Source organism: Rattus norvegicus, chromosome 18 (assembly GCF_021556685.1).
Source record: "Rattus norvegicus strain SHRSP/BbbUtx chromosome 18, alternate assembly SHRSP_T2T, whole genome shotgun sequence".
Lineage (NCBI taxonomy): Eukaryota > Metazoa > Chordata > Mammalia > Rodentia > Muridae > Rattus > Rattus norvegicus.
This window is the reverse complement of record NC_141551.1, coordinates 56,318,914-56,388,919: the sequence shown is the minus strand read 5'-3', so window position 1 is coordinate 56,388,919 and position 70,006 is coordinate 56,318,914. Positions and strand designations below refer to the sequence as shown.

The following is a 70,006-nucleotide window of genomic DNA, read 5'->3' as shown; positions in this document are numbered from 1 at the left end:
AGCCTTAGCTCAATCAGGAACCAGGCTGCCTTCCACGGTCCCACACCACTCTTCCTAGCTAACAGGAGTATTTTGAGTTTGGGGGTGATGCTTGTTTGTTTATTTGAGGTAGGGTCTTGTGTAGCCCAAGCTGGCCTCAAACTCACTATGCAGTTAAAGCTAGCTTTGAACTCCTGATCCTCCCTCCACAAGCTAGGAGGGCAGGCATGCATCACTGCCCGGCTGTGAGAGCTCAGTGTTTGTGTTCGTGCGATCATGTATGGGTGCACATGAGTATAAGGCCAGCGGTTGTCTCTGAGTTCCTTCCCCAATCATTTTCTACCTTATTTATGACAAGTGGCTTCTCCCTGGACCTAGAACTCACTGGTTCATCTAGACTGGCAGGCCTGTAAGCCCACGGATCCTCTTGTCTCTTCCCAGTGTTGACTACAGCACTGCACCGCTGAGCTTTTTGATTGAGCACTGAAGGTCTGAACTCGGGCACTTACGATTGTGAAGCAAGTACCTTACCAACTGAACCATCTCCCAGGCCTCTACAAGAACCTTTAAAAGGTCTCTTCACTCAGACAGTAGTGACTGTTCCTATCTCAGTCTCTCAGCTCTTGATTTTATTTTTTCTATAAGTACACTGTAGCTGTCCTCATACCAGAAGAGGGCATCGGGTCCCACTACAGATGGTTGTGAGCCACCATGTGGTTGCTGGGAACTGAACTCAGGACCTTTGGAAGAGCAGTCAGTGCTCTTAACCTCTGAGCCATCTCTCCAGCCCCCAACTCTTGATTTTGAAATTTCACGGCGGTTCACAGGAGAAGCAGACCTCCATATCACAAGCTGAAGTGGGAGCAGAGCCTTGTAAGCATACCAGCATGTAGGGGAAGGTACAGGGAAGATGGCACCAGGGGCTCTTCTAACCGGAATGAAAGAGGGCTTGTCTGAGAGCAAGCTAAGCAGGGGAAGAAGATGCAGCAAATGACCCAAGGGGACACACACTTATCCGAGGGCCCCAGAGATCTCATGAGCTTGTCCCTAGGATCCTACAAGGAGCATGCTGTAGTTACATCCCAAGAAACTGAGGCACAGAGAGATTAAAGTCACATGCAAGATCTCACAGTATTGCGGTTCTTACCCAAGCTACGGGAAGACCAGCTACCAAAGTAATCGCCCAGTGCAAAGGGAAAGCACTGGGCTCCTTGTTCGCAGATTATAAAGAAATGGAAACCTTTCTAAGTATGGGGTCTTGTGTAACTGCTGGGTCACTTACTGAGAACCTTGCCCCACTGCTAGCATGGAAGGCCAACTCCTTCCTTTATCGGTCTCTGTTTCTGCCTAGAGAGAGAGCCAAACCTAAAATGATAGCTTTCGTAAAAGCTACACTGTGCTCCTTTTTGGTCTGTTAGAGCTGTGCTACATCAAAACGCTCATTGATGACTAAGTTCAGGGGGTGAGACATAGGCGGAGGGTTTTCTACTACGCTACAGAACAATTATGAGCTTAGATAACCCTGCTCCCCAGCTCTCCCTCCCTCCCTCCCTCCCCCTCCCCCTCCTACTTTACCCACCCCCACCCCCGAGACAGTCTTACTCTGTAGCCCAGGATGGTCTTCTAACCTCCCTGCCTCAGCTTCCCAGGTACTGGGATTATAGACATTGGCCACTGTCTAAGTTCTGACTTCTCTAAAATAGAAAAGTAAACACTCACTGATATCTGTCCAATGGTGAGGATCTGCAGGGACTCTTGGCTGTCCTCCTGATTTCTATAACAAGGCCACTTGGTTCTTTGCTTCCCATCTCCTCTACTCTGGACTCCTGATCGCCCTGCTTGATGGCTTTTGGTTGAGGTCATAGTGTGTGGCAATCAGCTCCTATGAGGCAACAGGAAGACAAGAAGTCTGGAGAAGAGCTGAGTCTGGTCCCTGTTCTGCCTGGAATGTGTTCATGTGAGTGATGACCTTGGGCAGGCCCTTCCCTCTCTGAGCCCGATGCTACATAGGTCCTGTTATACACTGAGATCTATTAACTCCACATTCCCCATTAATCCCACAGCCAAAGAAGTAACTCTGTCCACCCCAATCCTATCCTGTGTTTCAACAGGTAACAGAGATGGGGTGAAGGCAGGCAGGAAAGATATAGTTCAATACTGTGGAAGGAGGAATGCCAGCCAACGATGCTCTGGGGAGCCCTATCTGATCCTCTCAGGACTTCTTACCTCTTCAGTACACTCTCCCTTGCTCCAAGCTGCCCCGGAATAAATCCCACATTCCTTCCCCATGGCCAGATACAATTTACCCTGCTGACCTCACTTGCTCCTGTCTCTACATCTTGTTCATACCCAATCTGCCATTTTGACCTCTCAGGTTTGCTTCCTCTGGGGTCCTTGCAGCGACTGTGCCTCTGTGGAGAACTTTCTTCCCCAGACCGTCTACTGGCTGCCTTCTTGAGTTTTGGATTGTCACAGCTGCAGGAGCATGATGCTTTCCTCAGTCACAGCCTCTGCCCATGCCAGCACTTGCACTGTAACCTCATCATCGGCCTGGTTCCTCTGCTCACTGCCATGCTTGTTCCCCAGCCCCATAGCCATCAGCACCGTGCAATGGCTCAGCCAGGCTCCTCACCAGCTCCTTCTTTCATAGGCAGCCGATATCTGCTTGATGTTGAGTACATGCATGAGTGAGTGAATGGGCCTCAGTTTATCTATCAGTACACAGAGAGGGAATAGTTTCAGAATGGCTGGGCACGAATGCCTCCAAACTCTACTTCAACTTAGGGTCCTCCACACAGTGAATCACAGATGCTGAATTTTGCATCATTTAGACAAAATCCGCATCCCCTGAGGCCTGCTCCAGAGTCCTTGGTCTTGCTTTGAGCCTATCAGCTTGGGAAACAGAAAACAGCAAAGATCAAATGGCTGTCCCTTGGACTTTGAAGAGTTCTCTCATTTTGATGTTACTGTTTGTGAAGTTGATGTTTTCTCACCTGGGCCTCCAATGCCCCCTTGGTATCCACCCCCCACCCCCAGCCCAGTCCCTAACACAGCACACCAAGCAGCTGGGCCAAACTTGATTAGCCTCGCTTCTTGGTTGGCCTCCAGCTTCCCCTTCTGGGCCTTTCCCTTCCACTTCCTGCTGCCAGGATCTTAAGACAGACTTAGGACCCTGGAGAAATGGGCTCCCTAACACCAACATGGTCCCCAACCATAAAAATCTTTCAACTTCATAACTCCTAACAGTAGAAATCTGTCCAAACATTCCTGGGCAGTGGGAACTATTGACGTTGGCTTGCAGGCCTGCGTCCAGCTGCCAGGGTTTTAATGAGGAAATACTTAACAGTTCTAGTCTAGTCCAGGGTGATGCCAGGCAGGGTGGGTGGGGAGCTGGGTACTGTGCCAAAGAGCCGTTCGCTGGCCTGCATGGGGAGCAGGACAGGCCATGGACCATTTTCTCAGAAGAGTGGCGTCACCTTAGTCTTTAGGCCCCAGGGGGATGTGTGAAAAGACTGGAATCTATACAGGGGTCGGAGATGGCGGGAGAACTGGTAAGATCAGAGCTTAGCTGCGGCTGAGCTTGTATTTTTGGGACTACACAGCAGGGCAGATGAAAGAGTGCCTTTTCTCTCTCTGGCTAAGGAATGCTGTCTTTTCCATGATTAATACGGAGAGAATGGTCGAGATGCTTTTAGAGGCCTGGTGAAGGAGAAGTGGTCCTTTCTTTCCTCCTCCCCAGGCGCCTGTCTGGGGGATGGTGGGCAGGGAAGGGTCAGCATGTCGGCAGGCCACCTGGAACCTGTGCAGGAATCCACATCACGGAAGGCCAAGGGCCCTTGGCAACTGTGGAGACAGGCTGCGGGCGACCTCAGGGAGAGAAGGCCGCTGTATCCTCAGTTCGGCAACTACAGAGAAGCAACTGCCCATGGTATTTCCCTTCCCAGAGCCACATGAAATGTTTAGTGGGGGAGAGAAAGAGTTCACACACAGCAGAAGTGAGTGTGAAAACTTGGGCCTGGCAGACAAGATGCTGGCCGTGAGAAGGGGGCAACACCGAGACCCTGGGGCACCTGGAAACTTTGATGATGTCCAAGCATGATCATCGAGAGAAAGAGCCAATGGGGAAGTGAGGGCAAAGACAACTGCTGGCCCAGCCTGCCTTCCACCAGAGGACCCTCTCTCCACATAGTGTCATGAGGGCTGAGCCCATATGCAGCCCGGTTTGTGCCTGTGGATAGATGGGCAGTTCTAAAAGCTGAGTGTGTAGAAATAGCAAAACAGAATTAGCCATGCAGCCCAGCTGGGTGCCTACCCTGCAGACCCAGTTCTCAGGCTGGTTCGTTACTGACCAAGAATAGCCATATCTTCTAAGTCTGTGGAGACATAACTTCACTCCTGAAGGAGCTAGGCAATGCTTTGCCAACCGGTGTCCTGTGCCTTCCTTCTTCCCATCAACAGCTCGCAAACCCTTGCCTTGCCTAGTGATCCCGATAGAGACTCTCTCTCTAAGACTCCCATGAGGTGAAGCCCCATTCTCGTTATAGAAGGAAGAGACCCTGGAAACCAGCCTGTAGCTTTATGGCTCAGGAAGAAGAGTAGCTTATGTGTCTGTTGCCCAGAAGGAAAACCTGAGGCCCCAGGAAAAGCTTGAGTTCAAGTCACAGACTGGATTCCCCTGAAAACTTCCTGGCACATTTTGCTTTTGCAAAAGGACTCTACGCTCAGCAAATGGCAGATTAATTGAGCCCCCAGTCCCCTCCACACTATGAGTCCCTCCGCCTAGGACTCCTAGCCAAAGCCTCTCCTTGCTCTGCAGACTCTTTTGGTGGGAACTCAGCAGGCTGACACTCTGCGGATTTGCCTCAGTCCCAGAGAAGGCCAGGCCAAGGATACAAGAGCCTCAAGAACTTTAGCTCGAGGGAGCCTAAGGTGCTCACAAGGGCAGAGGTCAAGGAGCTTCCATCACTGTCAGCTCTCTGGTGGAAACCCTGTGGCTTTGGGGACAGGGAAGCTTTACAAATACCCGATGGTGGAAGCACACGCTTGTTTCACAAGGCTCTTTTCCATGCGTCACTTCATTCTCTCTTTTTTGTATCAGGCCTCAGTTTCTCCACATCAAGATGCTGGCATTGAACTGACAGGTGGCGCCAAGGCTTTCTCCCCCACGTGCTAATTTTTTTGTGTGAAACCGTTTTTATAGCATCTCACATATTATGTGGTTTATTTTAGAATTTATGGTCCTAAGATTTTGTGTCCTGGGGTTCTAGAATCCTGGGCTTCTAAGCCTCAACGGTCTTTGATTCTGAGAATATTTGTCTTTTTTTTTTTTTGTTCCATTTTTGCCCTTGTCCGTGTTTTCCAAATCCTGTTCTTTTCTGTACTGCCTTTACCACATAGGTGTGCCTGCGCGGCACCTGTATTATTACCGTTTAGGGTTTTTCTTTAAATAGACTCTTTTTAACTTAAGTAAATGTCTTTAAAATGGAAACTTTATGTCAGTGTTGCAAATGGAAAACCAGTCTCACCTGCCATAAATAGGAGTAAAGGTAAAAATAAATACAATAAAACAATGCCATTAAATTCTAACTAGATACTGGGGCTTGCCAAAGACTCCAGGCCCAAGGCTTGCTTGTTCTTTAAAGAAATATGCATATGTGTGCATATATATGTGTGTGTTTATACACATTCATGCACTAGCAAGATGTGCGGTTGTGTGTGTGTGTGTGTGTGTGTGTGTGTGTGTGCAATTCCTAGAGAGGCACGGGAGACACATTAGCATCAAACAGAAACATTATTTTTAAAAAAGACCTGGGAACAGAGATAAACTTTTCATCTGTCTCATGAAGCGACTTTATGTTTCTCAGTGCCATTCCTGACATTCATGTTCGAGTTCAGCAAATGGCAGCCTAACTGAGCCCCCAGTCCGCACCACATAGCACTACACATCCCCTCCTAGCCGAAGCCTCTCCTCACTCTGCAGCCACTTTTGGTGGGAACTCAGCAGGCTGACCCTCTGCAGATTCGCCCATACAATACATCCTTCCACCAGGCAAAAAAGTGTCTCTCAGCTGTATAGGCGGCCTGAACTCTCAAACATCCTCCTGCCAGGCAGAGCAAGTTTCTCTTCTCCTTTGCATGATGACAAAACTAGTCTGTTAATTTGGGCTTAAGGTTCTCCCTGATCATTTCCTTCTGGCTTAGGAAGCTACAAATCTTCAAAGCCCTAGTCCCTGGAGACTGCAGAGATGTCAGTGGCCCTAGAAACACTACAGGATTCAGACAGAAGAATACACCTGTGTAACACTGAGCCTATGGTTTGATGCCTTTGTCTGGGAAGGAAGAGAGCAATCATAGCCCTTATGACCCTGCAAGTCACGAGTGTGCGATACTATGGAAACAGCCTACGGTTACCCAGTATAAGGTTAGAGGTCCAAGGCTGTGGGTGTGGCCTCTGAGAGCTGGCTGAGAGTCAGGCTGGGGATACTATCAGAACAGACCCTGCTATATGGGCAGGGGGACCCAGGTTCTAATCCCACCTATCCCTGACCCATTGCATGACCTTGGGCAAATGGCTCCTTTGTGACCCTGTTTCATCAATGTTTCTTCGAGGACACACACTGTGCTCTGTCCCAGCGAGGGCTGTCTCTCTAGCACATTTCTCAAGTGGTATCTGCTTGATCATTACAACAGCAGTTACTGTTTGATCTGGTGATTCTTCGCAGGAGGGCCGGATGTGCAACTATTTTCTCACGGGAGGGGAGACCCCTGGTGATGTCTGAGAGAGACACACAAGCTCTCCATAAATTCATCAACCATGTTTAGTTTTCCTTTCTGCAAGAACTTAGATGACCTAGGCTCAGTTTCAGGAGCTGACTTCATGACTTCTCCATGACGGTAACCTCAGCCTTCCATTCAAGGCAGCTTCTCTTTGACTTGCTTCCTGCCCTCAACCCCAAGTCTTTCATTCTGCCCACCCCTCCCCTTTCTGACACTGTCCTCCATCTCTCCTGCTTTCTGATCCTGCTGTCAAGATCAGCACGGGACCCAGATGATGGCCCTAGCTGGGCTTCCGATACACTGACTACTTTGTGTCATCCCCTGGGCTTCTTTGGGCCTTGAAACATTTACATACTTTGTATGTGCACATACAGAATAAATAGATTGAAGCACATGACTTCCAAATACCTTCCAGCTCTGGCACTGGGAATAGTGGGTACACTTAGAGCCCACCATCTCTAAGGGGAGCCATCCTGGCTACTTTGGCTCAGTGAAGACCTTGCCAAATTTGCCACTAGGAAGATGGAGCCAGGTGGTTCCACCTGTGAGGAAGGTGTGGCCTTCACCTTGCAGACTGTAGGTAGCCAGAGAACAGAGTCATCCCCCTGTATGCTGATCCTCAGTCCTCAGTTCAGCTCAGTGCTGAAACATAAACATTGCTCAGTAAATAGTTGTCAATGGGCTAGAAAGAGAGTCCAGTGGTTACAAACACTGAATGTTCTTCCAGAGGACCCAAGCTCAATACCCAGCACCCATACGGTGGCAAACAACTGTCTGTAATTCCAGTTCCAAGAGGATCCAGTGCCCTCTCCTGGCTGACGCAAGACATGAATGCAAGCAAAACACCCATACAAATAAAATAAAAATAAATATAAATAAGTCTTAATAAATAAATAAATGCCAACTGAATTCATGCATAGATCATGTCTGTTACACAATCTCTCTTTGCCGAAGGTCAAGGCTAGCTGGCTTAGGTAAACTCGTAGCTGTCGTTGGGTGCATCCGGAGCAGATCCAGACTTGAATTCTCCCAACAAGAGACAAGAGATGTGACGGTTGTAGTGACACAATGAGGTCAACGTCCTGGGGACCTGCTCAGAGACAAGAGAAGCTGAAGGGAACTCGGATGAAATTAAACCACTTTCTCGGGTTCTTTTGCTAGACAAGCAGTTCTATACGATGTTTTGGAATGCTAAACCCCTTAAGCTGCAAAGCACAAGCGAGCAAAACATCTTAAGTCACTGGAGGAATTGTTTCTGAATAGAATCACCAGATTAGATAAGCTGTTCACTGTAAACAGAGTATGAGACTGAGACCCCGCAGCCTCCATAACTGGAGGTAGAAGATCAGAGAGTGAAAAACAGGCCTCCTTGGAGATGAGATGTCTCCTCCCTCACAGGATCTCACACTGAGATGGTCCTGAGTCAAGACCACCAGCTACAAAGCCCTGCTTCCATTCCTGGGAATATGTGCTTGGGGGTGGTAGAAACTGGTAGGCACACATGACTAAAAGAGGGGGAAATGATCCAGCATGGTAGGGCACGCCCTTAATCCCAGCACTTGGGAGGCAAAGGCAGGTGGATCTCTGAGTTTGAGGGTCAGCCTGGTCTATAGAGTAAGAGTTACAGGACAACCAGAGATACATGGAGTCAGAAGAAAGGGGGTGGGGCCGGGGAGGAGGAGAAAAGAAAAAGGGAGAAAGAAAAGAAATAAGGAAGGAAGAAACATGAAAAAAAAGAGAGAGAGAGAAGAAAGGAAGGGGAAAAAGTGAAAATACATTTTTGCTCTTCGAGCGTAATCATTTTAAAGGTTGAGGCCAAAGCTTCCAGCACTACAATTACACCCAGCAGTCTGTGGCAAAGGACAAAGGCCTACCAATCAAGTGGTGCTTGATTGAGGCATTCAGGCTGCTTGGCTGCCAAGGACAGACTCCCTGGGAGACTGTGGGGGTGGAACGGCCTGGGAGTCAGTGCTTCTCACACGTTAATGTCTATCTGAGTCACCTTGTTGCTGTGTGGCTGCAGATTTGATAAGTCTGAGAGCCTGCACATCCCAGGTGATATCGATAACATCGCTGCTTACCGGACCACGAAGCACTAAGCCGGTGGACTTTTGAGTCAGGCCTGAATCTCAAGCCTGTCTTCTCATTCCGCTGGCTGAGAAACATTAAGTTACTTAGCCTGCGTTAGACTCCGCTCCTTGTCTATAATGTCTATAAAACGTAGATAACAGGCGGGATTGTTTGTTTAGGCAATAAATATGCATTAGGTATCTTACTGTGTCAGTTTTGTGTTAGGCCCTGGGGATGTAATGGGGAGACGGAGCAGGCCCGATTCCTGCTCTTGTGGATCCAACAGTCTTTCAAATGATGGATGTGAATGTTTAACACGGTGTCTGGTACGTGGAATTGGGGCACAAATGGTATCTTTTATTAGCAGTAGCAATAGTATTATCAGTTCCAAACTCCCCTGGGGGATAGAACCCTGCTGCTGTGGGCTGACAGCTGCAAGTTTGGAATTCATTCTTGGATCCAGAGGATCCGGATGTGAAAAGTATGTATCACTCCCTGGTTTAGTGGGGAGGTATTTGTGTATCCCAAGTGGCCCCTGTGAGCCACCAGGCCCTCTCTCAAGCAGCCCAGGTTAGGGGGATTTCTCACTTTGCACAGAGCCTTGATACTGAATGGCTGGTCTGCCCTCCCTTCTGAGATCCGGTGGAGGGCCTCTACCAGTGGCCCTGCTTCCAGCTTTCCAGTCTGCCTCTCATTCCTACACATTCCACGATAGTTCTACTGGGAAATGCTCTGGCACAGCTCCTGCTGGCCAAGAAGCCTGCGGACCACCCCTGTTGAGCTCTGTGCCACCTCTAGACCTCCCAACATGTCTGCCCACCGGGGTTGTGGGACGCCATCAGCTCAACATCTAGGGACATGAAGATTCCTAATCCTGGAAATACAGGTTTGGACAGCTGCAAATCTGTTCTCTTACCCTAAGCCAGTGGTTCTCAACCTGTGGGTCGTGATCCCTTTGGGGGATGTCGAACGACTTTTTGTGGGGAGGGGGGTATCACCTAAGACCATCGGGAAACACAGATTTACATTACAACTCATAACACCAGGGAATTTAACAATCATGAAGTAGCAACAGAAATAATTTTATGGTTGTGTTTGGTGGGGGGTGGGGTGGTCACCACAACATTAGGAGCTGTACTAAAGGGTTGCACACAGCACTGGGAAAGTTGAGAGCTACTGTTCCGGGCAAAGGCTGTATCATTGAGCTAGAGCAGCTGGACCTGGGCCTTCTCTGCTCTGCTTTTGAGAGTGTTTGAGACAGCAAGGATTTTGTGTCAAGGTCGGTGGGAAGGTGGGAAGTGGTAAAGTGTGACTTTAAAGAAAAGCATAGAGGAGGAGACCAAGAGGCAGCCTCAACCTTAAGCTTCACTCCGAATTGACTGAGAAACCTTGCCAAGCGGCATCAGGGAAGCAGTGAGAAGCTGGCGTAGGCCCTGGCCTCATGCAATTTACACCCTAGCCTAGAACACCGACAAGTTGGCAAGGATTTCCATGTGTGTGCTAGGCACCTTCATGGTGTTCTGTCTGCTCTGACAGACCAGAACTGGAGCTGCAGCAAGGACTCCCTGGGAAGGATACCGTACCTGAGGCCTGAAGGAGAAGAAAGGTTAGGAAAGGTAAAAGGCCAGAAAAAAAGCATTTCAGGGTGAGACGACGGTATGTGTAAAAGTCAAGAGGAGGTAGCCCGGCATGGTGGCACACACCTTTAATCCCAGCACTCTGGAGGCAGAGACAGGCAGATCTCTGAGTTTGAGGCCAGCCTGGTCTACAGAGCTAATTCCGGGACAGCCAAGGATACTAAGGGTGTTGGGAGGTAGTTTCCAGAGTTCAGCCATCTCAGGAACAAATTTCTTCCTTGCTGACAGGATCAAAACTGAGTTTGTATTCCCTGGCCCTGGAACCTAACTCCTATCCTGTTTCTTCAGATGTTTCATGTTAGCCAGGGAAGGATACACAGAGGGAAGATGCTGTCATGTAAACTAAAGCACACAGGTTCTAAACGTGCTGCCTGTCCTGACGTGTGACTGCATGCTGCTTGCCGGCTCCTTAGTTCCCTCATCACTGTGGATTCCAGGTCAGAGTCCAGGAGGGGCCCTGACTGCAAAAGCTGACTCAAGGACCCTGAAACCAGATGACCTGCATAAGGCTGCCACCAACATTAACTTCCTTGTTTAACCTCTTGTGTCAAAATGTGATTGGTCAATGCGACTGCCCACCCCGCTACCCCTTGCTTTTGTTCCCATCCTATAAAAATGTTGTACTATCTCCCTTCGGGGACACAGTTCAGATCCCAAACTGGCTTCCTCCCTGCGCGCGCAGAAAGTAAGGCTTTCGTTTTTTAAGCTTCTGTGTCTGAAGTGAGTTTTTTCCACTTCCACCCGGAACCCAGCAGGAGAAGTCCTGTCTTGAAAAGCCGAAAACAAAAAGAAAGTCAAAAGGATGAATCCGTAGGCCCATGAGTGTGGAGGGTGGCATGGAGGACCTTCCAGAACAGGCCACCAGAACTCCATGTTCTGAAAACTTGAGCATTTTTCTGACCACAGTTGGGAAGTTTGGACGTCCTCTTCAGAACAATCTGGTCTGCGTTTACAGGTTTGGAAAACTGAGGCACAGAGACATACTTAGGTAACAGCTTGAGGGCATCCTACCTGGGGTCGGAACCTTGGGCAGTGTGAGCTAGAGTCTGCACTCTCCTGCCTTGGTGAATTCACACCAAGTATGAACGTACAACCACACATTAAATACACATAGCCTGAGCCAAGGCTCAACTGCGAGCCTTACAGGCAAACTGTATTTAAACCCGCTTAACGAGGAGGCTCTAAACGATCTCATTAGCCAGGACAAGCCCCTTAGGAAACTTGAGGGGGGCCCTGCTCTCAATGAGGCTTCTTTGAAGTGGCCACCATCTGAAGCCACCACCTGAGAAGGCAGGTAACAATGCCAGCCTGTGAGCCTGGCAACTGCCTAGGCAGGAACCATGGGGGCTCAGCACAGCAGGATTGGCCTGGGTGTGGCCTGGGGCCCCCAGTGGGTTTCCATTAACTTGCTCTGCAGGCTCCTTCAGATGGGCAATCAGATTGGCCTGTGAGGCCGTGGGTTGTGATGGCAGCAACAGGAGACTGTGGGCCTCCTCAGTCTCTCCGGCCTAGGCTTTCAGGCTCCCCACCGCCCTATTCTGGTTCAAGAATATCCATGGCTCTTCCTGACAACAGGAATAATTCCCCCTCCTTTTTTTTTTTTTTTTTTTTTTTCAGACAGGGTCTCTCTGTGTAGTTCCAGCTGTTCTGGAACTCACGATGTAGAACAGGCTGGCCTCAAACTCTAAGATCTCCCTTCTTCTGCCTCCTGAGTGCTGGAATTAAAGGCATGTGCCACCATGCTCAGCCATCCCGTTTCTAGACTGTACCCTAATTCTGATCTCCCTTGGGGGCAATGCCTGTTTGACACATCACTCACCACAGTTGTGGTAACCGAATCCAGACATCCCGTGCCAGTTAGGAATGCCTGTGTCTCTGGCCAGGATGGGGGAGCTGCTCCCCGCACTTCCAGCTATACTCAGTGTCAGGGAGAAAGTGTCACTCCAGCAGGGCAAGGTCATGTATCCACTCTATTAGAAACCTGAGGTGACTACAGACCTGAGAAATCAGAAACAGGCAAGTGTCCCACCATGGGGAGTAAGACTCAGACAGGCAGAGAGACAGAGAGATTCACCTTTGCAGAACTGCATGAGGCCCTCTCAGCAGACTTCAGCTCAGGCCCCTGCCTATTAATAGACAAGCAGCTGTTTGCTTCCCTGAATGAGACTCTTTATTGCAAGCTGCGTTGACAAAACAGATCCTGCTCCTTCCTGCCCAGAATATTTTGGGGCAGATGGGCTGTGGCAAGATATGCCTTCCTTCGAGGGAAATTGAGAAGGTCAGCCCTGAGAGATGTCTCAGCATGAGCCCCTTAGCATCAAGGAGCCCAAAGACAAGCTCATCATGACCGTCCCGTGTTCTTACACATCTACTTCATTGCTCCCCCATCCAGTGTCTCCAGGGTCCCCAGTATCCCCAGGAACCTCTTGGTCTCACTATGCAGCTCTTGCTGTCCGGGAATTCACTTTGTAGACCAGGTTGGCCTGGAACTCAAGAGTGCTTATCTCTGTCTCCCAAAGGCTAGGTTAAAAAGCTCACACTGCTATGCCAAGCTCTTGGTATTTTCTTGACATCCTCATCTCTCTTTGGTCCCACCCGCCCAGAAACCTAAACGCTGAAGACTTGAGTAACTGATCCTCCTCACATCTAGCCTCACCTCCCGTTTCCTGACCTCTCCGTTCATTGTGGCTCTGGCTTTGTGTATCACCCACACTAATTCCTCTGGCTTGTGCTTCTTTCCTTGTCTCCACATGCCCTGAGGCTTCTCTCGAAGAACATTCTAGAAAGCCTAGTAGGGCTAGCCCATTTGAGTGTGCATAGCCGTCTACTGAACCAGAATGAATCATCATCTAAAGTTCCTTCTGAAAAGGTAGAGTTCCTTTTTCTTCATTCAAAACCTCCACCAGCTGTCTGGACACAAGTTTAACCTGAGCTGAATTGCACAGTGGGACTGACTGCGTGAGGTAGTACATGCCTTCAGGGCCAACAGGGAAGGGTCAGAAACAGTTAGAGGCAAACTGATCTCTGAGAGTTCAAGGCCAGCCTGATCTACATAACAAGAACTGTTTTCTTCTTTTGTTTCCCAAGACCCCATTACCAACCAACCAATCACCAGAACTGTTGCTGGTACCAAAAATGGCTCTGTAAGCACGTTGTCTGGACTTGAAGATGGCTCTGCCACTTAACAATTGAGGGATCTCGGGTAACAGACCTGAGGTTGCAAAGCCTTAGTTTCCTTCCCTGTGAATCAGAAACAGTCTCAGCACCTGTCTCACATGGTCACTGTAGGAAGTCAATGGATCGTGTTTGTAAAGCGCCTAATCCAATGTCTGACATTTTCTGATCTGACCACAGAACCTTCCCCATCATGTAGCCAATATCCCATATCATGTGCTTAGGGAAATATCATGCAGGCTAACTTTCTACCATGGGCAGGAGCAGAGTGTGAGGCCAGAAGTACCGGGAGAACAGCCGAGAACCCAAGTGTTAGGCACTATGGCTGGACCAGGACAGCCCAGCCCACAGCCACATAGCGGTCCAGCAGCCTCAGTGGCAGGCCTCCTGGGGAAGTCCCAAAGTAGACCTCTAGCCACCTTCACCTTGGAGCTGAAGGGACATGGATTGGGATTTCCAGTAAATTGTGGTGGCCTAAGGCATACAGATGTCAATAAGAAACTGGTTGGGTCCAGCTCTGCCAGATGGAGTGGAGAGGGTGCTGGTGGTGGGACAGTGAAGGAAAAAGCATTCCCTTTAGCTAGAAGCTGATGCTCTCTGCCTCCAGGAGATCAGCTAACCGTCCCTACTTCCTAGAACTCCGAAACCTTCTTTGTCTTTCTTTGTTTAATTTTTAAAAAGATTTACTTTCTGCTTGAGTGTGTTCTGCTTGTGTGTATGTATGTGCACCACATGAGGGAATGGTGCACTCAGAGGGCAAAAAAATCAGATCCCTTAGAACTGTGTTTACAGATTTTTGTGAGCCGCCATGTTGGTGCTAGGAACCAAGCCCTAGTCCTCTGCAAGCATCACATGTGCTCCTGATGAACCAGCTTGCAGCTCCTTATTTACTTATCTTTTATATTTATTATTTATGTATTTATTTATGTTTGTGTGTGTCTGTGTGTATGTGTGAGTCTGTGTATGTGTGGTCTGTGTGTGTGTGTGTGTGTGTGTCTGTGTGTATGTGTGTGAGAGTCTCTGTGTGGGTGTGTGTATGTGTGTGTATGTGTGTGTGTGTGTGAGTCTATGTGTGTGTGTGTATAAGTCTATGAGTGTGTGTATGAGTCTGTGTGTGTGTGTGTGAGTCTGTGTGTATGTGTGTGAGAGTCTCTGTGTGTGCGTGTGTGTGTGTGTGTGTGTGTGTGTGTCTGTGTGTCTGTGTGTCTGTGTGTGAGAGCCTCTGTGTGGGTGTGTGTATGTGTGTGTGTATGTGTGTGTGTGTGAGTCTATGTGTGTGTGTATATGAGTCTATGTGTGTGTGTGTGTGAGTCTGTGTGTATGTGTGTGAGAGTCTCTGTGTGTGCATGTGTGTGTGTGTCTGTGTGTCTGTGTGTGAGAGTCTCTGTGTGGGTGTGTGTATGTGTGTGTATGTGTGTGTGTGAGTCTATATGTGTGTGTGTGTGTGAGTCTGTGTGTGTGTGAGAGAGTCTCTGTGTGTGTGTATGTGTGTGTGTGAGTCTGTGTGTGCATGTGTGCGTGTGCACGTGTGTGTGTGTGTGTGTGTGTGTGTGTGTGTGTGTGTGTGTGTAGGGGGAAAGCATGCACTTGTCAGAGAACAGCTTGCAGGAGTTGATTCTATTCTTCTACCACATGAGTCCTGAATTCAGGTCATCGGACTAGGACATCAATTTCATTGGTCTATCTTTCGTGTGTGTGTGTGTGTGTGTGTGTGTGTGTGTGTGTGTATTATACTGTGCATATATGTGTGAACACTCACATGAGTGTACATGTAGGATCCAGAAATTGACATCTATTTTTTTTTTTTGGTTCTTTTTTTCGGAGCTGGGGACCGAACCCAGGGCCTTGCGCTTCCTAGGCAAGCGCTCTACCACTGAGCTAAATCCCCAACCCCGACATCTATTTTTTAAAAAGATTTATTTACTTATTTCATATATGTGACTACACTGTTGCTATCTTCAGACACACCAGAAGAGGGCATCGGATCCCATTACAGACGTTTCTGACCCACCATGTAGTTGCTGGGAACTGAACTCAGGACCTTTGGAAGAGCAGTTAGTGCTCTTAACCACTGAGCCATCTATCTCTCCAGCCCCCGACATCCATTTTCTTTCTCCATTACTTTCCACCTTACCCTTTGAGACAGGGTCTCTCACTGAACCTAGAGTTCACTCTTTGGGTTAGCCTGACAGGCCAGTGAGCACCCAGGATCTGCCTGTCTCTACCTCTGCCCAAGTCCTGGGATTATGAGTCTATGCCACCACGCCCAGCTTTTGAGCATCTGAGATACCAACTTAGGATCTCATGCTTGTCCAACTACTAAGCCATCTCTCTAGCCACATTTATTTAATTTTTTTATTTACTTGAGACAGGATCTTACTCTGTAGCCCTGGGTACCCTGGTATTCACTGTGAAGCCAAGGCTGACTGAGCATACATGACAATCCTCTGGCCATAGGCTCCTGAGAGCTGGGTTACAGGTGTGACACATCATACTCAGCTTACGTTGTCTTTAAAGAAGGAGCAGTAGTGTTGTCTTGCATTATCTCCCATGATGCCTTAGACATCCTCCCTATGAACAGAGTAACATTGTCCTCAACTTGGATTCTCAGTGGTAGACTAACACTCAAAAACATACACGGCTTGAGTGAGGACAGAGTAAGGGTCTGACTAGGCTGTGACTGGGACCTAGTTTCTTTTCTTGTTTGCTTTTTGTTTGTTTTATTCTTCTCTCATACGTTACATTCAGGCCACAGTTTTGTCTCCTTCCTCTCCTCCTTTTCCCTCCCTCCTCCACTTCCCTTCTCTCCCAGATCTATTCTTCCTCTTGGTTCCCTTCAGAAAAGGGTAGCCCTCTCAGGGATATCAACAAAACATTTTGAGAAGACTAGGTACCTCCCCTCATATTAGGGCTGAACAAGCCAATCTTCTGGGAGGAAAAGGGTCCCAAAAGCAGATAAAAGAGTCAGAGACAGCCCCTGCTCCCACTGTTAGGAGTTCCACAAGAAGACCAAGCTACACAACCATAACATATGTGCAGAAGTCCTAATGATTGTAGGGAACCTTGTTTCTTTGTTCTCCAGCCCATGCTCTATGGCGCTACATGTCTACACCATGCAGCAGACTGTTCTGTAAAGCAAAGAGACTTGAGCTTTTGTTTTGCTTTTGTTTTTTTTTGTTTTGTTTTGTTTTGTTTTTCCCCTCAAGACAGGGATTCTCTGTGTAGCCCTGGCTGTCCTGGAACTCACTGGGCAGCCTAGGGCCTAGGTTGGCCTCAGATTCAGAGCCCTGCCTGCCTCTGCCCTCTGAGTGCTGGGATTAAAGATGCACACCACCACCGAGTGACTGACTTGAGCTTTTTTTTTTTTTTTTTTTTTTAATATTTTACTTTTATTTTCTTGGATGAGTGCTTTGCTAGTATATCTGCACACAGCCTATGTGCAGTATCTATCATGTGTGTATGTGCACTCCATGCATCTGTGGAGTCCCCTTGGAGTCCAGAAGAGGATATCAGGTCACCTAGAACTGGATTTAATGTGAGTGGCCATGTGGGTGCTGGGAATCAAACCTGGGTCCTTGCAAGAGCAGCAAGTGTTCTTAACCACTGAACCATCTCTCCAGACTCCTTGTTTCCTTCTACGTAGCACAGGTTGGCCTTGAACTGTTGATCTTCCTGCCTCTACCTTCAAAATGTTAGGGTTCCTGGAGGCCGTGCTAGCAAGCCTGGTTCAAGATGTTCAACCATATTAAGATTCAGAGAGATGAAGATTAAGGTAATTACGAAATATCATGTTACACCCACTAGGTTGGCAAGAAATTAAGGAACCAGATAATACCAAGTGCTGGCAGGGCCGGAGCTCAGCAGATGTTTTATTCAGTGCTGGAAGAATAGGAAAGGGGAAAAGTAACTTTCAACATTATCTTGTAGATCTGCGTCCCTTTCCTTACACGTGGCAACTCCTTTCCAGATAATACACTTGTATCAGGCATGCATGCATCAGTGCTCACAACTTTAATAGCACTGATGGTCTCTACTTTGAAATGCTTCCATACCACCTGGCAAAGGATTTTTCTGTCAAGTCTCCTTCACTCCTGATACTGATATGTGCACTCGTGTGTTGCCTCCACCCCTCCTGGGGTCCTCCCAACCTCCCCTTGATCCAGCCTCTGTAAAATCAACATGACCTCAGAAAGTATGTACGTAAGCAGGCACACACACATGCATACACACCCACACACTGCCCACCCCACTCGCCCTTCCTCCAGGGGAGTTTTTACCTGGTTGCCTGGATCCCTTATTTCCTGTTGTTTGCTGTTATGTTCACCCTGGAGGAACCCTGACTCACATGCACAAAAGAAGTGCACAAGGTTAGTCATGGCATCAGTGTTTGTCACAAAAACATCTCTAACAACCACAATAGCCAAACCATTATAAATAACCTGCATTTTCGGATGGGAGACAAGGGCCCCAGCTGCTTCCTGCTGTCAGCTTACACATGCTCTTCTGGGATCCATGACAGTTGGAAGGCAGCAAGACATCTTCCAGGGGGCCAGTACCATGTGCCTTAGGGCTACATCTTATTTATCGCTGGGTTAGCAGGTAACTACTCTCTTCTTGCTCCTTGTAGAGAGGACAGAACGCGCCCAAAGTCACATGTTGTTGAGCTGGGACTTGATCTTTTGACTCTAAAGACTAAACCCTTCTTCACCACTGTGGGCATGCACTGTGAGTTCTTAGGGTTCAGGACTGATTTTGCTGGGGATTCCCAGCAGATAGCACAGAGTATGACCCTGGGAACATCCAACAAATCGGGGCATCAATCTACTAAGGCCAACTGTGGGTACAGGACGGACCCTCCCTGATCCCTGAAGTCTAGACCAGAAGTCACTTTGGCCCCAAGTTCCCTTGTTTTCTGACATGTCCCTGGATGTCAGAAATGCATCTTTCTTGAGAGTCCTCCAAATCTGTTTATAGTTTTGTGACAAGGTCTTTCTATGTAGTTCAGGACGAGCTAGGATTTACTATGTAGACTTGGCTGGCTCCAAACCCTCAATTCTCCTGCCTTGGGCCCTTGAAGGCTTTACTATTCTAAATATTTAAACACAAAGAATGGGGAGGGGGTGTCATTCATTTGCCTTTTCGTTCTTGGTTCATATGTATTTGCAAAGCACAGAGGTGAGCCTATGAGAAATGGCAGCAACCAGACATGGCCCCAGCTTTCCGGAGCTCCAGCTTACCCTAGATGACCCTAACCATGAAGCTGCATTCCAAAGTAACCGTAGACAATAAAGTGGCCCTTCCGTGTAGCCGAATGGATCCAGGTATTCAGCACTGACACTGTCTTGACACTGTGTGCCTCTTACCTGATCTTTCACCTGAGAAGGAATTTGTTTTTGCTCTGAGAAGGGAGGTATGGCTGTGGGGAATGCAGTGTGCTCATTCATTTGTTTGACTTTGCTAATTTAATCTCTTTAACAAATAAAAATGTAATGTGTTTGCCCAAACGCTGACAGGCTCTTCCCGGGTTGCTATTCTTATACTTTCCAGATTTAGAAGCCAGAGTCACTGCTAGTGACCCATTGCCCCGGCAGCAGAGGACAAGAGGCTCAAATGATGGTGGTGGAGATTACAGTCCCCCTCCTCAAGGCTCCTTCTCCACATTTGAAAAATGAGGGAGCTGAACGTGCTGATAAACGACAACTCTTTCATCCACTGTCTCATTTTACATTCATGCTACCCTCGGCTGAAGGCAACTTGAGCCCTGTTTTCTGTCTTTTGCTTTGCTGTTGCTAAAACCGGGTGCCCTAGTCGCTCTTCTACGGCAGTGAAAAGACACCATGACCAGGGCAACTCTTAGAAAAGAAACCATTTAATTGAGCACTTGCTTGCAGTTTCAGAGAGTGAGTCTGTTATTACCATGGTGTGGAGCATGGTGTCTCCCATGTTGCTAGAGCAGTAGCTGAGAGTTACATCTTGATCCACAGACAGGGAGAGAGCCTGGGCCTGGTGTGGAGCCTACCTTCCCAGTGGCACACTTCCTCTGACAAGGCCATACCTCCTAATCCTCCTAATCTTTTCAAACATCTCCATACCCTGACGTCTAAGCATTCAAATAGGAGCCTATGGAAGCCATTCTTCCCCCCCCCCCCCCCCCCCAGAGCTGGGGACCGAGCCCAGGGCCTTGCGCTTGCTAGGCAAGCGCTCTACTGCTGAGCTAAATCCCCAACCCCTATGGAAGCCATTCTTATTCAAACCACCACACAGGGTCTCACTTTGAAGACCAGGTTGTCCTGAACCTCATAGAGATCTGCCTACCTCTGCCTCTCAAGTGCTGGAGTTAAAAATACTTTTTCTTTCTTTTAACTTTCTATTTATTCCTTGAGGGTTTCACATTAGGCATCTCAGTCTAACTCTTCCTCATCCCCTCATATCCACGATTCACCCTTGCAACTTTCCCTCCAAATATAAAACACACACACACACACACACACACACACACACACACACAACCCCAAAGCATAGAAAATATCTGTAGTACATCACAGTGTGTCCCACAGAATATCCCTCTGTCCACACATCTTCACTTGCAAATGTTAACCGCAATGAGTCATTAGTCAGGTTAAAATTCTCTGGCTTTTATGACACCATCAATACTGGGTCCTCATGGGGTCTCCTCCCTGTCATGGAGATCCTGTAGCTTTGGATCAGCAGAACTGGCCCTTTCACAGAGGATATAGATTTTTAGGGTGAGTCAAGTCAGAGCCCTGTAGCTGAGCTGGTCCTGCTGTATCTTCTATATCTGTATCACCAGGGCAAGTTCTCCAGCACTGTCTGGCTAGGCCACCCAGTGGCAGGATGCTTGGTCAACTCTCCTACTCTCACACCCTCGGGCCAGCTCACCGCACCTATGCCTACAGAGCCAATTCCACTGTGCTGCCCAGTCAGGGTGCAGGCCCCGCTCTCCCAAGCACTACAGCCTGTAAGGGCTGGGTCAGCTCTCCCACTCTCACACCCTCGGAGCTGGTTCACCCATGCCTTTGCCATCAGGACCAGCTCCACCCTGTTGCCCAGGCAAGGTGCAGGGCCTGCTCTCCCAAGTACTTCAGCCCATCAGTGAGTGGGCAGGCTAGCTCTCTGCCATGGCAAATGGAGAGGTACAAGGGGAGAAGGCATCACTCTCACACCAATGACACTTCACAGGCAGATGAGTGGCAGGGCCAGCTCTCCTGTGCTCTTGCTCTTGGGACTGGCTCACCTATTCCCCCTCCACCAGGGCCAGCTCCACTGTGCTGCCCAGGTGAAGTGCATGGTCCACTCTCCCAAGTGCTGCAGCCTGCAAGGAACAGGGCCAGATCACCGCTCTCATGACCCCAGGGCCATCTCTCCCACTGCCACAGGTAGTGAAAGCCCTATTTTCTTGGGGGCAGGGGAGAGTAAAGCAGAAAAGGCAGAAGAGTCCCAGCAACCCAAGGAAAGAAAGGAAGAGGAAGGATTTTAATCTGGTCTATCTGCCATAACTTGGGGCCCTCTCTGCCTCCCTGGGATTTTTTAATTTAAATAATATACAGGAGCCTTAGAACAATTCCCTGAGAAGTTCCCTTAGAGTATATTCAGGGACCTTAAAGAGCTTAGATCCAAATATGAGTGCCTGCTCAGTGTAGCATAGTACCTATTAGTATGCATGATTTTACACAGTTTTGTATCCATTAAAAAGAAAAAGAACACCCAGCTAGAGGGATAGCACTGTGGTTTGTTGTACAACCATGCCGTTTGGACTCCGGCATCCAGGTAACAAGCCTGGTGTTGTCTTGCATGGCTGTGAGGAGCAGAGACAGAACAACCAGTGGGGCTTGCGGCTGCAAACCTATGGGGGCGGTTCAGCCCCAGGTTCAGGGAGAGACGCTCCCTAAAAGAAGTAAGATGGAGAGCCTTAACCTCTCTGGGTTCTGCACACATTAACAGAAATGCACACACACATACACATACACTACACATATAGACACACACGCGTGCGCGCGCGCGCACACACACACACACACACACACACACACACACACACACAGAGACCAATATGACTGTAAATACAAACACCAACATGGTTTCCACATTTTGCGACCAAGGGTTGGCATGTATAAACTAGGCTGTCAAAATGATGCAAAAATATAGGAACTAATTGTTTTCGATATTGCTGAAGGAAATGTAAAAGTCAAAGTCTTGAGGAACTCGTGCAAAGCCCCCCCCCCATTCCGAGATTCTATCTTGCAGCTTCACAGTGCCCCGAAGCCCCTCCCCAATCTAACAGTGTTCGAGTTTCCCTGGTAACCATCGCTGGTGGAAATGACAATTAAGCTGTTCAGCTGCCTGGCTCTCTTAGTTCCCTCATTATGGCTCCATGCCAGGGTCAAGAAGGCCTGGATTTACCCGTCTACAGTGACATACTGAAAGAGAAAGAAACTCTGGGGGTCAGGGATGAGCCTAAAGATACAGAGTATAAACCCCTAAGCCCGGATGGACATTGGGCGTCCTGTGCACTCATCCATCTGTCACCGTCTGGTGCCTATTGTATCCCAGTTACTAAATTCAGAAGAGAGAAGATGGGAGGGGGGGATAATTAGCAAGGTTTATCGTTGATCTCCAATGTTCCCCATGGTGTGACATATGCACATATATAAAATCTCTGGTAACAGTGATTTCTGCTGGGAGGCTGGGGGATGACGTGGGGGACACGGAGGTCATTCTCTGCATCCATCTGTATATAGGTATTGTCTCTCCCAGATACAGGCTTCCATTTTAAACAACTTTCCTCACTACCAGGGAGCATCCTGGCCTCTGAGTAGGCAGACCACCCAGAGGTAAACGTAACAAACAGGTTGATCTGGGGACAGTAAACCTGTTGACCCCTACAGGCTCTGCAACACCATCCAAGGGGCTGCTGGCCCCAGAGCCTATCCTATATCCAGCTTGTTCTGTCCTGAGATGGTGTGTGCTGTGCCCAGAATGAACTACTTTGGAGGAGATGGAGGTACCCTTGCCACAAGACACCTGTTTGTGAGGTTTAGCCAGTGGCCACATAGAAGTGAAAGCGACCAGGCTCGTGTGACTTTTTCTTTCCCCAGACCAATATTTTCCTTAGAGCCACCCGATGCCATCTCAACCCTACCACCACCAACGACCAAGCAGGGTGAGCATGTGGGTTGTACAGAGGTCACGAGCACACCCTTCTTCCTACCTTGCTTTCCAGAGAGGTCACCAATGCCTCTCCAAACAGCTCTGTGTTTCCCGAGCTAAGTTCAAAAGGGAGTGCCTTGGACCGATCTGGGTCAGTCAAGATGGGGATGTGGCATTGGGTGGTTCTCAGGTTTTGTGTGAACCGTGTTTTCTGTAAAAGCGTCAGTGCTCCCTTGGCCTCCACCTGGCAGCCTCTTAGCATCCCTGGGAGCTGGGGCCTGCTCCCGCCTCTGGCTCATTAGTCAAGAAGCTGAAGCCCAGAGGAAAACTAACTCATCCCAAGGTCACATGCCTGTAAGTCACTCTAAACTATATCCCATGCTGCCAAGTGGCCTCGGCTGTGAGGGTCATGACATCTCACACCACAACAGAAGACATTAATGGGGAGGAAGAGATGGCTCAGTGGTTAAGAGTGTCGGCTGCTCTTCCAGAAGACCCAGGTTCAATTCCTAGAAGTCACATAACAATTCACAACAATCTATAACTCTAGGGCAGGAGGATCTGACACCCTCTTCTGGCCTTAGAAGCACTAGCCATGCATGTAATATACAGATATATATGTGGACAAAATACCCATATATGTAATTGTGTGATTGTGTGTGTGTGTAAATATATATATATATATATGTATATAACTTGTCTCAAATAAATAAACAAATAAAATACACACACAAAATGCTTTGTGCATCAAAAGACAAGTAGCTGGGCAGTCGTGGCACATGCCTTCAATCCCAGCACTGTGGGAGCTGAGCCATGACCCCAAGACATTCACAGTAAAGTCCTCTCCAGGCCCATGCAAGACTCACGTGGACAGTAGTCACTGCAGAGTGGTTTTTCTTGTAGGAAATTAAAAATGGCTTCAATGCCCACCCACACGGGGATGGATTAATAGGCTATGCCTCACACGCACGATGCAATCAACTAGATATTGGGAATAAATAACTTGATGGAGCTTTGTACATCACCACAGATAAGTTTCAAACATGATGCGGGGTGAAAATGAGTTCATTTCAGAAGGCTGTGTGTGTATTATCGTTTACAAAAGAGCAGAGAAGATTCTTAAAGCAGAACGGTCTGTCTCATGAGCACACCCACAAGCAGCATAAGCATGAATCCACGTGCAGAAATGACTCCTTCGCCCTGAGAGGACGGAGTCGGCAACCCTCTCTGGGCAGGGGAGAAGGGAATGAGCTAGAAGGTCCTGGTTACCGTTAACGTCTTCTTTTCATGATCTGAACCATGGGGTTTGGGCAGTTACCGGCCTGAATTCCTTGTTTTTTGCTCAAAACATGTCAAATAACTTAAAGTGAAGCAGGGAGCTGGACAATTGTCCCAAGGTTAACTGTCTTCTGGGCCACTGACCATTGTTGGAAAGATCCCCCTAGCCAAGTGTAGTTACAAATGCCTTTAGTCCCAGCACTGGGAAGGCAGAGGCAGGTGGATCTCTGCGAGTTTGAAGCCAGCCTGGTCTATATGGTGAGTTCCAAAACATCCAGGGCTGATAAACAGAGAAACCCTGTCTCAATAAATAAATAAATACAACAACAACAAAAGAATGAAAGAAAGTTCTAGAATTTGCCTCCTATGTATTAGTCTGAATTCTGAACTGTATAAATCCCATGTGGAACCCAGTCCCAAGTAGCGTCACACACTGGTACACCTACTCCTGCCTTTGGTAGGCTGGCAGCCACGATGAAGAAGCTACACCATTAGCCACCTACTTCTACTAGCGGCCTCGCCCCTGCACACCTTTTCCCACTACCATTCCTCACTACTACCCCTTCTGGCCCCTTGAATATGATAGATGGTTGAGAAAGTTCTTGACCAGCCCAGAGCCCAGGCAAACGGACATAAACTCCATTTGCCAGTGGAGTGCTGTGTGTTTGGGTTACTGCTACTGACATGTTCGATTCCACAAATGACACAGCCTCTCTGATCTTCGGTTACGTGAGAGAGGTATACTGATAACCCAGAAGCCTCCAAGTTGCCAGGGGAGCTGTGAGAAATGCAGACGCAGGGGCCCTGGGATCAGAATTGCTACTGCAAGAGAACTTGGAAATTGTGTTCCCCACCCCACCCCACCCTCCGGGCGGAGCTCAGTGATTCCACTCACCAGCCAAACTTGGAAACCATTAGACAGGTTGTTCCTGGTTATATATGCACATATTCAGGAAAACACTGTCTACCTGTTTCCTCTCCTCAGCCCGCCCCAGTGGCTTTCTACAGCTCTGCTAATCATCACCCTGAATAGCTTATGCCAAGCAGGGTGCTGAGTGAGAATGAGGGAAGCAGATGAGCTTCCAGAATGCACCCCCTTTGAGCCTCCCACTCCCTGGTAACCACAGGAAAGCTGAGAAGGAAGGCGGAGGGGGAAGCCAGCACTCACCCCTCACCCCCAGCACGCACAGGTGGAGGAGGGTCTGGGGTGGAAACACAGCAGGTACAGCTGCTAAGCTCCTGCCTCTGCACCAAAGCCAGCATCCTAGCTCTTCAGGCAATTCCTTCCCCCTCTTCCACTCCCATCAGAGACAGGCATCCCTGTGAATCAGTCCCTGCAGATCGCAGCATCCAGAAGCTGAAGGCAGACCCATGATGATCGAAGCCGTTCATGCCGGCTTTCCATCTGCACTATAATTTAATTGGTACTTTCTCTTACATTGATTCACTGGGTTTTGTTTTGTTTTTTTAAAAAACTTGAATGCCTATTTAGCCCCGTCCTAAGCAATATCTGCAAAATAACAGGTTTGATGTGCTAGTTCTTTTTTGTCTAATACACATTAAAATAAGTACATAATGACTTCCATTTAAATACGTCCATCTATTGCTTTCCTGAAGCCCCATTGTATGTTACCAGGCTTTCAAAAACACTGATCTAACCCAACCCAGTCTCCGCACTGAGAGGCAAACAAACCAGGCCCCAAGGAGGAGGTCGAGCTTACCAGAGGTCATGGCCCTGGAGTCCAGCCTGGTATATCCACAGCAATCCTTACTGGACAGGTGACTAGAAAGTCCCTAGTGACCTTGACCTTTCAGAGGACCTTTCTTTGGTTGTGTACTGCCCCCTTCTGGCTAATGCTTTGGTAGCATGTGTCTGGGAAGGAACACCAAGAAGGGGCCTCCTGACCTAGCAGAGATGACTGCCCAAGGTGGGAAGCTTGAGTACTCAGAGGAAACACTGTAGAAGAAGTGACATTTACACTTGGCTTTAAAGCAGGGAGAGGAAACATCGTGACTTCAGGAAGGAACATGGCAGTTTTGCCCAAATGGGTGACAGAAGTGAGATGTTCTGAGAACATGTTCCCAGGATTTGGGTTCTGGTTTGGTTGGGAGGACACATACCAGAGTAGCTATTAAGAAGCTAGAGCCCAGGGGTTGGGGATTTAGCTCAGTGGTAGAGCGTTTGCCTAGGAAGCGCAAGGCCCTGGGTTCGGTCCCCAGCTCCAGAAAAAAAAGAACCAAAAAAAAAAAAAAAAAGAAGAAGAAGCTAGAGCCCAGCTGGAGAGATGGTTTGGGCGGTTAAGAGCATGTATTGCTCTTACAGAGGGCCCGAGTTTAGCTCCCTGCACCCAACGCAGCTCCCAACTGCCTGTAACTCCAGTTCTAGGGGATATGACACCCTCTTCTGGCCTCCTTGGGCGCTGCGCCCATGTGAACAAACAAACCACACACATGTGCAGATCATCACAAATCAAGAGGAGGAGGGAGGAGGAGGGGAAAGGAGGGGAAGGAAGAAAGAGGGGGAGGGGAGATGGAGAAAGAAGCAGCAGCTGGGGCTGACAAGGTGGCTCAGCAGGAGCTAAGAAGGGTATTTACTGTCACGCTTGAGGACCTGAGTTCAGTACCCAGAACGTACGTACATGGTGGAAGGAGAATGAACTCCAGATAGCAGTTGTCCACACGGATCTCTCTCTCTCTCTCTCTCTCTCTCTCTCTCTCTCTCTCTCTCACACACACACACACACACACAGAGAGAGAGAGAGAGAGAGAGAGAGAGAGAGAGAGAGAGAGAATGTAAATGTCACATGCCTGTAATCCTAGCACTCAGGAGGTAGACGCAGGAGAATCAGAAGTTCAGGATTATCCTTGGCTACATAGCAAGTGTGGGCTACATGAGACCCTGTCTCTAAAGAGAAGCAGCAGCTGTAGTCAGTGGCCAGGCTGGGGAAGTCTGATAAGCAGGGATGTTCGGTGAGGCCATTGTGTGGGGGAGGAAGAGCAGCAAGAGAGAACAACCAAAAGCAACAGTCCAGGAGAAAGGGATCAACTGGTCTACCTCTGCTCCCTATCTGTCAACGACCTTACTCAGTCACTTCCTGTCACTAGGCCTGGTTCTTTAACCATGAAAGGATGGAGCTGGCCAGGTATTCTCCATGGACCCTTTGTGATGATCTTCAAAAGACACATATCACACACACACACACACACACACACACACCACAATTAAGAAAGAGAGAAAGAAAGAAAGAGAGAAAGAAAGCAAGCAAGCAACCAAGCATGCTCAGGAGATCATGCTGCTTTGGACAATTAAATCAATTCTACCTGTTAAAATAGAATGTGTGTCTCTCCCTGTTGACCACTGATTATATCCTGCAGATTTAAGACTTCAGTCCATACCCCACTGTTTTTAGCTTAATCACAAGGCCTATGTCCTGCCTCTCTCACTTGTGCCTATGGTCCAGCCTGGGTCATGTTAGGAGGCCCTGACAGCTGGCATCTGCCCAAATCCTGCCATATTCCACAAGTGGTGGCCCAGCCTCCACCTCTCAATGCCTCTGTTTCCTCATCTACTAGCAGGGCTGGTAACCAGTTGAGATATTTTCTATGGTGCTAAACTGATGAGAGCTTATCAGCCTGGAAGCTCTGGCTCGCTGCATACACTTCACAAAATGAGCCCACTCTGAAGAGTCTGCTATGATCCCACACAGACCTCAGTATCAGGAGAACCAGCTCTAACATGTTACTGTTACGTAAAAGAGAGGGTCACGGGGTCCTATGTATACTGATACTGTGAACACTTTAAAGAATAAAAGAAGAGGGCTGGGGATTTAGCTCAGTGGTAGAGCGCTTACCTAGGAAGCGCAAGGCCCTGGGTTTGGTCCCCAGCTCCGAAAAAAAGAACAAAAAAAAAAAAAAAAAAGAATAAAAGAAGGGAGGAAGAGGAGAAAGTGAGAAAGAACAGGACTCAAGCCAAAGGGAGGCTATGAGTATTTGCAGGAACAGGCAGGGATATGCTGGGCCGAAAGGGTTAAATTCCTGAGCCTCTGAGGGTGCCGGTGTTGGAACAGGAGCAATAGGCTAGCTACATCCTGGAGTTGCTTAAGCTGCTACATTAGTAACAACTTAATGACCTTCAAAAGCTTTCTCTGGATTGAAGAAAAACAAACAGAAATTGCCGGTTGGGTCTGGGAAGAGGAGAAAGAGCTAGGGAAGCAATCGGCCAAAAAGTCTTGAGTCAGAAAACCTGGAAGGTGGAGAAAGGGGCTTATCTTTGAGTTGGAGTGATAACAGAAGCAACCTTCTCAGCCTCTAGAAAGTCCAGTGTTAAATGGATGGAACTAGGAAACGTCATCCTGAGTGCGGTGGTAACCCAGACCGGGAAAGACAAGCAGTGTGTACTCACAAGGCAACATTAGCCATCAAGTACAGGGTAACCATGCTATAATCCGCAGCCCCAGAAGCTGTGGTATCACGGAGCGCCCAAGAGAAGATGCTCGGATCTCACTGAAAAGAGGAAATAAAATAGACATCTGGGGTGGAGGGAGGGAGGGAAGTGGGCGGAGGGGAGTGGGTAGGGAAACGGGAGGGATCAAGTGTGGGGAGGATGGTGGGAGACAGACCTGGGAGAGAAAACTAGAATCAGTGTGTAGGGGGTGGGAGGAGTGTCTCTGGGACAAGCTGGAAATCTAGGACAATGGAAACTCCCAGCAATCTATAAGGGTGACCCAAGCTAGTACTCCTTGCAGTTGGAGATATGCAGCATGAAACAGGCACCTCCTGAAACCAAGCCTGACTTCCAACGGAGAGTTGGGGATACCAACCCAGCCCCAAAATCTTCGGCCCACAATTTTTCCTGCCTCTAAGAGGTGGAGGGATAAAAAGGGAGCAGAAAATGAGAGAATGGCCAATGAAGGACTGGCCCAAATTGAGTCCCATGCCATGAGAGGGAGTTCACCCTGGCCTGACACTGTTCATAATATTCTGCTAACTTGCAGACAGGAGCCTAGCATAACTATCACTTAAGTGGCTTCACCCAGCATCTAATGAAAACAGATGCAGAGTCCCACAGTCTAACATTAGGAAGCTTGGAGAATCTCATGGGAAGGGGGGTGAAGAAGGATTGAAAGAACCAGAGAGACCTACAGAATCAACTAACCTGGGTGCACAGGGGCTCACTGAGACTAAACCGCCAACCAGAGAGCATGTATGGGGCAGACCCTAAACATGTCACAGATACACAGCTTGGACCTCATGTGGGACCTCTCACAGCAGAAGCAGAGGCTGTTTCTCACACTCTTGCCTGGCTTTGGATCCTTTTCCCCTGACTGGACAGCTTTGTCTAGCCTTAAGAGAAGAAGATGTGCCGGTCCTACTGTAACTTGATATGCCACAGCAGGTTGATATTCAGAAGTCTCCTCTTCTCAGAGGACAAAGGGAGAGGGAATAGGAGAAGGGGGAGGAGAGAGAAGGGCTGGAAGGAGAGGAGGTAGGGGAAACTCTGATCAGGATATAAAGAGAATGAATGAATGAGTACGTGCGTGAGTGAGTGAGTGAGTGAGTGAAAATAATACAGTGCTAGCAGACTTTGTTCACAGATACATTTAACACAAGGTCATTTCAGAGGGCCAGAGAGAACAAGAGACTGTCCCAGGGCCATGTAGCAGAACTTGACCATAAAAGCTCTTAACTGGTTCCTAGTCGTGCTACTTCCAACCTGCGTGCAGACCATTCCTGCTGCGAAGAGCATGGAGAACCCCACCTGCTGAATGTTTTCTTCTTAAAAAGAAAAAAATTGGGCTGGGGATTTAGCTCAGTGGTAGAACGCTTGCCTAGGAAGCGCAAGGCCCTGGGTTCGGTCCCCAGCTCCGAAAAAAAGAACCAAAAAAAAAAAAAAAGAAAAGAAAAAAGAAAAAATTATTATGCTGGGCATAGCGGTGCTGCTTTTAATTCCAATGCCAGCACTTGGGACGCAGAGGCAGGCAGATCTCTGTGAACATGATTCCAGCCTGGTATACTTAGTGCGGTCCAATATAGCCAGGGATACATAGTGAAACCTTGTCTCCAAAAATATAAAAAACGAAAAAAATTATCATTATGTTAAATTATGTGTATATGTGTTCGGGTGTGTGCCCATGTGTAGAGATAACCTCTTGCGCACTGTGTAAGAAGCATTCACCTGTCAATAAAAAACTGATTGGCCAATGAGCTCAGGCAGGAAATAAGGAGGTGGGACATCTGAGGGCAGAATGAGGCGGGAGGGAGGGAAGTGCTGGGATAGAGACAGACTCGTGATTGGCTCTGGAAGGAAGATTTAGGCAGCAGCAAAACAAACAAACTGAGGAGCAGGTAGCCAGTCACACGATAGAACTTAGAATAAAATAACAGGATGATTAACTTATGAACTAGTTGGGGGACAGCCAAAGCCAGTCATTATTCTGGGTGGAATAAGGGACCGGGTGGAAAAACACGAGCTTACAGAAAACACACAACTACACCCATGAGTAGAGGTTCCTGAGGAGGCCGGAAGAGGGTATTGGATCCCCTGGAGCTGAAGTTACAGGCAGTTACTTGTTGAGCCATCAGTCGTAGGTACTGTGACATATTCTCTGGTCCTCTGCAAGAGCAGTAAGTGCTCTTATTCTTAAAGATTGATTTATTTATTTTATGTATGTGAGTATAGCTATCTTCAGACACACCAGAAGAGGGCATCGGATCCCATTACAGAAGGTTGTGAACCATCATGTGGGTACTGGGAATTGAACTCAGGGCCTATAAAAGAGCAGTCAATGCCATTAAACACTGGGCTATCTCCAGCCCCACAGGGAGTGTTCTTAACTACTGAGCAGTCTCTCCAGCCCGTTTTTCTTCTTTTCCTGACCTGCCTGGGAACCTGAAGTGACTAAGGCAGGCTGCTTTGCCCAAGGACACTTAAGTTAAGTGCTCTGGAAGCTTCTAGCTTCTTCCATGAACAAGGTCAACTTTTCCAAAGTGGCGGAGAAACGCCCCAAGGCTAATGTTTTTAATGCACATCTTTGTTTGCTTCTGCCTTGACTGTGGCCGTGTTATATTTTATGGGCTTAATGTTTTAATTTCGTGCTTGGGCCCCGAGGCAATTCACTGAAGGATATGATTTAGAAAATCCAGGAAATAAAGAAATTGTCTGCCTGCCGAAGAGGCATCTGACATTGAATTTTATTAGGGACAAAGCAGATCAACCCGTCGCCAGACTGAGGTATTAAGAGTGTCCTGGTTTAGTGTAGGTTTGTCTTTTTAATTTAATACTAACTCTCCATTCCTTCCAGGGTCAGTTGGGGATACATACCCCCTCCCTGCTCCTTCTCTGCTCACACTCCTGCGGGTGGAAAGCACCCTGACTTCTTCTCAAGGCACTTGGCAGTAGTGACCAGAGCCTACTCTGCACAGCCTCTGAGCTCGGGGCAGGTCTATGTGGTCAGACGGCTTCACAGGATCCTTTTAAGGGCATGTTTCTTTATCGCTTGGAGAAAGTCCCAGAGGAGGAGAAACCTGTGGGGAGAGGGTAGTGAGAAAGAGCTCAGGTCTTTGAATGCTTGTCTGCTCATCCTGTCATGTTCATCAGCCTATCACACCCCCAGGCTCACCATCCACCTGCCGGAGTCTACATTCCGGTCTCTAGTTGACCCAAACCTATGGTGGTCCTAGTCTCTGAAGGCTGAATCCCTAAAATCTGACCCACTATGGTCTTTTGGGAACACCTTAACCCCCACCCCTCCTGATGGTTTGACAAAACGCTAGCCCTGGATAAACCCCTCCAAGTGCTTTCCTTGGCCTGCATCTGGACTTCAGAGATCCGTTCAGCAAGACAGTATAAGACACTGCAGACTGGCTCTGTAGTCCTAGGTGCGTCATCAAATCCATCAAGCCACCCGGGATCTTGTGGGCAAGTTGCTTGACTCTCTGAATTCTTGCTCTCCCTCCTTCCAATTCCTCACCACCTCTTCTTCACTCTCAGCAGACCTTGCCTCCCACTTGGAAGAGAAAAATAGAAGTTCAAGATGAAATCTCCCTTAACATCCCACTGCAAACCTACATCCACATGTGCTCCCATTCTCTCCATGCTCCTGCTTCTTTGGGGTTCTATTGAAGTCCTCCCTCCTCCGCTCTCAGACCAGCCCTCCACCCACACCAATCCCTCCCTCCCACATTCCCTCAAACATTGCTTCCCAGTTCTTTTCCCAGATTCCTAAAATGCCCATCCAGTCCCATCTTTCTCCCCTGGCTCTAAGTTGATTTTTAGGGCAACTTACTTAAGTCTCCTCCATCTCAAAATACACCTCCTCCAATACACACACACACACACACACACACACACACACACACACACACAGCATCTCCCCAGCCCTCCCACACTTGTGGTACCCTGTGCCTGCCCTGTTCTGCACGCAGCACTTTCTGAGTCAATCGTCAGCGATAGCAATCAGACCAAGTGTGAACCTGAACCGTGCCCTTCTCTTCTGGCCTTGGAGCACTTCCCAGCATTCCACATTACTGAACCTCTGCACTCGGCTCCCTCACATGAGCCCCCTCTGACTTTGTTCTTTTGCTTCAGCAGGCTTGTCTTTTGAACAGCCTTACCTGTGGATGTGCCAGAAAAACCTCTTGTACCACCACCTTTCTCTCTGGTGGTACTTGGTGGGCATGGTGTCTACATCCACAGTCCCAAAGAACCTCTTTCCATTGACAAATTTCTATCTTTTCTCTGGTCCAGACCTCTAATTTGTGCCCAAACCAGGTTTCCAAGTACCTACTAGGGGCCTGGGATGTAGCTCAGTGGGGAGTTCTTGTTTACCATTCACAAGGCTCCGGACTCCCACCCCAGCTCCCCATCCTGAGCAGCACACATAACACACAGAAGAAAACAAACATCTATTTGCCCAGTGTCCTTTCTAGCCACAGGCTAGGGCGGATTCTGCTTCTCCTCTGCCACTGCCTCCCTCAGCCCTTCCCCAAGCCCACTTCCTGCTACCTCATCTAAAAGGTTCTGCCTACCTGTTAGGCACACACACCCCAGAGGACACACCCTGAGCTGTTCCTTGCTCACCATCTCCTTCCAGCAGGGGTCAGTGGTGGCTGTGACCAGCTCTAGGGAACTCTGTAGGTAGCCTGCCAAAGTCCTGTGCCCAGCCAGCAAGGCCTTCGCTTGCCTCTCCCCTTGGTTGTATTCTTTCCCAGGGCGAGACGGAGTGTCACTGTACAGGGAGCCACGGGTGTCTTGAACTTAATGTAAACCAGACTGGCCTCCAACTCAGGGCAAGCCACTGGTCTCTGCCTCTGGAGTTCTAGGATTTCAGGCACAGGACACCACTCACGGCTTCAGCCATACCCTTCTGCCTCAAGCTCTTCTAACAGGTGCCCCGCTGACAGGATTCTGCTAATCCAGACTCCCTCACACCTAGCCCAGGTTTTTTCATAGACATCACTTCCTCTGGGGATCCTTCTACTTCCCCTAAGAAGAGAGAGATTCCTCCTTCCTGTGATTTTTTTTTTTTACAATAATTGCTAAGGTACTCAGTTCTATTGCTAAGGAGCTTTCTAAACATTTCTGCTTATAACTCTCTGCCCCCTCATGACAACCCTCGGAGGTAGAAAATGGTAATTATCTCCACTTCTCAGATAAACCAAGGCACAGAGAATGTCTAGAACTTGCCAGGTTCACTTAACAAGAAACAAAGCCAAAATTTAAATCTAGATAGTGTGACTTCAGTGTACTTTTCAAACACCATGCCGTTCCACAGGAAAAGGTTATTCCATCCTTTGATGTATGCCACGGCTGTTCATTTAACACTCGGCCCTCTCGTTAGCCTGGGAAGCGCTGCGGGCGTACAGACCGTGTGGTCTCCAGTAGTAGGCATTCAATACAAATCTGCCTGATGTCTGAATGTAGATTAGTCTCCCGTGTCCTCACACAGCACATGCCACCTGCTCCTGTCACCTGGTCCTGTGTGCTTCTCCCTAGAATGTGAATGTCACTTTTCTTGTCCCTGTGGCCAGATATCACAAGAAGCAACTTACATTAGAAAGATTAACTATGGCTCACAGTTCACAGGCCATGACAGAAGGAAAGATAGGATGGCAGGAATATTGGTTACGCATCAGCAGGCCAGGAAACAGTGAAAGAAGAATGCAGGCACTCCCTACTCAGACACACCCACAGGAGTAGCTCTTAGGTAATTCTAAAGTCCAGTCACCACTAAGGATTTAATTATCATATGTGCTTATGTGGGTCCTAAACTTCAGTGGACATGTGTGTTGACCCAAATTCGTAGTGAAAGCTGTCAGCATATTCCCAACCAGTCCTTGAGGAACAGGTGCCTCAAATAGTCCCAGGCCACTCCCATTCTCTCCTGGTCACTGTACCCCTCAATAAACACAGTAGCCTACATCGGGATTTTTTTTTCTATATTTTGGACTTTCATCTTTCCAACTGTACAGCCTAGCAGTACAGGGTTGTTTGGGGTTCCCTTACCAAATACCAAAGTAATTTTCACATTCTGACTCATAGAGCACCTCCAGCCTGGCCTCTCCACAGTGCTTAAACGTCTCTGCTGTCTTTGAGGCTAATTTTAAATGTCTCTTGGGGGATAGGTGCCCTTCCTCCATGCTTCCCTGAGCTCTGTCTTCTCTCAACAAAGTGCACCAGACATCTGAACTGTAACTGCTAGGTTGTCTGCTGTGTCTCCCACCTGGGTGATTTTTGAGTCAACTGCTTGCTTTGTTTCTCTTTATATGCCCCAAGCCTAGCTAGGTGCTGTCCTAGCTCAGGTAAGGGTTTGTTTAGAGATTCAATACACCAGTGACAACTCAAGCCTTATTCGTGGGACCTAAACACTGTGAAATAAGTAATCGGAAGCAGGGGCCAGTAATCAGGAAGTTCAAAAATGAATAAAGGCGCCACAGGCATCAAATCTTTTCAAAGTGTAAATCAGAATTTAGATGCAGGAGACCTTTTTTTCTTTTTTTAAAATCATGGCCGCCCAGAGGGCGGATCCAGATCAGGACACGCCTTCGAGCCAATGGCAGAGCTGGTTAACCTCCATGGCTCAGCCCTCTTGGACCGGATAGCCCATTCCAGCGGCAAGACTACATTTCCCAGCGCGCCGCGCGGCCCGGTGACGCGAGGCCGGAAGTGAGGGACATGAGGTTCTAGGGCGCGAGGGAAGCGGCTAGCGGGGGCGAGGGGGCGTGCACGTGAATAGCCTGGCCGGATCTCTGGCATGGCCGAGGCCAGGAAGCGGCGGGAGCTGCTTCCCCTTATTTACCATCATCTGTTGCAAGCAGGCTACGTCCGCGCGGCGCGGGAAGTTAAGGAGCAGAGCGGCCAGGTAAGCGTCAGACGGCCCAGTGCAAGATCAAGGGAGCCAGTAGCCCGCGCCCCTCCCGGGAAACCCAACCAGCGCGAGTCAGAGATGTCGGCCAGGGAGCAGGAGGAACATTAAACTCTGCTCTACTCCGTGCGACTTACAGCCACCTCCCAGGCTCAGTTTCCCCATGGGTGCAGTGGGCGGGCCGGAAACTGATCCGACTAGCGCAGCTTTGTAATTCCCGCCCGGGTTCCCGGTAGCGGCAGGTTTACGTTTCCCTAGGATCTTGCCACGTGGCTCTATGTAGTTTCCCTGGGACATCACCTGGAAGTCCAGCTGGAGCAGATTGTCACCACTGTTGTTGGGAACACCGAGACGAAGGTCCCCTTAGTTGATGATCTAGCATGCAGGGCGTGCAGGCCCTTGGCTGTCTTCGGTTATGACAAGACTCGAACCCGTGGTGCACTAACTTCAAAGTTCATTCATTTGGCAACTTTTATTTGGCACTGAGGTGCAGATGATGAAATGGGGCCCCTCTGCCCGCCTCACAGCCTAGTAGATAGTACAAAAGAAACACAAAAGTGACTGTATAGTTAACTTTGTATTAAGCTGTAGAGCAAGAGATTCGAGGTGCGGAAACGTGGGTGGAAGAACCTGGGCGGGGAATATCCAGGACTGCTTCCCTGAGGATGTAGTAGTTGATCTGAGATCTAGAGGGAGATGGGTATTTAGATGCCAGGTTGGAGTGGGACTTCCAAGTGTCCTAGCCTCCAGAAAGTTTGCTGAGCCTGAAGTTTGAAATGCTTGACTATGGAGTCTCCCAAAAAGATAGAGGCAAAGCCGATAGGCAGGAATGGCCTATGGGTTGTCTTCCCAGAAGAACTGTGGTAACTGGTGAACTGGATATTGACCTGGAGGACCCCAGGTGTGGTGGCATCTGCCTTTAAAATCCCATCACTCCAGAGATTGAGGCAGGCGGATCTCTTGAATTCAGAGATAGCCTGGTCTACAAAGTGAGTTTAAGACCAGCCAAGGGCTGCATGGTGAGATCCTGTCTCAGAGAGAGACAGAGAGACAAAGAGAGCTTAAGCTGGAGTGGGGTGGGTGGGGTGGGGCACCCTGGTTTGACCTGTGCCTTTAATCCCAACACTCTGGAGGCCAAGGAGGGTTGGTTTCTGTGAGTTCAAGGCCAGCCTATTAAGTTCCAGGACAGCCCAGGCTACACAGAGAACCTCTGTTTTGAAAAACAAGTGAGTTCAAGGCCAGCCTAATAAGTTCCAGGACTGCCCAGGCTACACAGAGAACCTCTGTTTTGAAAAACAAAACAAAACAAAACAAACAAACAAACAAACAAAAAAACGAACTTAAAGCCCAAAGGTTGCTGGGCCCTTAAGATGCTACCTATTGCTTTCTTAACCTTCCTGGAACTCCATGTCCATCCCTACTCAAACTATATAACTGGAAGCAGGGTATAGAGCCTATCACGTGGTTTGTGTGCCCAAGCAAGAGTGCCCTGCTCTCACAGAGAAGACACAAATACACACACACACACACACACACACACAGAGTTTGTGGCTAGCATGTTGTGGCAGGTGCTGACCATTATGAGGCTAACAAGTGGGATTCAGAGTATCAGCCTCCAGTTATAGCTAAGATGGTCAGAGAAGCTTTAATGGGGACCATGACCTTGGAGTAGAGACTAGAAGGAAATGAGAATAGGCTGTGTGGTTGGCAAGAGAGAGAAAGTTTCAGGGGCAAGAATGGCAAAGCCCTATTGGGAGCCAGTGGCCCGACTTACTTTGTTATGACACTAGGGTAGGGGCAGAATGAAGCTGACTGACTGGACTGTGCCCTTCAGACATGACAAGTTTTCTCTGTGTAGCCTTGGCTGTCCTGGAACTCTCTATAGACTAGGCTGGCCTTGAGCTCAGAGATCTGCCTGCCTCCATCTCCTGGAGCAAAGGAGATACTCTGCATTTCCCTCTCACATTTATTGTTCTGTGAAGAAGGATCCTGAAGTTTGCAGAGAGAGAAGATGAACTGAGTCATGGAATAGGTGCTCTCCCTGACTCATGTTTAGGGGCTAGTACGTTCTTCCTTTGCACATAGCTCTTTGGAGTCCATTGGAGCTGTTCGGTCTTATGCACATAGAGTGCGTCCTCAGCTTAGGCCTGGATTCTACCTGTTGCCCTCTGTTTTAACTGCAACCCTAGCACCCTTTAGGCTCAGTCTCTTTCCAGACGTCCAGTGGATTCCACTGTGTCATGTGGAAGTTTTCAGGGTTTGGGCTATCTTATGTTTTGGAGTAGATTGACTAGCCAGGCCTTGGAAAACCATCCAGGGAGGTTAGGAAAGGAAAGCTCTGTCGTATGGCTTCCATCCCTGGACTGAGGTAGGGATGCTGGGTAATGCTAGTTCAATGCCTACCCCTCCCTCTCTCTCTCTCTCTCTCTCTCTCTCTCTCTCTCTCTCTCTTTTTAAGCTGGGGACCGAACCCAGGGCCTTGCACTTGCTAGGCAAGTGCTCTACCACTGAGCTAAATCCCCAACCCCAGTGCCTACTTCTCAAAGGTGCTTCTTACTGATATATCATGTTGAAAGGTTTGTAGCTGGAACTGTTTGCCCTTCTTGACTCTGGAAGGTTGTGAATGGTTCCTGTAAAGCCAAGTGGACCTGTAAGAGCAAGCAGCGTTTTCCGAAGGACTTGTTGCAGGCCCTGATGTTGGGGAGGATTGGGCCCAGGGGGGATGCCTATTGGGCTGGGTATTTTTTGAAGCTCCGTTTCTCTCTATTTCTCTACAGAAGAATTTCCTGACTCAGCCCGTCACCCTTCTGGACATCTATACACACTGGCAACAGTAAGTCTGGTGGAACGGAAGGGATGGACGAGGGATACCCTAATGAGTCATCTTTGCATTAAGCTAGTATGTGAATGTGTTCTAATAGCCCACTGTGGGCATACCTGTCACCTTCATTAGGACGGTTACATCACATGTATGATTCTCTCTCTCTCTCTCTCTCTCTCTGTGTGTGTGTGTGCGCGTTGCGTGCGCGTGGGTACAATCGCATGCCCGCGCTCACTCGCCCTTCACTCCACACTGAATACTCCTCTGCTGCCTGGGAGGCTCAGAGCACAGGGCGCCTCTTGCCCAGGTGTGTGGGTGTTACTTACTGTACTTCCTTCCTAAGCAAACTCTGTCTGAACTGTGCCACACGCTGTTTCCTGCCTCTGCCCCCTCTGTGGGTGAGGGGTACAGAGTGGACCAAAGATCTCACCCACCGAGCCAGTCTAGAGCAGCGATCACCGATCGAGTCAAACCCAGAAGCTAGCTAGCTACATGACCTTGAACAACTTTTACGACCTCCTAGAATAACATCATCTGCAAAATGAACACTATTACCCTGTTGCGTTGCGAAGCTCAAAATGTAGTGATCTATTTAATACAGTCCTAAAACTGGCCGGTGAAATCTGTCCTGGTGCTATCCTCAGATACTATGCTTGATGTAACAGACAACAAGCAAGAAGGGGAAAAACCCTGTCCTTGTGAAATTCACATTCTGTTGGGAGGAGAGGGGTGGAGCAAACCGGTACATGTAGTAAAGCCACTTCTAACAGCTTCCTGACAAGTGGCCTTCCTAGGAAGAAGGGACCAGGGCAACGCATCCCAAACCGTTGACAGCAGTGTCAAACCCAACTAGGAAGAATGGGGCTTAATGACTTCTTGCAGGTGGGAGAGTGAGGTCAAAGTTCAACAGACGAAGCTGTCTGAAGACTTACACCTTATACACACATGCCCATGCTCCCCACTGTTTTCCTCCCAGACTCCGGGCCAATTCGATAGTGGATCCTTTCTCTGGGTATGTGCCAGATCCTGGGGGGTTGTCATGAGCTGCTGTCCTCCTCTCTGGGGGCCCGTTTGTATAGTGGACTCCTCCAGAAATCAGCCAGTGAAGATAGAAAAGGAAATGAAACTGAATGGCAGGGCAGAGAGTGCTGTGGGGGAGGGGAGTCGGCAAAGATACTCTGCACCAAACTCAAGAGTTCAAAAAAGGAAGAGCAAGGACTCAGCTTCTTAGCTAGGGTTTCTACTGCTGTGATGAAATACCGTGGCAAGAGAGCAGATTGAGGAGGAGAGGATTTACACGGCTGATCCTTCCATACTGAAGGTAGTATGGTCAGGATCCTAAAGGCAGGAGCCAGTGCAGGGGCCATAGAGGATGCTGCTCACTGGCTTGTTCAGCCTGCTTTCTTATAGAACCCAGGGCCACCAGCCCAGGGATGGCACCGTACAAGGGGCTGGGCCCTCCCCTATCAAAAGAAAATCTTAATCAGCTTAAACAGCTGGATCCTGGCTAGAGAGATGGCTCATGGTTAAGAGCACTGACTGCTCTTCCAGAGGTCCTGAGTTCAATTCCCAGCAACCACATGGTGGCTCACAACCATCTGTAATGGGATCTGATGCCCTCTTCTGGTGTGTCTGAAGACAGCGACAGTGTACTCCTATAAAGTAAAAAAAAAAAAACCAGCTGGATCTATGGAAGCATTTTCTCAACAGAGGCTCCTTCCTCTTTGATGACTCTCACTTGTGTCAAGTTAACACACAAACCAGACAGTACACCAGCACAAGAGAAGGACACGATTCTAGGGTCAGGAGAACCTGGATGGTTCTGTGCAGCCTATGGGCTGTGGCCAGTCCCCTGATGGCTGTTGGCTGCTGCTGTTCTGTCACATCGTTGGCTGCTTGTGACCCTGAGAACAGTTAAGGTGCATTAGGAAGTGGGTGAAGATGCAGATAATTTCTGCACTGTGTTAGCGCCACTGTTTAAACTCTCAGTGTACCCATTGCCTTTGAGGACCGGATTAGGCATCTTCCCAAATCTCATGGATATATCCTGTCTCCCTTGTCCTGCAGGACCTCAGAGCTCGGCCTGAAGCAGAAGGCAGAGAATGATGAGACACTGCAAGCCAAGAAGTCTCGAGTGTCAGACCCTATTAGCAGCTCAGAGAGCTCAGAGGAGGAGGAAGAGGAGGCAGAAACGGGAACTGCCAAAGCCAGTAAGAACCCTTCTTGCCGGGTGCTTTGTGAGGTTGTGGCCTACCTTGGCAGTTGTGGGGTCCTAGTCTGCTCTTTAGCAGTGTCTGCCTCTGAACCATTCTTTAGTGTAAAACCAGAAAAGGTGGGGCTTCTCGGAGGGAGCTTGGGGAGTACCAAGGAGCCCTTCCTTTGTGGAAGGCATTGTGACCCCAAGCTCTGAGGAGCGAAGGGTGAATCCTACAATCCCAGAAGGCTGGGTGTAGTGGTACACTCCTTTAAGCTCAGCACAGAGACAAGCGAATCCGAGAATTCGAGGCCAATCTGGCCTACATAGTACTTTCCAGACCAGCAAGGACTACACAGTGAGACCCTGTCTCCCCTCTCCACCCCCCTTCCCCAAAAAAGGATGGCCCACACAGTCGTTCAGTTCACTTCATGAGGGCTGTTTCCACAGCTTCTGGATGCCACTGCTAGAGATGGGGGGAGACCACATTTGCACAAGTGTTGAATTGAGTCCATTTAGAAGGTTGACAGTTCTGACTTCTGAGTGGCCATGGGGCTGCTTCCAGAGTTGCTGGTTGCTTTAGTCACTCTTCTATTGCTGTGAAGAGACACCATGAGTGAGACAACTTATATAAAAGGAAGCATTTAATTGAGGGGCTGGCTTACAGTTTCAGGGGTGTTCGTCCATGATCATCATGGCAGCAGTCAGGCAGGCATGGCACTGGAGCAGTACCCATGAGCTTATATCACTTCAGGCATTGGGCAAAAGAGCTGGAGATTGGGCTTGGTGTGGGCTTTAGAAACCTCAAAGTGCACCCCAGTGACACACCATTAAGGCCACACCTCCTTGTCCTTTCTAAACAGCCCACCAACTGGAAGCCAAACATTCAAATATATTCTCTTTCAAACCACCATGCTGATCCTTCCCCTTATTCTGGCCATACGTGGTAGGTCTGATAGCAGAGTGGCCTCCTGCGGCCTCTTCAGTCTCTTCCCTTCTCACAGCAGCAGCCGTGACGCTGCACCCAGCAATTGGCTGTCTCCAGGCCTCGCAGACACAGTGTTACTTACACAGAAGACACTTTCTTGATTTTTAAGTAGGCTTTCTGATTATAAAAGAAGTAACAGGATCCCTTATAAAATGTTCATTATAGAACACTTGGAAGTTGTTTTAAGAAAAGGCAGGGGAGGTTGGGGATTTAGCTCAGTGGTAGAGCGCTTGCCTAGCAAGCGCAAAGCCCTGGGTTTGGTCCTCAGCTCCGAAAAAAAAAAAAAGAAAAGGCAGGGGAGAAGTCACCCACATTCTCGTCACGTGTACTTCCACAATCTTGTCTTTCATTTATTCTTCCTGTGTATGCTGTGTCACATGTTCAATAGGATATCAGATGTGTATTTTATATCTTAATCTTAAATTATAAATGCAAAGCAGGTCCAGTTTACATACAAAAGCATAGAGAGGGAAGACATAAGAATCCCTGTTGCTGTCCCCAACACTTCCTGCCCACATCACCTGGTGGGCAGCTATAAACCTGCCCTGTTGCTTCCAGTCAGACAGGCGGCCAGCTACGGGTGTGTGGACAGACACACATCTACTTCAAACAGAAGTGGCAAATGCTTGAACTGACTCTGTATTTGATAGTAATCAGCTTTTCTAAAAATCCCTTACTCTCTGACAGTCTCATACACGTATGCAGTATATGTGGGTCATACCCACACCTGGAGCCCCAGGACACACCCCCAGTATGTCCTCTCACCTTAATACCCTCTTTTTGCTTGTCGTGTTTGTTTTTTTATTGTTGCAATCAACCTACTGGATCCAGTTAGCGCTGCCTGCCAGGGTGTTGACTGGTCCTGTGTGGGTCACCGTAGCTGCATTTAGTCCATGAGCATGACCTTTTCGTGACCATAAGACAGCATTTCAACTCTTGCATTAATACCTGCTATTCTAGAATGCTCCCTGAGCCTTGTAGGCTTGATATATGTCCCATCTGGGGCTGAGAGCTCACGTGTCTCTTAACTTCAACTTTGACACGTTAGGAGTCTCTGCATTGCTACTGCAGAAAGAGGTGTGTGTGTGTGTGTGTGTGTGTGTGTGTGTGTGTGTGTGTGTGTAAATGACAGTAGTAAGTCCCAAGTCCCACCCCATGTGCCCCACACTCCCACCTCCAGCCTACGATCTTGAGCTAGTACTCAATTTTTAAAGCTGTGTGGTGGACTGACTTATAATCCACTTTTTAAAAAAGAATTATTTATTTATGTATATGAGTATATTGGAACTGTCTTCAGACACACCAGAAGAGGCATCGGACTCTGTTCCAGATGGCTGTGAGCCATCAAGTGGTTGCTGGGGATTGAACTCAGGACCTCTGGAAGAGCAGTCAGTGCTCTTAACCACTGAGCCATCTTTCCAGCCCTGAAACTGACTTTTACATTTTGGAGTTTTGTTGTTTTCCTCTAGTTCTTCTTGAGACAAGGTCTCGCTAAGTAACCTAGACTAGTCTCATCCTGCCTCAGCTTTCTGGGTGCTAGCCTTATAAGCATGTGCCACCATGTTTCGCTTAATTTAAGAGTCCTCTTTGAAGTATTTATGGGTAACATGACAGGATGTTATTTTCTTCAAAATCATGTGTGATGGGGAAAGGGAAAATGAGACAGTGGGTGAACTAAGGTTAGCCACAGGTTGATAAGAGGTTAAATAAAGGATGAAGCTGCATATCATAATACATACATACATACATACATACATACATACATACATACATACATACAAACAATCAAACAAGTTGGAGCTAGGTGGCTTTAGTGTACTTCTGGACATGTTGAAAACTTTGCACAAGTGCAGAAGGAGTATCAAGGCACCAGAAAATGAATTCAATCCTGCCGTTTATATCGACATCTGTCCCTTTAATGATAATTTCTTTCCCTGAATGCCTGAGATCCAAGGTACTATTTCTTAACACCCTCGATAGTCTGGATCTAGTGTCTCCTCCTAGTCCCAGGTTCCTGAGTCAGTGCCATTGACCTCCACATACCTTTCTTTGTGGCCTGGGGCTGGCTGCCTAACCACTGCCCTTCAGGGACCATCAGGACTGACTGTTGCCAAAGAGTGGTTGCTGTCGCCAGAGTCAGGCATGTTTTGTAGTGGTGGATGGTAGGATTGTAAGCCTGTCCTTTCCCTCTGGGGCCTCCAGATCTCATGCCACGGAGCAGCTGGGAGTCCCTCGGGGATGCAGGCATGGGAAGCTGATACAGCACAGAGTTCTTCCTCATGGTTCTGGGCTAGGCCTCAGATCCTCATACTAGCACCAAGCAGTCAGTAACTAGGACCGTTAGGTGGCGTAAATGCTGCCCATCTTAGATGAGAAGAGACCACCCTGCTCACAGCGTTTGTGTCTTGCAGCCCCAAGACCGACACCTGTCAATTCCACAGCTGCAGCTTTGCCATCAAACATGAAACAAAAGGTGAGTTACTTCTAAGTTATTTACTACCTGTGGGAGCCATATCCAGTGGAGCACAGCCTGCTGTCAGGATACGGTCGTAAGGTTCGACTTGTGTCTCCAGGTGCCTGTCTTCATCTTGCTGGGCCTCAGGTGCCTTTTCTGTAAAACAGAAGTGGTGCTTCAAGCCACACAGCACGTGGGCAGGGGCCTTCCTCTCTCCTCCCTGTACCCACCGGTTCACTGAGAACTCTCCAGTCCCTGCTGTGCTGCTAGGCAGTCAGTGCCATCATAAGGAAGACTTCTGTGTTTGCACTCGACACATTTTCTAGATCAGAAAGTACTTTTAAAATGTCATTTGCCAGTAATCCGTCAACACTGTTGCAGACACATAAATGATTGTGTCACCCGAACCAGGAGATGGCAATAATATGTAAGAGTAATGATGAAATAATGATAGTATCACAGTGAATTACAGCTTAATGCAAAGTGGGAATGGCTGTGGCCCAGGAGCGGTAATGCGCTCTTCATGCCTGTGTGAAAGGCATCTTCGTCTTCCTGTAGAGATGACTGTTACAGGCTAAAGCTGACCGCCCTTCAGCTACGGGGGAAGGTGGGACATTCACAGAGCTCAGAAGTGGCCTTGAAGGACCCACAGGTCCAGCCTATACATACCTATACATTTCACATGTCCTGTCATGACAGAGAGCTCATCCCTCCCATACTCTGTAGGCAAAGACCAAGACAGCCAACAAGACGGTGAACTCCGTGCTGCCCCCTGCGTCCGGAAAGACAGCGGTCCAGCTGCTGTCTGGGAAGTCACCCAAGAAGTCAGCAGAGCCCTTGGCCAGCATTGTCTTGGCCTCAGAAACTGAGGAGGAGGGCAGTGCCCAAGTCCTGGGACCCACTGCCAAGCCTGGTGAGAGACCCCCAGAGCCTGGGGCAAGGGGACAGGACTACACACCGCAGTGCTATACTTACTCTGAGACATTTCTGAATGTGGGTTTGTCTCTGAGATAGCCAGGGTTCTACAACAGCCATTTTCCCCCTTTTCTGACCTAGATCAGTTGCCCATGCAACTATGGGCTCTTGGATTTCTTTTTATTTATTTTAAATTCACTTTTATTTTATGTGCATTGGGGTTTTTTTGTTGTTGTTTTTTGTTTGTTTTGTTTTGTTTTTTTGCCTGCATGTATGTCTATGTGAGGTATCAGATCTTGGAGTTACCAGAGACAGTTTTGAGCTGCCACGTGGGTGCTAGGAATTGAACTCAGTCCTCTGGAAGAGGCTCTTAACCACCAAGCCATCTCTCCAGCCCTCTATATGGGCTTTTCAGAGGATGGCGTTTTCTGGCTTCTCTCTCTGGTGGGTTACAGGGACCACTGTGGTCACTTGGAAACTAAATGAAATGGCATAGGTCTCTCTCCCTTATGCAAACAAAATAGGCCTTTGCCCAGCCTGTCCCCCATTCCCCAACTTGATAGCAAATAGTGACTTGATTAACCATCGGGTGCTTCTAGCCTTTCCAAGACTTCAGGGAGGTCTGCAAAAGTGGATAGTGAGGGTCCCCACTCCAGCTGGGGGACTTTGAGTCAGGGCAGATACCTAACCCTGTACAGGTGAGAAGCAAGTGCTCCCTAGGTTTGACTAGCAACCAGCATGGAGGCTCTGGAAAGGGAGGTGAGTATGGAAAGGTTCCTCAGTCCCCTGTGTCCACCCTCAGGAATGGTGTCAGCAGGCCAAGCCAGCAGTTCCAGCGAGGATACCTCCAGCTCAAGCGATGAGACAGATGTGGAGGTAATTGTCACCCATCCCCCAGCGTTGCTCTCTTGCAGCTCTGATTCTCCCATGCCTTGCTAGTGTGGCCAGTTACCAGCCCAGCAGCTGTGTCGACAGCTGGAGGGTTACAGGCAAGGCTAGGCAGTTGGGGAACGAGGACCACAGTACTGCTCAGGATATGCTGGGCGTGAGGTCCTAGGCTGGGAAAGGACCCTGAATAGGGCTAACTGTGACATGTGGTCAGGTGTAATGCTGTCTAGAGGATTCTGTGCCCAGTGGTCAATGTGGGTTTGGGGCTAGAATTAGATGGGGACCCTTGGTCTGCAGCCTTGTCTCTTTGATCTTGAGAATACAGAGTGAGCCACGTAGGCAGCATGCCTGTCTTCGTGGGGACCTTGGATATTTAACTGCAGTGGGGAAGGAAAACAGAAAGCCATAGGGGTCAGCCTGACACCTGGTGAGCAGGTGTGGGAGGAGGGAGCTTTTATTTCTTTCTAAAGCAATTTCTTGCACAATGTACAAGATGAGGTTAGTCCTCGCAGGGCCTCAATCCTCTGTCTGAACTGGCAGGTCAGTGTTAGGTGTGAGGGTTATTGTAGGGTCACTGAGGGGTCGTCACAGGGTTTTAAGCACTGAAGTGAGGTGGCCTGGCTTGGATTTCGAAAAGATTGCTGCTGTGGCCTGGACTGGAGGAAGATTTAGAGTAAAATTGGCGAGGCCCACTGGCAGACTGTCAGGTAACAGCGACGATGTGCTGGTGGCAGGAACCAGTATGTCCCATATGTATGACACACGTTATTTGTCTTAATAGCCAACCTGTACCCCAATACAAAGAAAGCCACAAGCTTATAAAAATAAAAGACACAAGGGTGCTTATACTCCAGTTGCTGGATCTTGGGCATGAACTTTGCAAATTACAGTGTTATATCACAATTTCCAAAGGTTGGACACTTCAGAGGGAGGGCTAGCAGGAGCCAGGGATAGACTGCCTGTGGTGCTGCCCCACCAGACCCTGTGGCCCTGCGTAACCCAAGGCTTGGCTACAGCTGTTCCTCACCTTCCCTCTCTGTGGGTCCTAAGTATAATGAGACCCTAGGGATTCCTCTGGATCCCTTTACTCCAGGCTGTGCTCCTGCAAATCCAGCACCTAAGTATACAGCACCAGAAACCGGAAACCAGTGCAGAGCTGCTCCAGCAAACAGGAGGGCGGTGCCATAGGCTCTCAGGGGCCTGAGGTGCAGCAGTGAAACTGGTGCCAACTGGCCTACTGGCTACCTCAGGCCTGTCGGGATTTTGGAACACTAAGGAAATCCCAGGAAGAAGTTCAAACCGGTGCAAATGCCAGCCAGTCTCCTCTCCCTGGACAGTACCTCAGTCAGATGCGTTTTAATTTTTTTTTAAAGATTTATTCATTTATTATATATAAGTATACTGTAGCTGTCTTCAGACACACCAGAAGAGGGCATTGGATCTCTTTACAGATGGTTGTGAGCCACCATGTGGTTGCTGGGAATTGAACTCAGGACCTCTGGAAGAGTAGTCGGGTGCTCTTAACCGCTGAGCCATCTCTCCAGCCCAGATGCGTTTTAATTTAAGTGGCCCCTCGGGATGGACCCTCTTGTAAAGCTATCAGTGAGTAGGCAGGCATAGTGGCTGAGTTCTGCCCCAGAGGTAGTTAGGGGTCCCCTAAGCCTTTGTGCTGCCCTTAAATGATCTGTGTCTTCTTAGGAAAGGGTGTAAGGTTCTTTCTGCCTCTAGGAAATGGAAAGGAATATGCTTTTAAGAAGGGGCTCGTATTACTTTTCTATTGCTAAGAATGGCCCCCATAGGCTCATATATCTGAATGCTTGGTCACCGAGGAGTAGACCTGTTTGAAAGGATTATAATGGTTCGGAGGTGTGGCCTTATTGGAGAAACCATGTCACCCCTGCAGTTGGGCTTTGAGGTCTCAAAAGTTCCCTAAGTCCTTGTCAAACTTAGTCTCTGTCTAGCCGTGAGTCAGGTTGCAGTTCCAGGCTCCTCCAGTACCGTGTCTTTCTCTTAAATGACCACCTTGGTTGTGGTGTCTCTTCATAGCAGTAGAGCAGTGACTAAGACACCGAAGCAAGTTTCTTTAAAAAAAAAAAAAAAAAAAAAAAAAAGAGTTTAATCGAACTTACGGTTTCAAAAGGTTAGAGTTTGTGGTGGTAGAGCAAAGGCATAACAGCGGGAACAGCTCGGAACTCAAACCCCAATTCACAAGCTGGGGGCTTAAGTCTTGAAACCTGTAAGCCTAGCCCAGTGACACACCTCGTCCAGCAAGGTTCCAGTTGGGAACCGAGTATTCAAACTGGAGCCTATGGGGCCATTCTCATTTAAATTGCCACAGAGCTTGACTGTAATTGGGTTTCTATTCCCTGCTTCTAGGTGAAACCCTCAACAAAACCACAGGCCAAAGCTCCAGTAACTCCTGCCAAGGATCCTCCAGCAAGAACAGCCTCAGGCCCTACCAAGCTAGGGGATGTGACACCCGCATCAGCAAGGGCTGCAGCCACTAAAGCGGCAGAGTCTGAGAGCAGTGAGGAGGACTCAGAGAGTGAGGACGAGGCCCCTGCTGGCCTGCCTAGCCAGGTGAGCCACTACCTGTGGCCCCTGATTGGAGCCAAAGCCACTGTGTCATAGAGTACTCCTGCTGAAGAGGACCCATTCTAGAGTTTATGGGGAGGGAGAAGAGTGGGGAAGAGTTGAAAAACAGCAGCAACTGGCCAGGGGTCTTTGGTCCCTATGGAAACCGTCCACTGGGCCCACACTGCAGCCAGAATGGCTGATGCCTTTGGGGGGATCAGGGGTTGTCTGATGACTGTGTTACTAGCCTTGGATTCCGTGGAAGGCCACTGTACCAGTGTCCTCTAATTCATGTACTTCCTGCCTTGGCATCCCAAATTCAGGGGTTACAGGCATGTGCTATCATGCCGTCTCAAGTTTTCTGTCGCTTCAAAGAGATGTCATCACAAAGCAACTTATAAAAGAGAGAATTCAAATGGTTGCTTACAAGTCCATGACCATCATGACTGAGAACATGGGTGGCAGTCAGGCGTGGGGCTGGAGCAGTGGCTAAAAGCCTAAAACTGGTCCCCAAGTAGAGAGAAAGCTAACTTGAAAGCCAGTAGTGCACCTTCTCTAACAAAGCCAAGTCTTCTAATCCTTCCAAATGCTTCCATCAACGGAAGGGGGAGGGAGACACAGCAAGTATTCAGATACTACATGTACACCAGTGAGTCCTGGGAATCTTTAAGGGCTCGGTTCTGTCTTCAGCTTTTCTAGCCAAACCAGACCCTGAGCGGCAACCAATAGAGAGAATCTATTTTGTTCCTCTTTTGGGGCCTTTCCCATGGAGTGTGATTCAGATAGCAATCTCATGGTCCTGCACGCATGCCGGGGCAAGCAGGAAGGACTAGGAAGTCTTTAGAGTTGGAACAGGGAGGAAGAAGTGAAGGGAGTCCGTATCCATGACGGGGTGGGGGGTGTGATACGGTATAACATGGTGATTAAAATGTTAAATACGAGCTGTTTGACAATACAAAGAGGCCAAGGGAGGACCCAGAGATGTGACCTCAGACCTGAGGTTGAAGGGTGCAGAGGACATAGTTGGGTGCTGAAGCTCTGAAGCTAGTTACAGGGTGGGCAGACCCAGCCTACTTGGGGCTGCACTGTGAGTGTTGGTTCGTGTCTGAAGAGAGGAGCTGAATGCAGCTTGTGTGCAGTAACTCTACACAGAGGGTCTTAAAAGGGCCAAAGCCATTTATTTTCTAGGAAATTTAGGGCCAAGTGGACAAGGCCTATGGCCACCCTATCAAACACAGGAGGCAGTGGTGAGCCTTTGACTGAGAACAGTGAAGGAGGGGAGTGGGTAAAAAGGAGGGGACTGGATCTAGAACAGAAGTTCTCAACCTCCATAAATCATCTCATTGCTACTTCATAACTGTAATTTTGCTACTGCTATGAATCAAAATGTAAATATCTGATATGCAGAACATCTGATGTGTGACCCCAAAAAGGGTCATGACCCACAGGATGGTAGCTGCTGATCTAGGAGTCCTGTTTGTTTAGCACAGAAAACCGTGGGAAGTTTGAGGTTTCTTCCATGTTTGGAAGAACTTTACGTACCCCTTCTCTGCCCTGAGCCTTGCTGGCTACTTAATGAGCTGGCCAGACTCAGGCCAGTGTATGTACCCACAGAGCAGACTTTTCCAGCTAAGGATTTAACCATTTATGTGCTAGGACTGTCCAGGGCAGGATAAAAGTCACTATACTGGGTGTCACTGGGTGCTGAGGAGGTCTTCGGTGCTCTGGTACTGGAAGGGTAAGGAACTGATTAGTGCCAAGGAACCAGAGGGTCCAGGGTAGCTAGGGCACCAATGAAGAAAAAGGAAATTGGTATCTGCAGAACCTCTGGGCTTTTTCCTGTTGGCATCCTCAGAGGACTGGAGAAGGAACTATTCTTTTCCCTTCACCAGGTAACAACCCCTGGAAAAGGTCTTCATGTCAGAGCTGCCTCAGTTTCTGCCAAGGGGATGTCTAGGAAAGGGCCCATCTCAGCAACCCCAGAGAAGACTGGGCCCATAACCCCCCAAGCCAAGACAGGAAGGCCACAGAAGGATATGGAAACCAGCAGTGAGGACGATTCTGACAGTGAGGATGAGATGCCAGTCACTGTGACCACTCCTCAGGTGAACCTGGGGGATGGAACATCACAGCCTAGACCTGAAGGCTACTAACCTGTCTCCTCAGCTGGTCCCAGCCCCTGTCCCTTCTCCTCAGCTGGTCCCAGCCCCTGTCCCTTCTCCTCAGCTGGTCCCAGCCCCTGTCCCTTCTCCTCAGCTGGTCCCAGCCCCTGTCCCTTCTCCTCAGCTGGTCCCAGCCCCTGTCCCTTCTCCTCAGCTGGTCCCAGCCCCTGTCCCTTCTCCTCAGCTGGTCCCAGCCCCTGTCCCTTCTCCTCAGCTGGTCCCAGCCCCTGTCCCTTCTCCTCAGCTGGTCCCAGCCCCTGTCCCTTCTCCTCAGCTGGTCCCAGCCCCTGTCCCTTCTCCTCAGCTGGTCACAGCCCCTGTCCCTTCTCCTCAGCTGGTCACAGCCCCTGTCCCTTCTCCTCAGCTGGTCACAGCCCCTGTCCCTTCTTACTGATAAGGCTCCCTGCTTCTATCAGGTCTCTGCACACATCTGCCTTCTGATTCACTCCTCAATTCTCAAACCAGGCAAGGCCTTCCGGGAAGAGCCCTCAGGTCAGAGGTACCTCTGCCCCTGCCAAGGAGTCATCCCAGAAAGGGGCTCCTGCAGTCACCCCTGGGAAGACAAGACCTGTGGCAGCCCAGGCCCAGGCAGGGAAGCCAGAGACCAGGAGCAGTGAGGAGTCAGAGAGCGACAGTGGAGAGACACCAGCAGCTGGGACTCTAACTACAAGTCCTGCCAAGGTGAGGCCAGGGATGCCTTGTGCTCTGCCTAGAAAGGCTTCATTCTTCAAAACCACAGCATCTTCCCCTGAGCTTACCCTCTGTCACTCACAGGTGAAACCTTTGGGGAAAAGCCCCCAGGTCAGACCTGCCTCCACTGCAAACCTGGGGTCATCTAGAAAAGGAGCCAACCCACCCTGCCTTGGGAAGGTGGGGTCAGCAGTTCTCAAGGTCCAAACGGGAAAGGAAGAAGAGGACTCAGAGAGCAGCAGCGAGGAGTCGGACAGTGACGGGGCTGTGAATGCAGCCAAGGTAAGTTTTTGCAGAGGTCTCTCACCCTCAGTTCTGTCATCCAGGTCTCTAGTTGCTGCCTGTCTCCTACCTGGGGCTCCCACTGATCTCATTCCAGGCAAAGCCCCCAGGGAGAAAAGCCACTCCAGCACTCCCTCGGAAGACGGGGCCTGTGGCCACCCAGGTCAAGACTGACAAGGGCAAAGACCACGAAGAGAGCAGCGAGGAGTCGACCGACAGCGAGGAGGAGGCAGCACCAGCAGCTTCTGCTGCTCAGGTGGGAACCAGGGAAGAAAGGCAGCCTGACTTGCCCTGACCTGCCCCAGTTGGAAACCCCTCCTCTCAGAATTATATGGGTTCTGGTTGGTAGAGAGGCCAGGAGGCACTGCATCTCAGAACAAATGAGTCCAGGAGTCTCCTCCAACCTTCATCTGTGCTTTCTCCACAGGCTAAACCAGCTCCGATAAAGCAGATGAAAGCTTCCCCTAGGAAAGGCACGGCTGCATCCACCACAGGGGCGAGCGCCTCGTCCCCTCGTAAGGCAGGAACAAAGACCTCTTCAGCCAGCCTATCATCCCTGGCTCTGCCCAAGGGCACCCAGAAGCCAGATGTGGACTCCTCTAGCGAGTGGGAGTCAGAAGGAGCTGCTCCTGGCACCACCGGGGTACAGGTAAGGGCTGCATTTGCCCAGATGGGCTCACTCCTAGCCCCCATAGAGCTTTTCAGGCCCTTGAGAAACCCTTTCTTCCTCTTGTCATTCTAGGGAAAGTCTGGGGGAAAGGGCCTCCAAGGGAGAGCTGCCTCAGGACAAGGGGTGGCCCCACTGCACGCTCAGAAGACAGGGCCTTCAGGTGCCCAGGTCAAAGCCACAGCACAGGAAGACTCAGAGAGCAGCGAAGAGGAATCCAGCAGTGAAGAAGAGGATGAGACCCCAGCACAGGTGAGGTAGGGAGGAACCAGCCTGAACCAAGACTGAGGATGAACTCACCTGAGGCTGCCCTTGGTCCTGAGAGCACAAAATCCTGGGGCTCAGATCAACTAGTTCTCAAGTTCCCCTGCCCTCTGTTTCCTGAGCCCCCAGTTCTAGGTTCCCACACGTCTGGGTATACCCCACACACTCTGCCCACTGCCACTCTAGGCAGAAGTCTATGGCATTGGCCTTCAGGACGGTGCCACCTGGAGCAATTGTGCAGTACACACCATTGCAGCAGGATAGGTGGAACTGTTTTGGGGTGTGCAATGAGGCTAGCCAAGCATGGTACCTCAGATATTTTAAGAGGAATGTCGTATCGATGAGGAACTGAAAGTCATCTGGTGAGGTAGAGGGTAGATATTTCAGGCAAAGAAGCAGTCTGTACAAAAGCCAAGAAAGTTGGCTTGGGTAGCACCACAAGCAGGATTAAGTAACAGAGGCCAAGAGCCAGGTTACCAGCTCTATTCCTGAGGCCTTGGCTACGCTCCAGTCTTGTCAGAAATCCACCCTTGTGGGGATGAGTAGTGGTTAGGCCGCTGGTGGCAGAATTGAGAGGCACACCACCTGGCCCCCGAGAGCAGGAAATGAAAAGGAGCCTGTCACTGTCACTGTCCTTAAGTCCTGCGCTGTGGGGACCGTCCTTAAGTCCTAACTGTCATGCACATGAGAGGCACTGGGAGATGAAGCTACCTTGAAACTGACAGTGACAATGTCTGGATGAGCCAGGGCCTGAAATGTCACTGGATGCCTTTCTGTTTCACACTGGCGGGATTGCCCCAGTCTATCGAATGACCGTCTTACTCCGGCTGAGGCCATAGCTCGGTGCTATAGTGTTTGCCTACCATGCGCAAGGCCCTGGCTTCTATCTAAGCTGAGCGCCCTGACAGGCATTTTGGGGGTTGGGGAGGAGGGGGAGATTAAGCAGAAAAAAAATCCTGAAACAATCTTTCAATCTTGTTCTGTTAACCCGATCAGTTCTTAGTTCGTGGATTGAGATGGATGTTTGGGCTCCAGCCCCCTCAGCATCTCAGGGAAAAGAAAGGCACAAGTTTACGGTTTTCTATGGTATTCGACTCCCATCCTGTAGAGTAGCATTAATGACGTGGAGCCTAGCTGGAAGAGAACCTCAGACACAGTTGTGTTTGGGTAGGGATCATACATAAGCTTCACAATGCTGAGTGTGTGCTACTGCCCGTTAGAGCACTTAAACAGTCTGTCTAATCTTTGCAGAAATCTAGGTACGCTGTATTTTTACACTCCTTTTATAGACATGGCAGTGGGGCCCGGTAAGATAAGTGGCTCCTTCTTCGTTTTGTTTTGTTTTTGGAATCAGGTCTCGCTCTGCAGCTCTGGCTGTCTTGGAACTTGCTCTGTAGACCAGGCTGGCCTTAGGCTTGGTGATAGGCCCACCTCTGCCTCCCGAGTGCCGGGTACAGAAAGGCATGCGCCACCACACCTGGCATAAGTGACTTCTTAAGCTCACATTGCTGTTAGTTGGAAGGAGGAGCCAGCACCAGCTCGGTGCCTGCAGCATTAGTGTTCTTTGATTATTGCTCTGTTGCCCTTTGACCTTCCTAACTCCCTCCCTTCCTTCCAGGTCATGGCCTTGGGGAGACTTCCTCCGGCCAAAGCCAACCCACCTCCCACTAAGACACCTCTGGCGTCTGCATCTGGAAAAGCGGCCGCAGTAGTTCCTCCACCCAAGGCAAGTGGGACCAGACACCACAAAACAAGTTAGAATAAAGTCTAAAAAGGGGGTCCCTCGGTGATCCAGCATAGACCCACTCCGTCGCACTCTGTGAAGTTACAGTAGCCACACACTAGTAGGTTGACTACTGCCCTTTCCTCTTCCAATTCTGTTGCCGCCTCTCAATTCAGGGAAAAGCACCTGCGAGTACTGTTCAGAACAGCACCATCTCTGCCAGGGGCCAGCGGGCTGTGCCGGCCACAGGAAAAGCAGGGGCCCCAGCAACCCAAGCACAGAAGGGGCCCATGGCTGGCACAGGGGAGGACTCAGAGAGCAGCAGTGAAGAGGAGTCTGACAGTGAAGAAGAAACTCCAGCCCAGGTACCCGGGTGGACCCAGGGTTACAGCACCGTGTGTTTCAGCCCAGGCCTATAGCTTCGCATGACTCTCCCCTTGCTGTTTTTCCAGGTCAAGCCTGTGGGGAAGACCTCTCAGGTCAGAGCTGCCTCGGCCCCTGTCAAGGAGTCTCCTAACAAAGGAGCTTATTCAGGAACCTCCAGGAAGACAGGGCCTCCAGCTACCCAAGCTCAGACAGGGAAGACAGAGGACTCAGAGAGCAGTAGTGAGGAATCTGACAGTGACAGAGAGATACCACCAGCCATCACCCCAGCCCAGGTGAGATCTGCCAGGCCTGAGAGCCACCATCACCAACCCTTTACTCATAAAACAGATCTTGCCCTGGTGGGAAGAAAGAACAGGTAGAAGTCCTAACTCCGGGATCCCTTGCTTCCAGGTGCCCCCATGTCCCTGGATAAAATGTGTCATAAGTCCCAAACCAAGGACGTCCTAGTATAGGACGTGCTAGATACTCTACGGCTCCCAGGGTCTTGACAGCACTGGCACAGCAGTCCCATGCAAGCTGGGCCAGGTTCTGCTGAGGTATCTGAAGCCATCCTGCAAAGATACCCCTATCAGAGCCACAAGAAAACCTGGGCTATGGTGTAAGTCTCTGTCTAAGGAGGGCCTGTCTAGCTCAGTGAAGCCTGGGCAGAGGAATGGAAAAGAAAGAGGATCTCTCTTACCCAAACCATTGCCCAGTTCTCGTTCTGGTTGCAGAGAACAGTGGGACTGGCTCTATTCAGGGTGACAGATTCTAGTCTGAGCTCAGGCAGCCTGGTAGAATTGATGCATGATGGCCTCTGTCGTAGCACCTTAGGGAGGTGACAGCAAGATAAAAAAAAAAATAGTCCTTGTCAGTTTCAGCCAACCACGACCTTATAGAAATGGAGGAACTGTCCCACACAAGTCGAGAAATTATAGCTTCTCTTGAGAAACCAGGTCCTACTTGTGAGTGAGCACAGGCCACCCATGCTGGGAGACATAGAGCCCTCCCTGGGCCTCCCCTGAGTTGGCATCACCACCAGCTCTTCCTCACTGATTGACAAGTTCCATGGCTTTGGACCACCTGGCCTGTGAAAAGGCTTATGCAGAAGGCCACACACACTGTCCTTGGAGAACCAGCCCAAGAAGTGCCACTTGAAGCCACATTCCCCCCCTTACCTGGGAGGCCCTGTCGTGTGCTTATTCAAGTCTTGTCCCCTCCAAAGGATGGTATCTCCCAGTCTACCAGAAGCAAACTCTCAGGTCTGGCACCCCCAGAGAAGAGCACAGAAGAGTCCTCAGAGAGCAGTGATGAGGATCTGCCATCTGGCCAGGTAGGCTCCCCTGGCTGGGCCAGGCTGGTGCTCTTTGCTAAGAGCATCTTCCCCTCAGGGACGGTCTCACCACGTGCAGGCAGCACCTCACAGCTCTTACCTGTCTTCTGAAACAGTCCTGGTGCGGTGGGGCACAGGCTTCACATCCCCAGCTCTACCATGCTGGCCAGGATCCGTTTAGGACTCAGATGTTTTGTGTAAAATAGACTTGGTCATGGTCCCTGGTCCCCTGCCTGAGCACTGTTAGGAGGGCACATTGTCCTGGCTGCCTGCTTGCCAGGCCAAGGATTGAGGAACCCAGAGCACTGCTGCCCAAGCCTCGTTGGTCCCCATGGACTGTTGGGGACCTAGATCCTCCCTTGCGACCTTTGTTGGAATCTGGGGCTCACCCCAGGTCAGGCCTGAGAAACTTGAGATGCCTTCTCATTGACTGTTGGTCCCTGCTCCTGCCTGGCCTTGTTCTCAAGGGTGAGGTCCAGGATACCTTCTCTGGCATCCGGCCTAACACGGCGACCAAGATGGTACAAGCTCCCTGTGAACCCAGGCCCTTGTAGAGACAGCACCGCCCTCTTTCTGAAAGAGCAGGGTATTTTCATTTGAAGGAGAGGAGCCTGTACCTCTGAGAGCTCAGGAAACTTTTAAATGCTGACAGTCTTCATCTCCTCCTACCCAGCTGTCCCTGTGGCCCCCTTCCTGGATGGGTTTTTGCCCTCTGGCTCTGCTGTCTTTCTGAGGCACCTCCCTCACTTCTAATGGACAGACTCTGCTGGGAGGGAAGGCTGCCTAGTGGGCTTGCACAATTAAAGTGAGCATTATCCTGAAAGTGAACTGTTAAAGTGGTCCTTTAGTCTTGAAGATCTAGAATCTTATTTTGGAAAAACAATGTCGGTAGTTATCCAGGTTCCCAGAAAGAATTCAGGGAAATGGGCGCAGCGAAGGGCACTCTCCTTTCCCTTTGGGAGAGTCCTGGCCTACTCACGATTGCATCATTATTGGGCATTTATGGAGCACTTCTCTATTGGCAACTGGGGGTGCTCCTTCCTTGGATCCCTGATCTGGTTGGTTGTTCTTAATTGGCCTGTTAGTGGGAGAAAGGGCCACAGTTGCCCAGCCCTAGGCAGCTCAGCCCTGTTGTGTGGAGTGTAGGCCTCCAGCTGAGGCTGGCTGGGACATGGGGTGGGTACAAGTCAGAGAGAAATGGGTATGTGAGGTCATACAGACATGAATAGCATGACTGATCCATTCTGCGATATCGACATGTAGCATACCACATCATGCACCATGGGCCCTGTCGCTATTGAGTCAGAATGGGAAACCTGTAAAAATCTAAATTTTAGTATTTAGTCAAACCTTGGATGGTTAAGTCTAAAAGAAACTCCTGCCTGGTCCCCAGAGAGCTCCCTTCCAGTCCCGTGTCTTAAACCAGTGTGCTGGCCTTCCTGGATGAGGTGCTTCTCCTCTGAGAGCATCAAGCTCGGCTCCGAGTGAGACTGGGGTTTATAAACCTCAATTCTCCTGGCTGCATCCCCAGAAAGTGTCATTTCTAAGTCCCCTGGGGAAGGATCAGCCCAGGGTCTGTGAACCAGCCCCCAGGTAATAATCCTCTTTCTCCTCCATGCGTGTGCGTTTTTCTGGGGTGGGTCCCAGTGCTGAGGACACCCCCTCTACTGCACTGCACCTCTAGCCCCACAAGGCTGCTTTGAGAGAAGCTCTTGGTGACTGTCCCCTCAGCCGGCACAGCGCCACCTTCTCACTGTGCCCCAGACTAACTGGAATAAGAGCACAGCAGATAGGAGTCCAGCTAAGACAGAAGGCAGTGGGCACCGCCCAAAACGTCCCAAACCTGCCTCTGTAGGCATCATTCCTGCAAGTGGGTAGGGTATCCCCATACCCTAATCTCTGCTCTTAGCACCCACAGGGAAGCGAGGCGAGATGCTCAGGTGGCTGTGGCAGCATTGTCTCTTCCACCGACCTAAGCACAGCCCACACGTGCTGGGCTTTGTGCTGTCCCCAGGTGATCACACCCTGGTGGGGTTAGTAGCCCTTGCAGCGGCTAGGCGGCTAGGCATGGCCACATGCAGCACTGACCACAGAGCAGGAAACAGAGGTGCTACAGATCTGAACACTGCCCCTGTGCCCAGCCCAACCTCATCAGCCAGGCCGCTGCCTCCTCCGTGCCTGCCCTCCCTGCATCGGGATGGGGTGGTGTGGGCAGGTGGGGCTGGAGGAGGCTGCACAGAGCTGCTTTTAACATTCCAAGACGCTATTGTTTGCCTCAGTGGGTTTGCTGCCTCTCTTGGTCCCCAGCAATCTGTTCTTCTGTCTTCTCACATATATATAGATCCCCTCCCTCCACCGCAAGCCTTCTCCCACTTTCCATCCTTCTCCTTCTCATCACGTGGGAAGGAAGGCTCTGGAAGCGGCAGATCAGAGCAGCCGCGGGGGAGGCTGTTTGGCAGGGTAGGGAGGGCCTGAGCGCAGCCACACTTGGTGGGTACCATAGTGCTAAGCTTGTTGCTTTCTCCCTGTCTCACAGCCCCCGGGGTGCTGGGGGCCTGGTGAGGCACAGCAGGCAGGCAGGGTAGTGGGTCGAGACCCGACTAACCCTCGGCAGGCCTCAGGCAGCCCTCTGTTAGCCAGGGCACAAAACACCCTTAACCAGTTCTTCTGGCATTGGGAGAGTAGAAAGTGGAATTCCAGTTCCCTAACTACTGTCTCTGTGCCTTCATCAGCTGGGACTTTGAAGGGAAATAGATCAGGAGTCCCCTGGTGTGTGGTGACATATTTGGGAATCTGGTTCGCTGCCAAACTGGCCTTCCCAGTACTAGGATGTGCCACTGCTTCTGTGTCTCGGTGAGAATGTAAAGCAGACCCACAGGTGAAGTAATGAATCAGGGCGTGTTAGAACAAGTCTGTAATCCCTGCACTCAGGAGACACGGTAAGAATACTGAGAGTCAGAGGCCAACAGGAGACGTTGTCTCCAGATTTAAAAAAAAAAAAGTAAAACTGAGCCCTACACATTATCCCAACCCTCAGCCATCCCAGGCCTGAGCAGGGAAGAGTCTTCCTGGTCCTTGTAAGCATAACCACAAGATAATATTACAGCTAGAAAGTTGACTGACTAGCAGGCCTTGTGCCTGTTTCTCCAAAGCATCTTATCTGATGAGGACTTTTTTTTATACTTGTCCTGTTTAAGAGTGAGTCTAAATAAGGTTAGGGCGTGGTGATGTGTTCCTCTAATTATAGCACCGGAGGCAGAGGCAGGTAGATGTCTTCATTCAAGGACAGACTAGTCTTTATAGCAAAACCTGTCTCGAAGCAAATAAGGCCCACATATACTGTATTTACCATCTTGAGCCCTTAAATCTGTCGACTCTTGGCTTCCTGCCCCACCCACCCAATTGCCCCAGGCAGTTTGTGTACTAAAGAAACTACTTCTGGATAACTGGGGACTGCATGCATCTCAGGGAGGTTGCTATCTGCATCTCTGGGGGTAGGAACAATAAGACTCGGGGGAAATCATATAGACAGGCTGCTACAGAAAATGCTTTTTACAATTCCCCACTTAGCAGGTGGCCATCTAATGTCACCAGGAGAAAAAGGCTAAATCAGACATTCCAGTTCTCGCCTTGCTTCCTATGTGGCCGTGTGGCCCAGGAAGTCCTCTTTTCCTGTCTGGACGTAAGGCTTTCCCGTTAGGCCAGTGCAGGGGTTGGATGCAGCTTACCTTGGGGTCACGGTGAAGGTCAGCTGGGCTCCTCTGGGCTCTGAAGTGTTGTTATGGGGTGGGAGTGGTGTGGGAAGTCCCTGCTCCTTGAAGTTTGCTGTATAAAACCCTCCCTTACCCATTTCCCCTCCCCTTCCCCTGACCAAGCCTTTAATCATAGGGCTCGGTGTTTCTGTTTCTGTTTTTCAAGGCCATTAAATCCCCTCCAATTTCTGTCAACCCTAATCGTGGTCCAGCTGCCCCAGTTCCAACCCCAGAACAACACCAGGCTGTGAACACAAGGAAGGCCCAGGCCTCAGGCAGCACTGCCCAGAGCTCCTCCTCCGAGAGTGAGGATGAGGACATGATTCCTGCCACACAACCCCCCACCCTTGGTGAGTGTTGCTGCAGGTGCTGTTCAGCTAGGAGGGGCCCCTGCCATGCATGCCCTCCCCGTTGAGACCAGAAGGGACCAGACACTAAACAGGCGGCCTAGCAGAGGCATTGGTGAGAAGGACTAGGGGCTCAGCCTTAGGCCCTGCATTGTTACCCTGAGGAGGGTAGCTCATCTGCCTCGTTTTTGAAGGATTTATATTCAAGGCCTCTGTGTGCTGGCTCCAAGTTTGAAAGCTGGAGCATTGTGGTGGCTGGGAGCTACAGGGACCAGGCTAGTCTAAAACAGAGCTGTGCTATAGCCAACTGGTGGGGTGCACTATTAGCCTGGCAGTGAGCTTCCACCCCCTTAGCATAGAAAAAGAAGGTGGGTAACATTTATACTTGTTCTCGTCCCAGAACCTAAGGTGAACGAGTGTATTTGTATGTGGCAAGGCCCTCTGGTAGCGTAAATATCTTCGGTTATATATTAGGATGCTGACATTTCTGTCGTTAAGTATGGCCAGCAGGATTCCTACTGTTTATTTGGCTAGTGCATAGTGGGGGCATGAGATCACGTTGGGCTGTGATAAACATCTCCCTCAGCACCCAACAGCTCTCCCACTGAGTCCTGACTGTAAGCAGTCTCACTGTGGCCCAGCATGTTCCTTAGGAGTAGTAGCCCACCTAAGAGGAAGAAGATGAGGCTTGGAGTCACTGCCACAGCAGCCATTTGAAGGCCATGAGCCTTATCAAATGACATGGTGACAGCTGCTGCCTGGAAGGTTTGGGGAAGCCATCCCTCTTATGCTTCATTCCTAAGCTCAGCACAGGGCTACGGGAAGGGTAGTCTGGTAATTCCTTGCTGGGGAATCATTGGACTTCTGTATCCCGACGTGCCCCCTCTCCTACATTTCAGCCATCAGAACCAGTGTGACTACGCCCACAGCCCTCTCACAAACAGCCGCCCAACCCAGCAAGAGTGAGCAGTCTAGTCGGATGCCAAAAGGCAAGAAACCAAAGACAGCGTCCACTCAGGTACTGTCGGGTAAGACAGGGCTGTGGTAGGGTCACTCTCTGCTGCCTTGATGTGTGCCATCAGGTTGCATGCCAGTCAGTGGCTTGCTCCCAGCCCCCTGGCACTGTCATGAAGGCCTGGAGCAAGCTCCCAAATCCCCATGGTGCTGTCCGGAAGAGCAGGCTGGTAGTCCAAAGGCAAGTGGAATCCCTGTCTTCCCAGCCTGGCGGACTGTGGGTTAGTTCTCTTCCTCCTGGCTTTGAAATGCTGAAACTGTGACTATGAGTTGCTTGCCTCTCAGCATTGGAATGGAAGTGACCCTACCATTTCCTCCTAGCCACCACGTTTCAGTGCATTATTAATATCTAGTGTAAGACTAGTGGACAGTGTTTAAATAGATCCCACCTGGGTTGGTCCCAGCCAGAACCTGGGCCCTCCAATTCCAAGTTCATTGCTCTGTAGGCCTAATGGGGTTTGTTAATGTGAGGGAAGAGTCCATTGCTCACCCAACACCCTGAGGGGCAGGAGAACACTGTGCTGAAGCCCCTCCTAGCTTTGGGAGGCTGCTGTGCCTCCCTGTTCCTGGGTGCTTCACAAACTAGCCTGAAAAGAGCATCGGGCCGCTGACTGTGTGAACCGGTGGGCAGTAAGAAGGTGCTGAGCATCTGCCTTGCTGGGCACTGAGACTGCAGCAGGTAGAAGACCCTCAGGGAGCTCCTAAGCCAGCAGAGATACAGCGTTAAACAGAGGAAAGCAGCATAAATTAGCTGTCACCAACTGCTGGGTGTCGCAAAGGGACAGAACAGAGAATAATAGGTGACCTGCTTTAGAAAAAGGGAACAGGGAAGCTTCTCTGAGAACGTGAGCAGAGCCTGCCCCGCAGGAAGGGAACCCAGCGGTTCTAGAACCATAGGTGATCCGCGTAGGGCAGGTACGATGAAGTAGCAAGGGGGTCAGGCCATACTTGGACTGCACGTACGTGTCTGTAGCTATGGGAGGTTTAGCAAAGGCTCGTCTATTGTCTATGTGCTCTTCCTGACTGCTAGCGAGATGAGAAGGCTGGGTGCCCTGAGGGGACTGCCTGGCTAGGGACCCGTACCAGAGGAGGCAGGCGATGGCCACTGGAGTTGGAGCTCCACTGCCTCCAGAGAACAAAGCAATAGCTCATCACCTGGTACCCATCTTTCCATCTGTGATTGCTCCTCAGTCCTCCACCTCGGCCTCAGGGCTCCTCTTGCTTGAGCCTCCCTGCCTCTTTACTCATGCCAGGCATTTCTGGCTCAGAATGGCACGGATGCTGTTCTGAGAATCTATGGGTCTCAGAGCATCCTCGTACTATCAGTGGGTAAGAGAGACTCTGCGTCTCTCCCGCTGATGCTGAAAGTTCTTTCTTAAAAAGCCAGTAGGGGGTTGGGGATTTGGCTCAGTGGTAGAGCGCTTGCCTAGGAAGCGCAAGGCCCTGGGTTCGGTCCCCAGCCCCGAAAAAAAAAAAAAAAAAAAAAAAAAAAAAAGCCAGTAGGCATGGGGGGATGGGGGGGGGAGTTAGCTTAGGAGAGTGGGTAGCTCAGGTGTAAAGCACTTGCTGTGCAAGCATGAGGACCTGAGTTCATTCTCCCGTAACCACAGGGAAAGCCAGGCCCAGTGGCAGGAGTTTATAATCCCAATACTGGGGCGCATTAACCAGCCAGCCTAGCCTAATTGGTGAGGCCCGGTCACATTAAAAGACAGAAGGCTTCCCGACAACTCCTGAATTTTACTCACAGCTTCAACATGAGCCTGTGTGCTGGCCTGCTGGCATATGTGTGTGAGTCCCATCAGCCTTTAGGTACTTGTGTTTGAGGACCTGTGTGGACCATATTGACCCCACTCTCCTTCCACATTATGTGGCTGGGTTCTTTCTGCCCAACTCAGTGAAAGGCTAGCATGGTTGTGTGTCCAGCCACCAGCCCTTACTTTACCTCCCTGGGCTTCAGTGGGCTGGTACGTGATGAGGAGCTGTGGTTCTAGAACACAATGGGAAAAGTCATGGGAAGCCATGAGGTACTTCCCATGTTGGAGCCTGGCCTGTCTCGTCCCTCTCACTGTAACTTCGCTTGTACTCTGTCTTTACCAAACTAGATCAGCAGTGCCATGGAAGCACTCCCCGTGACGCTTCCCCAGAGCACACCTGCCCAGTCCAAAACCACCAACAAGCTGGGGGACCCCAAACTTGCTGAGAAGCAGCAGCTTACCCCAGGCTACCCCAAAGCCCCCAGGAGCTCAGAGGACAGCAGTGACACCTCTTCAGAGAGCGAGGAGGATGCCAAGAGACCCCAGATGTCCAAGTCGTCCCAAAGGCTGGGTGAGGACTCCCGGAGGAGAGGGCAAGGGATGAGACAGCCTGGTAGAACTGTAGGCTCTGGGCTTGTTTATCCCCTGGGGTGACCACGATGTCACGGACTTCAAAGACCTGACTGCTGTGTGACAGCTGGCAGCTTCTTAGTATCAAGCTCCCGTTATTGAAGGCCCCAAGTCCGAGGACTATACAGGGGAAAGCAGAGAAGCGGGAGCCTCAGGAACCAGAAGGGGAAGTTATGCCATTCCCATGTGTCAGGCCAGGTGCTTCAGATAGCATGGGTGAAAACAGGAGGCTTCATACAGGAGGATGAGGAACATAGAGAGACCCAGGCCTCCAAGGCTTCCTGGGGGACTCTGCCGAGCCTGATTAACCAGGCAGCCAGGGACTCAACACTCAATAGGAAACCTCTGCTTCCACACTAGATCCAGACGCTTCCCAGAAGGAAACTGTGGTAGAGGAGACCCCTACAGAATCCAGCGACGACGAGATGGTGGCCCCCTCACAGGTAACACTTGCCTGAGTGAGGGCTGGAGCTTGGAGCTGCAGCTTTAGGCTTGAGCCACCCCTTGGATAGAATGTCTAGACTCCCATTGCCAGGGGCCTCGGTAAGGTCCTGCCAGTGGGTTTCCCCTAATCAATCGGATAGAGCCTCGCCCCGTGCTCTGGGGCCCAGGGGAGAGATCCAGATGGATTCTAAGACATGACCAGAGAAGACTACTTCTTAGTCTCTCTTAAGGCTCTTCCCTGTACAGGACAGGCTAGTGAGTTCCTCCTCTGTGGGAAGTGGGCGTGTGGGGGCCAGGTGCATGGGGAGGTCTGTCGGCTCGTGTGGCAAGCGCCTTTACCCGCTGAACCATCTTACCAGCCCAAGGTATTGATTTTCCATGATGGTAATAGTCCATTGGCAATGCAAAAGTCCCCTTTAATGCACCTTAGTGTGCGTTAACTCACGTAGTTTGGGAGGCCCACACCGATATTCCCTGTGGGCTCAGTGTGCCCCTCATACGCTTGATGCCCTTGAGCAGGCCTTGCCCCTGGAGTATGGCTAGGGGCGCACTGCGTCTTTCACACTGGACTTCTTCAGTCTCTCCTCTCAGGTTATGTGACTCCCGGCTTAACTGTGGCCAATTCCCAGCCTTCAAAAGCTACTCCTAGGCCAGACGCCAACCCCTTGGTTTCCTCTGCTCCAGCCACCAAAGATAACCCAGATGGCAAGCAGAAATCAAAATCCCAAGACTCCACTGCAGACACCACACTCCGTAAAACCGGTGAGTAGGGGACAGCAGGACATGGAGAGGCAAGGCTGGTCCCTGCTAGCCATCGGCAGCAACAGTGCCACCAACATTTGTCTGTGTCCCATCAGAGTCTCTCATGTTGGAGCCTCTGGGGTCCTCTGAGAGCTGGCAGTACCTCAAATGAGGCTGGCGCCCAGGCCTAGGTGGCCAGCTCTAGGCAGCCTGGGAGCAGGTATACCCACCCATTTGGAGTTACTTCTCTGGGCTTGTGGAGGAGGCCTTGGCCTCCATTTGTCTGTACTGACTTCTCAGTACTGGGTATAGGGACTCAGAATGACTCAGACTAAGCCAGCAGCCTTGTTTAGAGGATTCAGTACATAGAAGAGACCCTAGATGATGCACTGGCCTCCAGGGGCTGCTCTGACTCACTCTGCAGCCTTGACAACTCCTGACCACCTAGGCCCCTTTGTCTTAACCACACAAGGCAAGAGTAATGCCACCGTGCCTGGTCAAAAGCATAACATAAAGAAAATTGTCACATGACATTTGGAGGGACCCAGGGGAGGGGACTGTCAAGTGCCCACACCCCTGCCTTACATAACACCCCAATCCCACTCCCCACCCCACTCTGTCAGTTTCTCCTCCAGGCAAACACTGCTAGGGTTTAACCCCTGAGCCCAACATGTAAGCCTTCTGTGGCCTGGGAAGCTAGAAGGGGTGCCAGGCCAAAGCTCTGGGCCGGTGACTTCAGCGTCCCGGTGCTGGGTCAGGGGCGGAGTTGTTGCTCACTTTCTTCCCCAGTGTTCTTGTCTATGTGAGAGGCGGGTGCAAGCGACAAGGAGACGTTTTCGAGGGGGCTGTGGAAGGTTTTTTTTTACACGTGTAGTCAGCACACAATTATCAAAGGCAAGCAGAGGCGTAGAAAAATTCTAAACAAAGGCTGTACCAGAAGCCACTCTGGCAGGCAGTAAACCTGCTTAGTCAGCCACCGCATGCATACACAGCATACTCAGAGGTCCCCCAATCTGCCTCTTGCCCCAGCCTTGATGGACTAAGGTCCTACTGTGTGTCCACAGACAGGAGCTGAGCATTGGTCTATAGGACCTTCTCGTGTATTAGAATCCACATAGTTCACCATTGCGTGTCTAGCTTCTTGCTTTACAGTGGGAAACAGCTTGGCTGGTCAAAACCCTACACTAAATTGATAAAGGCAGTCCTAGAACAAGAGTCACTCGTGTCCCACCTGGTGTGTGTGTGTGTGTGTGTCTGTGTGTCTGTGTGTCTGTGTGTCTGTGTGTGTCTCTGTGTGTGTCTCTGTGTGTGTGTGTATGGTCTCATTAGCAGACTTCAGGCCCTCTCTTTAGCACTCTGGGGTCTCTGTCGATCCGCAGATGGAACTTGGGTAAGGCTTTTGCCTAAGCATAGGAGGTAGATGGAGCAGAGTGACCTGGACCTCAGTTTCCCACTTACGCAGTTGTAAAGTGTACACACACACACACACACACCCTGCCCCCAGTTCTCATATATTGTGCAAGTTTGTCCCTCAGCTTTTCAGACCTGTGACCACTAAGACCTGTGATCCACAGGTAGGAAAGAGGCCTCCTCAGGATCCACACCTCAGAAGCCCAAGAAGCCCAAGAAGAGCACCTTGAGCTCACCAGCCCCGGCACAGACACTGCCGAACAGCATCACCCAGCGCCTCCTGGAGCAGCCCTGGCCCCTGAGTGAGGCACAGGTGCAGGCCTCTGTGATGAAGGTCCTGACAGAACTGCTGGAGCAGGAAAGGCAGAAGGCCACCGAGGCCATCAAGGAGAGTGGAAAGAAGGGCCAGAAACGGAAACTATCAGGGGACCAGGTAGAAGCTGGGGCCCCAAAGAACAAGAAGAAGAAGCAGCAGCTTGCGGCTGGGACAAGTGCTGGTTCCCCAGAAAAGGCCTCCAGGACTTCCAAGGCAAAATCAAAACTAAACAAAGGGAGTGCTGGTGGCAAGGGGAAGGGGTCTCCTGTCCCCCAAGGAGCCAAGGAGAAGCCCGAAGGCAAGCTGGGGATAAAGCTTGAGAGTGGAGAGCAGAGTGACCCGAAGAGCAAGAAGGAAAAGAAGAAATCCAGTAAGAGTAAGTGACTGCTTCCGGTGCATGCGCTGTGGCCGTCTCTATCTTATTCCTTCCACAAGGGACAAGCGCCCAGGAAGTGCTTTGTCCAGAGTGGCAGGCATCCGGTGGCAAAGTAAATTATAGAGCTGGCCCTGCTCCCACAGCTCCTCACAGTGCCCAGCACTTAGCCTTGGGCTTTTGGAAAACAAACTCAACCCCAACTCCACAAGATGAGGAACAGGGAGCTCTCTGCTCCGGCCTGTCAGTAGCAGAGTCCACGGCCAGTCCCAGGGGTGTGCACTGTCCTGTGTACTTATCCAGAGCCCATCTTTACTCTAGGATTCAGTTCTTCAGTGAAAACACCCATTTGTTACCCTTCTGCCGGAACCTGCACTAGCGGGGCTTCCAAGTTGCCCTGGCAGAGTTCTGGTTCCATTTTCTAAATGGAAAACAGGCTCTGAGAAGGAAAGGCCGCCAGTGCTGGGCGGTCCCCTCTTCAGTCTTGGCTTGGACAGGGCCTCCCTGTGTAGCCTTGACCAGCCTGGAACTTAGTATGTAGAACAGGCTATCCTCGAACTTACAGAAATCCACCTGCCTCTGCCTCTCGGGTGCTGAGATTAAAAGGGCACACCACCATGCTATATATAGATATGTAGCTCAGTGGTAGAGAACTTGCATAGCTAGTATTGAGGCCAGTCTGTGTAGTCCACAGACAGGAAGAATGGAGCTAGGCACATGGACGGTATCCTGGCCCCATCAGGGCCTGCTTCCCTGTGGTGTAGGAGCTGGGAGCTGTCTTGGGCCTCCTGACAGCTGGCCCATCAAAATCTATTGCTCAGGAGGCTCACTTTCTTCCCTCAGAAAAAAAAGACAAGGAAAAAAAGGAAAAGAAAAAAGGAAAAAAGACCCCAGCCAAGGACTCTGCCTCACCGGTCCAGAAGAAGAAAAAGAAGAAGGTAGATTGTGTACCGGAGGGGTCTGGGTCAGGAATTTAAACTCTTCCCCTTCCAACACTGGGTCCACGCCACCTCTCCAGTCCCAGGTCCTAACGGACCATGTGAGGAAGAGCTGGGGACGGGTGGTGGGGGAGACCTCTGCAGGCAGCTTTCAGGTGAGAAAGTGCCTGACCTCCATGTCCTGGTCAGTGGGGAGCCCACTGAAGAAACAACTGTCTGCTTCATGGGATCAGAGACTGTTTAGCCAGGGCTGGTAGCAGCAGGTCTGGATCCTTACACTTACAGGAGTGTGGATCCTTAGAGAGCCCATGAGGTACCACCCCTGCCTCCAGGGAGCCCTGTCCTGGACCTGTGGGACAGCGGTGGTAAGGGGAACCCACAGAACTGATAGCTTATTGTCCTTCTCTCCCCACAGAAGAAGACAGCCGAGCCTGCTGTGTGAGGGCCAGGCAGCGCATAGAACAGGTACTTGACTGCGTCCAACCTTTCTGGGCAGCTAGGTAGGCCCAGTAGGAGGGAGTTGGAGAGAGACTCCCTTCCTCAGGTCTGGGACTGTAGATACCGCAGCAACATGCAAAGGGTCCACCCTGAACGAGTCTACTGGCTAAGGAGCTGGTGCCCCTCCCTTGGTTTTGTTCCCTTTTGTGGAGAAAAAGGGGTCAGGAAAGCTGACCAAAGCCTGGTTTGTTTTCTTCTCCTAGAGTCTTGGCAGAGCGTGACCATCCCCAGGCCTCTGACCTCTGGGCACTGTGAGTTGGGACTGGACTTTTTAATTTGCCCTCCCTCGGCAGAAGGTGATGGCTGGCGTTGCTGCTAGCCAAGCCAGTGAGCCTGCAGGGAAGCCGCAGTTCCAGGAGGAAGTGAGACAAGAACACGCCCCCTCTGAGTACTACATGAGATGTGTACAGTATATATATTTTTTTAAGTGACTTGCCTCTCCCCCTTCAAATCAACATGCGCAGAGGCCTCGGGACCTCCCTCCACATTATTCTGCAGACTCAGCAAGGTCCTGTGTGTGGTTCATCCCATACCCTGGATCCCTGACTTATCCTGAGGCCTTGTTCCATCAGTTTTTCCAACTGTTTTGTTTTTTTAAAAAAGAACTCAAAATAAAAGACTTTAAATATAAAGGTTTTCACTCCCCGTGAATCTGGGACTTGGACTGTTATTGACGACTTAGGACAGACAATATAGTGACCCTGGACACACACAGGCCAGCACTCAGGGTTCCTTCCTGACTGCATGCCAAGGCCCTAGGTCCTATGAGTAGGACAGTTTGCTCAGTGAAGCTTCCCAGGGAGGGAGCTGATACAGCGAGAGCTCCCTGAAGGAGATGGCCTCTAAGCAGTAAGAGGAACTGAAGGTGGGTCAGGTACCCGGTGGATGGCACAGGTGAGCAGGGGGCCTTTGGAAACTAGGAATTACGATGTGGGGTGGCGAACAGTGGTGGTTGGCATGGGAAGTGGGGAATTCCTCTATCCGGGGGACAGTTTTGGGCTGGCGATGGCAAGAAGTGAGCAGAGCTGAACTGTGTGTTGGGATAATTCACCTCAACAAGACAGTACAGAGGAGTGGGCTGGATGTCTTGGGGACCCTGTGCTCAGAGCCTTAGGACACACCACACCTGGCACGGACCCATTTACAAGCGTGGATCAAAGTGTGGGGTGCAGGTCTAGATCAGAATACAGAGAGCATCTCCTTGGCTCTGCTGACTCACTGAAGTCTTTTAAACTTAAAAATGGAACGACATCCTTAAGGCTCATTTCGGAGTCCTGGGTGGTAAGGGATCTGCTCCCTTTTCCAGTGACAATGGGCTGGGGCCGAGTAGCCTCGGGGCCTGCACAGACACCCAGCTGGTGGCAGCCCCCACTTGTGTCCATTCCTGACACCAGGCCCCTGTGTCCACTGCCATCTGTCATCACACTTACACGTCCTTAGTCCAGAAATGGAATTGGGGACATGAGGAATAGAGGGTGGGACGTGATGAGATGTGCTTTTAAAACTGAGCAAGAATCTGTTTCTTTCTGAATGTTAAGCAGACACCAAGTGTGTCTGAGGCCCAGCTTCCCAGGCCCCTCAGGCCCGTGTTCCTAGATGACTAGATTTAAGGTTGTCCTTGGCCTTAGTTGGATCCCAAATGAAGAGACAGAAGCAAGAATGTTCTACCTTCTACCTTTTATTGTCACGTGAACCATGGTCCTACAGGCTGCTGACAAGCTTGGCTGAGCAGGGATCCCAGGGGCGTCGGCAGGACATGAGGAAGGGTTGCTGGGAGGGCTTGGCCTCTTCCTTGAGAAGACAGCAAATGTATCCAGCCTAGATTAAGGGTAGGGCATCCCCTATCCCTGTCAGTGGGCCTAGATCTCAGAGCCCCACATTAAAGACTGCTAATGGGTCAGAAATGGGGGTCCCTTAGATGGGGGTAGGCAGCAAGGCCCTCCCTCCAGTGTTCTCATTCTGTTCCGGTTTCATTTGTTGTGTCCAGGGACGGTGAAGCAGATACCAGTCTCAAGCCCCAG

At 50.1% G+C, this 70,006-nt stretch overlaps 2 protein-coding genes and 1 long non-coding RNA gene across 6 annotated transcripts in view; 1 reads left to right on the top strand and 2 right to left on the bottom strand.

Annotated features, from left to right (window-relative positions):
- Window positions 1-35,209: 35,209 nt before the first annotated feature.
- Window positions 35,210-68,617, top strand: Tcof1 (treacle ribosome biogenesis factor 1). 3 transcript variants are annotated; one of them, NM_001395127.1, is given in 26 exon segments: window positions 35,210-35,443; window positions 38,224-38,279; window positions 40,335-40,477; window positions 43,861-43,922; window positions 44,631-44,817; window positions 45,622-45,695; window positions 48,084-48,287; window positions 50,174-50,386; window positions 50,909-51,124; window positions 51,218-51,415; window positions 51,513-51,671; window positions 51,843-52,064; window positions 52,158-52,334; window positions 53,965-54,072; window positions 54,246-54,434; window positions 54,522-54,728; window positions 55,661-55,768; window positions 59,687-59,870; window positions 60,767-60,885; window positions 62,984-63,206; window positions 63,626-63,708; window positions 64,288-64,471; window positions 66,025-66,552; window positions 67,393-67,487; window positions 67,903-67,952; window positions 68,189-68,617. In NM_001395127.1, coding segments are annotated over 25 exon segments (4,074 nt in total). In that variant the 5' UTR covers window positions 35,210-35,335; the 3' UTR covers window positions 67,930-67,952; window positions 68,189-68,617.
- Window positions 40,761-52,618, bottom strand: LOC147999822 (uncharacterized). Its single transcript, XR_015643032.1, has 3 exons — window positions 52,383-52,618; window positions 43,950-44,060; window positions 40,761-41,058 (listed from the first exon to the last, which is right to left on the bottom strand). It is a non-coding gene; the product is annotated as an uncharacterized LOC147999822 (long non-coding RNA).
- A 1,030-nt stretch (window positions 68,618-69,647) lies between the features above and the next one.
- The window catches only part of Cd74 (CD74 molecule), a 9,186-nt gene continuing 8,827 nt past the window's right edge, over window positions 69,648-70,006 (bottom strand). For both annotated transcript variants that reach the window (NM_013069.2, XM_087592202.1), the window contains 1 exon segment: window positions 69,648-70,006. This exon segment is cut by the window's right edge and continues 106 nt beyond it. The gene's annotated coding sequence lies outside the window, so the exon portion shown is untranslated.

What these genes read in the sequence shown, in the direction of transcription:
- Tcof1 (XM_087592419.1), top strand. Translation starts at nt 35,336, where the DNA reads ATGGCCGAGGCCAGGAAGCGGCGGGAGCTGCTTCCCCTTATTTACCAT. An exon ending in CATCAAACATGAAACAAAAG is followed by an intron (nt 43,923 to 44,630) that starts GTGAGTTACTTC and finishes CATACTCTGTAG; the next exon opens with GCAAAGACCAAGACAGCCAA. An exon ending in CAAAGACAGCGTCCACTCAG is followed by an intron (nt 60,886 to 62,983) that starts GTACTGTCGGGT and finishes TTACCAAACTAG; the next exon opens with ATCAGCAGTGCCATGGAAGC.